Genomic DNA, 71,157 nt, shown 5'->3' with positions numbered 1-71,157 from the left:
GGGGCGGGGGGCTGCTGTCAGCTTGCGGCCGCCTGGAGAAGAGGACTTCCCGTCTTCTTCCCCTAAATATGAATCCGGGGCGCGAGTTTCTCCCGTCCAGGACTGCCCGCCTAGGAGCGGACCTGGGGTCTCGCTGCGCCAGGAGGCGGGAGGGTGCCGCGCTGGCCGGTTGTGAGGCTGTTGCCGAGATGGGCCATTTCCTCCGCGGCTGCCGGAGCCCCGGCCCCGGCGGCTTTGATAGAGGTGCAAACATTTGGGGGCAGATTTACATAAAATAGCCGCGTTTAATCCCGCAGGCTGCAATTAACATCACAGGCTCCCGCGGGCCCCATTCTGATATGGCCGCGGGCGGCCAATGGGCAGCGCCGCCCGCGCCCATCAAAGGCGCCGCCCGCCAATCAGCGGGGCCCCCCCGCCGGCGCGGTGATGTCACCGGGGGGGCGTTTATGGCGGGCTATAACAGCGGCCCGGCCGCTGAGGGCGCGGGGAGGTGGCTCGGGTCTGGCTGGCTGCTGCTGCTGTGCCAGGGAGCTGCCCCGCGGGCGGGCGCGGGGCCACGATGAGCTCCCCCGGCGCGGAGGGCGCGGGCAAGCCTCCGCAGTACCGCGTGGATCACCTGCTGAGCGCCGTGGAGAGCGAGCTGCAGGCGGGCAGCGAGAAGGGCGACCCCACGGAGCGGGAGCTGCGCGTCGCGCTGGAGGACAGCGACCTGTGGCTGCGCTTCAAGGAGCTCACCAACGAGATGATCGTCACCAAGAACGGCAGGTAGGGACGCGCCCCGCCACTCCCCGCTGCCTCCCGACCCCGGTTCCGATCGCCCGCCCGTGGGGGGCGAGGGGGTCCCGGCGGCGGGGCCGGGGGTCGCGGCTGCCCGCCGCCGTGCCTCGCGCCTCCGTGTCGCCCCGCAGGAGGATGTTCCCGGTGCTGAAGGTGAGCGTGTCGGGGCTGGACCCCAACGCCATGTACTCCTTCCTGCTGGACTTCGTGGCGGCCGACGGGCACCGCTGGAAGTACGTGAACGGGGAGTGGGTGCCGGGCGGGAAGCCGGAGCCGCAGGCGCCCAGCTGCGTCTACATCCACCCCGACTCGCCCAACTTCGGCGCCCACTGGATGAAGGCGCCCGTCTCCTTCAGCAAAGTCAAACTCACCAACAAGCTCAACGGCGGCGGGCAGGTAAACACCGGCACCGGGACCTGTCGGTCGGCGGGGCTGGACTGCGGGCTCGCTCTCTCCTTACTGCTCATTTCCGTACTTTCCTTACCAAACGGGCTGGCACGGGTCGCGCTTCTCCCTGCCCCCCCATTCATTCATTCATTTAGGAGAGCTATTCTCTCTACCGAGGATGGGTGCCTTGATGTTTTATCGCTTTCTCTTTTTTGAAATTCTCTTTCTGAATATCTGCTAATGCCGGTGGCGTGGTAGATGAATCTTTCTGGCTGACTTACCATTGATGCATTTGTGACTCTGCGAGTGCCTTGTCAAGTAACGGATGAGGGCAACTGTGCAGAAAGTTGTGTTGTCTGTCCTCAGTGCACCTTTCCTTCTCTCACAGCTTCAGTTTTAGGCTTTATTCGTACTTACTGCCTTTTCCACCTCTGATGGAAAGATGGATACTTTAAAACCTGAGTGCCCTTTGTGCCTGGCGGCATCTGCCACTACTCTGTCACTGCTCACCTGCTCTGTTTGTTCGCAGATCATGTTGAACTCCCTGCACAAGTATGAGCCCCGGATTCACATAGTGCGAGTGGGTGGCCCGCAGCGGATGATCACCAGCCATTCCTTCCCAGAAACCCAGTTTATAGCTGTGACAGCCTACCAGAACGAGGAGGTATGCACAGTGGGGGAGAAGATGCCACTGCCGGGAGGTTTCAAGTAGCAAAGCGTGCACGTTGCAGAGCAAAATAAATAATAGATCTCGTTTTGCCTTTTTCAGTTCTTCCTATGCTTTTTTTTTTAAGCTAAATGTAAAAGATGAAATGAGTGTATGTAAATGCCCTATGAATGAATGAGTTATAGAACAAAGTTTTGATCATTGTGTCAATATGTACTGTAGATTCCTTATAGAAGAGTAATTTTTAAAAGACTCTAGGAGGGGGCAAACAACTGTGGTAAAAAAATACAATTGTCATTTTCAGCTACACAGTGACTGAATGTGTCATTTTGGGAGTGGTCCTTTTTCTGCTAGCCCAAATGCATGTCTGTGTTGAATGAAGTTGTAATTATCAAGTTTTCTGAGATTTCTCTGATGTCCAATCTGCTCTGGCTTGAAAAGTGAAGATTTTTATGATTATTGCATTTCCTGCTTTTCTTAGGTGTTTCCTTAGATGATCAATGAACTTGGACTATTCAGTCTTTTAAAATTTGGTAGACTAACTCCTAGTGCTTTGATAGTACTTCAGATCTTAAGGAGCTTTTAAATTCATGCCCATCAGTTGCTTTTATGGGCCTGCTTTTATTTATTAAAAAATCTGTGATTTTACCAACTTCAGTGGATAGTCCTAATTCAAATCCTAATATCAATGTGATAATGAATGGTGATACATGTGAATAAAGATATTTGTTATTGTTTTTAGATCACAGCTTTAAAAATTAAATACAATCCGTTTGCAAAGGCATTTCTTGATGCAAAAGAAAGGTGAGAGCTCTTGACTTTATTCTAAAATGTGTATTTTTAAGAGATTTGTGAATTCATATTCTTAACTAATACAGCATGGTTTGTTTTATAGAAGTGATCACAAAGACATGATGGAGGAAGTGGGGGACAATCAGCAGTCTGGGTATTCACAGTGTATGTTTCCTTTCATTGTGCATCATGAGCATAACTTTGATTTCTTCCATCTACTCTCTGTTAAGTTAAGCAAAACTTTAAGACCAGTGCCTGATGGCTGGCTTGTTAGTTCATAGACAGAGGAATGTTACCAATCTCTGTGGTTGTGGTTCATGCACGTTTATGATTGTATAAACACTATAATCTCTGTATGTGGTTAGGATTTACTGCATTCAAAACCATGTAATAGAATCCTGCAGAGTTGCCTTTATGTCCAAAAAGGCATCTGTGTTCTTATGCAAGGACAGTAATGTTCACATGGACATGGAGACAAAAGTTTATTTAATAAAATTTATTGAGACAGTACTCGTGTTTTAAGTACTCTAAGAAAATCATAGGCATTTGCTTAAAAAAGTTCTTTCAGATGATTGAAAAGCATTAGTGTTTTAATGATTTCTCTTTTAACAGATGATTCACAACAAAATGCAGCCTATAAAGGATGGAGGAATTGATTTGCATTAGGAATTATTTTGTTTCAGAGAAGATACCTAATTTTTAAGAGGAGTTCTTAACAGTCTGAGAAACGTCAGAGCTTAGCTATAGATTGAGACTCCCAAAGAACAACTTAAAACTGAATACTATGCTAACAATTACTGAACACACATCCTACATATGGGAGGATTTAACAATTTCCATGTTTTCTTACTGTGGTTGTGATTAAATAGTAATTCAAAAAACAAGTTAGCTTGACACAACACTTTTTCTGAGCTGCTTTCTAATTTTTCGTCATAAGAGCATTTATCAAAGTTGTAAAGATCCAGATTTCTCAGCTATGCTGAAACTCAGTTTCCTTTCCTGAGCGTGCATTTCCTCGCTGTTCAGCTATTTGTCTCATCGCTGTGATTCTCTGCCTGGCTGCCCTGCACACCCCTCTTACAGACCTCTTGCCTTCCCTTCAGTGGGTAGCTGGCTGATTCCTGGGAGTGGGACTCTGTGCCCACCTGCTAATGCTCACGGCCAGTTTGGAGCGCCGCTGTCGCTGTCCCCTGGCCACAGCTGTGACAGGTACTCCTCACTGAGGAGCCACCGCCCCACGCCCTACACCAGCCCCTACTCACACAGGAACAACTCGCCAAGTAAGTCTGAGGCTGCAGCCCTGTGGTAAGGGGGGCACTGAGCTAAGTGCATGTTCCCAGTGTCTTTATAATTGAGGGTCTGATTTTTTTTTAGTTTCTGTTAACTGTGGCTGTAGTTAGTGTCTGTCTATGAATGTCCCATCACTGGATAGATAGAAACAATAAGGAGCTGAGTAAACTGCAGAGCTTTTAAAAAAGGTGTGCTCAGAAGTAGCCAAACATCTTAAGACTTAGTATCTCAGGCACTAGGTACCTAAGGGTGAAAAGAGCAATTTTAGCTGTGGGCTTTTTTTTTGATTTTGTTTTTGTTTTGTTTTATGCAAAGAAGAATTGTTAACAATTTTTGCTTTCAGGCTGTATAGATATTGAAGGTTCCCGTTTAAAAGATATTTATTATTTTGAATTATGAAGTAATACGTGGGCTTCTAGATGCAGCCTGATCAATCTTGTATGGAGCTTTGTAGTTCATTTTGAAGTGGAAAACTAGCTCTCCACGAACTTTTCTTGCATTTTGGAAATTTTGTGCAAGATTTAAAAAAGAAAAAAATAGCAAAACCTCTCCGGTGTTCTTTCTTGTTCCCTGGCCATCAGCAAAAAACCTCCTTCCCTTAGCTAGCTACTACAGCAGCTTCATTCTCTCTTTCTCACTATAGCTGGCTGTTTGGGATTCCCTTTACAGCTTCCTAGTGCCCCTACTGTGTGAGCCAGCCAGATGGGTCACAAGCCAAGTAGTCCAAGCCACAGTCCAGTCACTCCTGATAGTGCCTTATGCAGATTTCAGGGTGGTATGCTCAGCTCAAAAGTGGGATGTGTCATCCTGTGATAGGCTTGTTATCCAGCTTTGCCAGACTGTTACTGCCAGAGTAGGTGATGGAGATGGAAGATCTCTAGGTGACAGTGTAAATAAAGAGCCCTCCTTTTCCCAGCTGACGGAGTAAAATAGCATGTGCTGAATTAGCAGCTGGCTTGCAGACAGCCTTTTGGCCATAGGCCCTTCACAGAAATAAGAGTTTGCAGTTATGAGTGGAGCAAAACAACACATCAGGGCAATGCCAGTAAAGGCGTGAGCCTGACACAACTGGTTATTGGCTTTGGTTTTTCCTGTGTGTGTAATTTTGTTTTGTTTTCTTTTGTTTTTTTTTCCAAGGCAGTAGTGGGGAAGGGTGGTTTAAACCTCTGCATTGCATTTGAATACAAGGTTGCTACTTGGCCTGATTCTAGTGTTTGTAAGTGATTATGTGTTTTCTCAGCAGCCTATGCTGATAACTCCTCTGCCTGCCTGTCCATGCTGCAGTCCCATGACAACTGGTCTTCTCTGGGAGTTACCACACATACAGCCATGCTGCCCATGGGCCACAGCACTGGCACAGCTACCAGCTCCAGGTAGGAGTCCATCCCTCAGCAGCCCTCAAATCCCCGTACTGATACATTTTAGGAAGAGAAGGCGGAAAAAAGAGGTAAAGAGTCACCAGAATATTAGAAGTCTTTTTGGCCATTAGTATGAACCATTAGCACTCTGTGGGGCACTGAGAAGGACTATCCAAAAGTAAAACAGATTGAAGAAAAAGAATTTTGTTTTGGCTTGGTTTTGGAAATGTAGATACCTGACAGCAATATTTGATGGATTAAGGATTGCAAGTTGCTTAGAAAAACATAGATTGAATTTGAGGATGCTCTCTTAAATTTCATCTCTATTATGTATAATGGTGTTTAAAAAGTTTATTTTATTTATCCCTTCCATTTTGGCTGGTCACAGCTTTCCCAGCCGTCTCCATGAACCATTGTTCTGCTACAGATGATGGAGCAGTGAACTGTAGTGTGGAGAAGGAGCACGTGCTTGGGGCAGTAATTCCTTACTTAAGCATTGCCACACCAACCAGCATAGCATGGAATTGTACATATGGTGAAAGATATTTTGTGATCATAGAAAAAGACTATTTTCTTCTCTTTGTGCTTATTAATAAGACTTTTGGATCCTTTAGCAAAAATTTAGCTTGCAGTTAGTTCCTTAGAGCTAAACTTAAAAATTCAAAGAGATGCAGAAAAGGTGGTAAATTATTTGCTATTAACTGCAGAGGGACAAGATTTGGACATCTTTTCTAGCAATTCAGACCTACCATTCTGTTTGTGGCAAGCACTTTTGCATTTGAACCGTGCGCATAGACTCTTAACTGTTAATCAGGCTACGTACTACTCCCCAGTATGAGTTAACTGTATTACTGAACATAAGTTTTAGTCCTGAACACAGATTAATTGGGTAAGGTATTCTAAGTAATTCTAGCAGCTCTTTCTCTGTCTGATCCTCAGGATGCATATTTAGGAAGTTGCAGAGTTCCCTGTGTTTCAGTTTCTGCACTGAGTTGTTCAGTAGGTAAAACTAGCAGAACTGGAACTGTGGAACCTCAAAGAAGGCGTTTCTGCAACCCCTTTTGTCTAAACCCTTATCTGTTGGAAAATAGGGAAGGTCAGTTTATTTGTGGGGGTGCCATGAGCACAAATTCTCCCTGGGGGTCCTTCCTGCCTTCAGTGGCTGGGAAAACTGCCTAGAAGATTTCACTGTCTGCAACAAAGGGACCTGGCTTGGGGGCTGTGTCGTGAGCTGAGGAGCTGCCAGCAGGCACTGGCGTCACTAATAACTGCTTTTATCCCTGGCTTTCCCTCTGGCAGTCAGTACCCCAACCTGTGGTCTGTGAGCAACAGCACCATCACGCCGGTGTCCCAGCCCAGCGGGATGTCCAACGGGCTGAGCTCCCAGTTCCTGCGTGGCTCTCCAGGACACTACTCGGCCCTGCCCCACGCGGTGCCGGCGGCCTCCTCTGCCTCGCCCCTGTATGACGGCGCGGCACCCACCGACCTGCCTGACAGCCAGTACGACTCCTCTGCACATGCCAGGCTGGCATCCACCTGGACACCCGTCACCTCCCCTTCCATGTAAGCCCGGGCCTCTTCCTCTGAGACACTTGTAGCTACTGAGTTGCTTTAGATGCTTTAATCCTCAAGGAGGAGAAAGAGGAGATGTGAAGGAAACTGCAACCAAAAAGCATCTGCACTGCTCTGCAGAGAGCATCCACATTATTATACCTCTTATAGTGAACGGTGCATCACTGACTTCATGTAGAGTTTACAAACCTGGTGAGTGTGCAATTCTGAGAGCAGATTCACTGCTTTTAATTATTTTTTTTCTTTTTAAAAGTTTGATAGACCGAAATTTTAAGATTTTTTACTTGGATTCCAGATTTCTTGGTCTTCTGATGTATTTGGACCTGAAATCTGGCATTGTTCTTGGATAAGTAACTCCTAACTGTTTTTCAGTTAATTTTTTAAAATGACAAACTTAGCTATAGTCATGAGAAGATTTTTATTAACCATCTAATTAGAAGCATTCTGAAATATGCACAAATGTAGCTGAGGAGTGAAGTTTTTGGAAAATCATGTGCACTAACACGTATTTGCTTCTCAAATACGTTGTGTTCTTAACTGTATGCTTATTTCCTTGCTGCTGAATTCATGTCGAGACAATCTATGAGAACTATGTTCTTCCCATTAAAAACAGTATTAATGTTTGGTCTAAAAAGCTTTATCTAAAAGACTCCTTTTAGAGGTTTTTGATCACATGGGTTTCAAATACCCACCAGCTTAGCTAAACATCTCATTCTCAGACAGCGTCTAATTCGAAGCCCTATTCAAAACCTTTTTGAACCATTGAAAATACATCACTTGGTGGTTTTCTTTGATTTTTTTTTTTTTTTTTTTTTTAATCTTTGGCTCAGGCCTGAAGAGAAGGAATTCAACACCTTGGGGGGAATCATTCTAATTTATTTTATTTCAATCTTGTACTCTGATCTGTATTTATTATTTGGTAAGTTACAACTTTATCTTCTACATTTTAAGATATGTAAATAATCCCTCGACCTACAGTGTACTCTTGTAAGACAATCATATGTGGGATATGTCACCCCACAGCACGTGGAACAGCATGGATGTAATTAGGTAACTTAATGGAAGAGGGAAATCTGTAGTTGCCAAGGATTTTGCATAAAAGTGCAGATATACTAAGATTTAAATCACACTAACTGCTTGACTTGCTGGAAGGAACAGATCTTGATAAAATATTTCCTTCATTACTGGTATGAAGTAATGTGATCCAAATTCCTAATGCAGGCTAACCCAAAACATTGGCTGAAAATGTGCCCTTAGATGTGTCTCTTCCTCCCTCTGAATCTGGCAAATACATACCCTGAGGAAAGTGAGTTCTTTTGCATAAGCCATAATAAATAACTTGTATAATGAAGTGCCTAATATAGCAAAACAAAATTCTGTATCAGGGAATTCTTTAAATAACTCATCGATGTGTGCTTATGTGCTGCAGTGGCAGCTTTAAGATGAAAACTCAAATATTTGCCACCATTTTGGTCTGTTTGGTACCCTTTGGGCAGGTTCCTGCACCTAGAAAGGTTTTGGCAGGGCTTGTTCCCTGCAGAGGCAAGTCTCCCAGAGGTACTCCAGCAGGAGAAGGTACCAGAAGTGGATGGCAGCACGGCCACATCCTCTGTCAATATGTAAATATTGATCTAAGTGCTCCTATTTTATTGTGAAGGTAAATCGTGTAAATGATGTAAGTGCATTATTATTTAGACTGTTTTGTAGAAATTAGCAGCATCTTTCATTGTGAGGTTTTATACTTGTATTTCGGATGTATAATTTAAATTAAGAAAAAAAAAGTAAAGATTCTTAAGAAAAAAACTCCATGCTTGATTTTCAGTTTGTGGGGGTGGTGGGAAAGGTGAAACAAATGCACATCATCAGCTACTCTGAACCGACGGCACGCTGACCTTCCACTGAGTGGTTTCACAGATGATTCCTGCTGCCCGTCTGCTTCTGCCTGTGGGTGAAAGTTCAAACAGTTCCCATCCACCTCTCCCTGCTTTCTCCGCCCCCGTCTCTTTCTCCCTTGTTTTGGTAAATCCTTCACTGACTGGTATTCAGAGGTGGTTGCTGCATTTGGTGCTGGGTGAAAACTCTTCTCCCACAGCCACCAGTTTCTGGCTGGGGCTGGATGCAAGCCTGGCACCTGCTGTGTTATACCTCGATAACCAGATTTTTATGGGTGTTTCTGAGTCCCTGTCCCCAGTAATAAATGCCAGGCTGCTGCCTGGTACTTTCAGCTACTTCAGGAGTTTGTTATCAGCTGCTCAGCACTGCCGCGGCCCTGTGTTCAGCTGGGCACACGCATGCCACTCTTAGAGCTGACTTAGGGGAGGAGCCCAGCTCGTGTTGGGGAGGGAGCCAGCTTTATCCCTTGCCCCAGAGCTGTGCCCTAAAAGCAGACACGTCAGGGGAAGAGGATGATCAGTCTGCTGTAGAATCAGTTCGTTTGGAAATGACTTTTAAGATCACTGAGTACAACCCTTAACTATGCACAGCAAAGTCCACCACTCAACCATGTCTCTGGATGGTGACTCCATTTCCCTGGGCAGCCTGTGCAGTGAAGGGGGCCCATGAAGCAGCAGAGAGGTGCTGGGCCTAGGGCTGGAACCTGTCGCTGGGCATGGCCCTTGGCAGGCAGCCCACTGTGGATCTCTTTCCTCCACAGAGGCTTGCATGGAGGACACAGCTGCTGCCCAGCACAGGGCGCGGTGGTTTCTCAGGTTCTTGCAGACCTTGTACTGCAGAAGTGATTTCATGTCTAAGTGGACAAAAATAGTTGAGGCTATTTATTATAGGAATGAGCTATGGCTCTCTGATCTAACCTGACTGCAGCTAAAGCCTTTGGGCTGTGTAGTAGAGGAGTTCAGCCTTGCTTAATGCTGGTTTCTGATGGCTTTTTCTGGTGGGGGATTTTTTTGCCCTCCCATACTTTCCAATTAAAGAAACCAAAACCTTTCATTGAGTGCAATTTTTAGATCACTTTAAAGCAGATAGGGCATTTCAATATCTATGTACTCACACCTGAAAATGAACTTTGTGTGACCCATCTGGAGAAACTTCTCACCCATGTTCAGGGCAGCACTGCTGTGCTGTGCTCCTTCCTCAGCTGCTGCCTGGTGCAGTCCTGAGGCTGCTGCTAGAGGCAAGGAGGGGAGGCATTGATGAAGATGACATTTCCAGATGCTGAGGAAGGCTGGTGTGAGATGGCTCACCTCAAACAGCCCCCACCTGTGAGTGTGGCTCTGCTGTTTCCTTGTTCCAGCCTGACCATGACTCCTCACCACTTCTGGCTCTGCTGCACACCAGACAAACACTGGGGCTACAGATTACTGTCAGGCTGGGAGAGGTCCAAATGCCCAGGAACCAAGCTGTCACCAGATGCTCAGAACCCTTAGGAAACTTATACTGTTTGCTATCTCAGTGGGTTAATGCTTTTTATCTTTATTTTCCTCTGGGTAACAAATAATTTCTACCTGTAAAAAAATCTTTGTAAAACCCTCATCCCGGTTGTGCAAAAATTATTTGCTCTGCTTCCAAAAGCCATGTCAATACCGAGTTCCAAGCAGGAGTAAAATGAGATTTGGTTTTCCCGTGCTTGTCTCCAGCCTGACTCTCCCCCGTAGATATCAATTAGATTTATGAGTTAATACACATTAAGGCACTGCTTCACTCATGTAAATATAAATAAAATAAAAAGTAATAGAAATCAAAAGTAAAAAAACAAAAAACAAAAACAAAAACCCTCCCCAAAGACAGGTGTAAAGAAGGTGGAAGAAGAAACTTTTTTTTTTTTTTAAATGCATATAGAGACTCATTCCAGAGGTTTATGTCTATGCAGAAAGTAATTTCTTCTTTAGAGGTTCTGGCTTTAGTTGCTCCTGGATGTCTATGCCCTTGGCAACTGAGGTAGAGAAAATGAGGGAGCCAGTCTGAGTCATGTGTGGTGCAGTTCCAGTATTTCTCATAATATCTAATAGCATCTTACAGTTATTTCTGACAATGTTAAAAATTCTTTGAGAAGATAACAATCCAAATTCAGGTTCCCCCACTGTACACACCACTGTGATATCAGGGATCTGGACACTGTGGCCTTTAGAGCCCAAGATTATATGGCTGGCTACAGCAGTTACTTCTGTAAACAGAGAAGGCACAGGGCTTCTCAGGAATCTCCTCCTGGAGCTACCAGTGCTCCACATTCACAGAATTTGTCCTTCTGTCCTTTGAGTTCATCTGTACTCCCTGCTCTCCTAAGTGAACACTGCTAGTTTTATTCCTGTCTGTTAGCCAAAGTGCTGGCTTGTGTTTGTCATTTCTCAAGCCTACCTACAGTGCCAACAGGAGCAGGGGAGGTGCTGAAGTCCACTCCCAGTGATAGGTTCCCAGAGGTGGATGTTGGCTGGTCAGAACGGAGCAAACAGCAGTGTGGGGCTGCCATACATTGCATATCTCCTGTATGATCACACAACTCACTGCAATTCAAATTTCAAACCAATCAAGGCTTCCCTCCTCCTTCTCCACCTGCTTTTTTTCAATGAATGGCACAGTTACCATAATATGGTATTGAATATAATATTATAATATATAGAAATAATGTATTTCTGACATGTCTCTGAGCCTTGTCTCCCGAGGCACCATCTGAGATGGTGCCACAGATATGTGACCAGAGGACTCCTAGGGATGATAGTCTGGACCCACTGGGCAAGCAGCTTTGAAGCTTTTTCTTGCTTTTCCCACTCCTCTCCCAGTTTTGCAGCACTACAAAAGTAGGTTGCTGTTTCTTGATGCTAGTAAACTAATTAATTGCTTCAGTAACTCTGTCAGTGGCAATAATTCCTCTGTGATATGCAATTACCAGGCTTGTACCAGAGAGTTGGAAGGGGTTTCCTGAATCTAGTTCCTTAATTATAGGAAATCCCTTCACCAAGACCTTTTGGGAAAGCACCGGGGTTTATCTTAAAAACAATGGGTGACATTCTGGGGAGATTTTTGTGTGTGCCTGTGTATCTGTGGCAAATGGTGTCGCTTTTTTTTTTGACTGGCAGACTTTTGCAGCTCCCTTGCTTCTCATTGCTTAGGAGCTATCTTTTAATTGCCAGCTGAAATTTATCTGTAATAGTCTTATGACTATCTGATCTTGAGCCAAAACCTATTCCCAGTTTAAATTATTCTTCTCCCTTGGTAGTCTTTAAGCTGATATGCTTTGCTAGAAAGTAATTTCTCAGCCTCTCTTTTGGTAGGTCATATAAATCCTCTCCTTGTCTGGTAGCTTTCCCTCTCCTGCTGGCCCTCTGTCCGTGTCTGGCTCGAAGAAAGGGAGAGATGGAGTGTCTGTGGTACAAAGTGTGGGCTTGCAGAAGAGCCTGTGCAATGGCATACTACTTCCCTATTTCCACTGGAATTAGCCATTTTGATAACTTTGAAAAACACACTTTCGTTATCTAGAGTTACAACAGTGATTGACTGGTCATGGTGATCCACAATCTTCTTTAGCTATTTGCTGCTGATGAACTCCAATCTTCTTCAGAAGGAAGATTTCTTCTTCTACTTTCTTCTGTCAGAAAGTATTATTAGTCTCTTGACTGACTTTGCCCTTGTCCCAGTCAGTTTATACCACTTCCATTGCTCCCCAGTTTTCTGGCTTGTCCTGTGACAAATTTCCCTTTTGCTCTGCATTAATGACATCTCTCAACCTCACATCTCCAGGAGATTTTGTCAATGCTCTATTCACTTTTGGACTAAGACATTAATGAAAGTGCTGAAGCTCCCATTAGCTTTTCTGCCTTTGTCTCCTCATTATATCCTCTCTTCCTCAGAGAGAACAGGAGGATAATGAATGCTTGTGGAAACCCCCCCTGTATTAGCCTTAATTTCCATCATGCTCTAATGGTACAGTGACCCCACTCCTCTCTCTCTCCTCTCTTTGTGCATATGGACTGTGGCATTCTGATCCTCACTCTTGCCAGTGCCTGGGGTCTGATTTGCAGCACTTGGGTTCTCAACTTTGCTCAGTGACTTCTCTTTGCAGGGTCAGCCAAGGCCCAAGTTATGTTGGTCAGTGTAAGAAAAGCTACACAGGCAACCTGGAAAAAACCCGCTTGCTGAATGGGGAAAAGCCCAGAGAAGCCTGACAGGACATGTGGAAAGGAAATCAGAGGATTCAGCAGTTCATAGATGATATCTGCCTGTTTGTTCACACTGGCAATCCTGGATCCAATACTAGTGAGCAGGGGCTGGTGTGCAGGCTGGAGAGCCCGTGGTGCGTTACAAAAGGCCTCATGGCCCTGCAGAAACTGCCCTAGCCCAGGGAGCGGGCACACAGGTGGCACAGACCCACCTCACTGCTGGCTGGCCCCTGTGGGCTCTGAGGGGGAGCAGGCAGGTGATGCTAGTTTGGGTGGGCACAGGTGGGGATTTTGGAGGAGGTGTAGCCAGCTGTGTGGGAGGTTGATCCACTGGTGGGGACGAGAGGGAATTGCAGATATATTTGGGATGTGCAGGACAGTGATGAGTCTGCCTTTTTTTCCTCAGAATTAGCTAGCCTGGAGCTTGCAGGTAAGGTGTGGAATGTCTTGTGGGCTGGGGTTATGCTGTGGGCCTGGTGGCACTGGAAGAAATGAGCTGCTGTGGTTTGGTGAGGTCTCCTTTAGTATGTCCTGGTGGGGCAGAGCAGCTGCCTGACCATACGGCTGTGGTGGGATGGCCCAGCGAGCTGGAAGTGTTGTCCTGGGAGCTGCCCTGCAGTGCAGCCTCTGTAGCAGCAGCTGTGCCCAGCGTGGTCTTGGTACTCACTAATGTCCTTAACTAATGATTGTTTTTGTCAGGAGAGCTGCCTTTAGCTGCTGGCAAGGCCTCTCTTGCTTCTGGGGTGGAAAAATGCTTAATCTTCTGCCTTTCCTGGGGACAGGGAGGCAGTGGTGATGCTGGCTGCTGCTTGCCCTGCCAGTGCTGAGGGGGAAAGGGCAGGCCCAAAGAGGGGGGGCTGGCTGCTAGCTGGAACCTGGAGACTCTGCCAGCCTTCAAAAACACCAACTTGTCTCAGGGTCACAAAATCCTGCTGCCTCCTGGAAAAGGAGGCTCCTCTGAGAGAAGCTGAAATTGGTTGGTAACTGGTTTTGGCTCTATCTTCACTTCATGAATTACGTGTTGTTTTAAATTCCAGGTGGCTTCTGCTAGTTACCCTGCACAGTCATTGGCTCTGTTTTGCAAAAAGGTTTTGGCTTGTTGAGTTGGGTTCTGGGCACTGCACTTAACACGTGAAACTTAATTCTTGATCTATCCTTCACCTTAATACAACATTTGTAGTGGTAATTGTGAAACTTTCATAATTCTGAGAACTTCACCCATGAAAGCCCTCATTTCAATGCATTAGAAGTGGTGTCCCATGCTGTTTTCTGTGCCTAAAATACAGTCCAAAGGGGTATGGTTTCTGTGAGAGGTATTTATAATACTTGTAATCCAGGATAGTTACGTGTTCTGGCTCTCCCACTTTAACTGGATGGCTTATATAAGCTTCCATCATCTGTTCTTTGCCCAGTTGTAGGTTGAACATGGTGGGCGGGAGGGGAAAGAGAAAGTTCCACTCGCCCCAGCATCAGGTTTATGCAGTTCCCATAGTTCATTTACATCTCTGCAAAATGAAATGCAGTCTTGCTGGTGGTGCCAGGGGAAATTTCTGCCTTCTTCCCGTTCTTTTGGTTGGTACAAATGCACACTCTCAAAAACACCCCAAAAAATAGCTGCAGGCTGAATGTAGGCTTTTCTTATGCCTCTGGCAGCCAGAAAATCTGTCCCCTTTTGGTGGTGCTTCAGCTGCTGTGCAGCTGCTGGCAGGATGGTTGCAGAGCAGGAGCTGGGGATCTGTGCAGGGGGATGGGGGAAATCCAGGCTTAGGGTGAGACATGTAGGTGGAAGGGGAGCACTGAGTCAGGAAACTTGAGAAAATGAGTCCTGTTCTTGCATTTATGGAAATTTTCTTCTCTCTCTGACTGGATTATTTGTAGTGAGTGTAGAGGTCTCTTCTACAGAAAGATCATAGAGGATTGCCACACTGTCATTGGAGTTTTCATGTAGACAGTAACTTGAAATTAGTGAGAGTAAGTGTGATTACCCTAAACTGGAGTTACATTTTAGCACTCTAAAAATAACAATCAACTGTATGCTAACTTGAATATAAGGTTAGTGATACCTTCCATTCCAGTCTGAATAAAAAGAGATTAACTTTGACAACTGGACATGAGCACTTTTTCCTCTAAGTAGTGGTGAGGGTTTTTTTGTGTGGTTTTTTTGTGTTTTTTTTTTTTTTTTTTTTCCCCACTTACTAGCACATTTTTCTGTGTAAGTGAGGAATGGTACTCATCTTGAAAGCACTTGCTTCTGCAAACCATAGAGGTGTTGTTGGGGCATGCCAGGGAATTCTGCAAATATGCTGACTGCTGAAAAATGGTAGCAATTAAACAGCCCTTGAAAAATTGCCTGTCAGAAGACTGAATCTGTGTTTTTAAACTGACCAGTGAGAGCAAACAAAGCTAACTTTTAATTTTGACTTGCTTTGGTTACTGACTAAATGACAGCATTCCCTCAGCCTACTAATTTGTCAGTTTAAAGACTCCATTTCTTTGTTGAATTTCTGCTGTTTGGTAATTAAATAAGGCAAACTGCATCTGCAGAAGCTGTGTTTCAGCAGATAGCTCACACCACAACTTGGTATTCTCTTTTTCCTTGTATAAATTTGCGGTAATGAAGCTTGGCTGATGACATGCACAAAGTCCATGTTCAGAAAGGTTGCCAGTATAGTCTGTTTTGCTTTGACAGACTTGGTATTGAATGGTTGTCACTTATCCTCAGTTTTATTCCACCTCTGTGTCATGTGATTGTGGTGGTCCCAATCAAATTAAGGATTGAAATTTATCACTGAAAACTGTCATTTTCATCCTGAAACTTGAATTGCTTAATTGTACTATATTTTTTTTTTTGTTTGGTTGTCTTTTAAGAAAAATTCAAAAGCTCTGACAGATGCATTTGTCTCTGTTTTAGTTTTTGTTCTGTCCCTTTGGGCTGGGTTCTGGTGTACTGCTGCCAGTGAGATGGTCCCCATAAGCATATACGTGTGTGCTTCCAGGCTTACTCTGTTGGCTCTACTTGCAGCCTCATCCATGCTGCTGCCTGGTGGATTGCTACAGGCAAATGCTCTGGAGAAAAATCAGGGTTTGGAGAATGGACCTTGTGCAGAGACTTCCTTCTGTAGGCTCTACTACCTTGAAATGTTTGGAAACACTTTGGTCCCCCCAACCCCCTGTGATGAACTTCTGTAGGGTTCAGGGTGCCACTGCTGGCACTCAGCACATATTTGGTGCTAGAAAAATTCAGAGAGCTCTGTGATTAGGCCTCAGAAAGGAGCACTGCAGGAGGCCCATCCTTGCACTGCCACACCCAAGTGGGTGGTCATGATGCAGCCCCATCATTGTGTCTCCTGGGCTCTGTGCTGCCGACATGGCACATGTGCTCCCTGAGCCAGAGTTCTACTGGCTGCCAGGGGGTGTCAGGGTCCTGGAGTGACCACCAAAATGTCACTCTTATTTCCAGAACAAGATCAAGCAGGTCTTGCCTATGAAGAACTGGTAGTTTCTGTTCTCAGACCTCGGTTCCAGCATATCAGGGCTGCTTTAATAGGGAAAAAATGAAAAATAAGTGCTTTGTTTGTTTTGGATAGTAAAAAACACTCTTGACTGATAAATAACCTGCTGAAGCATCAGGCCTGCTCTTTGGGCTACTGTGAGCTTGAAATATCTTTTTTTCCTGCCTAATCAAAATTGTTTTGCCAGACTAAATACTAAAAATAAGAAAAATAGAAATCCAACAAAACTCCAGTCGTTCAGAGCCAATTTACTTGCCTACTCAGATCCCTTTCAGGATTTCGAAGCAGGCAAGTACTTAATTACTCTCTAAAATGCTTCTTTCCCTCCTCCATAGCCCCGTTCTTCTCTTCCCCATCCCGTAGGATGCTTTCTAGGCTCTCGGGGAGGGAGGAACAACTCTCCGAGCTGTGGCAGCCTCTTAGTGCAGACCTGTAGCAGAGGAAAAGGCTTCACTGCTGGTCTGTTATCTCCCTCTTGTGGACAGACTTACTTCTCTTTCCTTCCAATGAGCAGGCGAGATTGCAGCAGGATGTGTGGTTTGGCACAGCTCACAACTGTAAATTAATTGCTGGGCAAGCATGTTATATACTAATTACTAAAGCACACTGGGTTTCCCTTCTCTGAGGGTGTAACTTTGTAGTGTGAATCAACCTCAAATCATCCCTGTGAATAAATGCTGCTGCAAGAGAAACCATCATTACATTTACATTGGACAAAGTAGAACTGAAATTTTTAGAGCTGCCTTTCACCTTTTGGCTGTCGCTTGCTTCTTTTCTCTGTTGCTAATAAGTTACATTTTAGTGACTGAAATACTACTGATTCTTAGAGTTCTGTGTAAGATTTGGGTAACTTAACAAGGAGAAGAACAAAATTTAGTTTAAAAATGTGTATCTGAAAGCTGCAAACAGTAACTCCAGATTTGCCTGTGTTTTAGTCACCTTTGTTTGTGCTTACATATGATCAAATCCAATAAATCCATCCCTTATTTGTACACCTGCTCTGCCTCTGAGGCAGCACTGCCAGAATCACCTTGCTGAAAGTCTTGTCCTTTCTACCTTTGCTTTAATGGCATCTGTGGTTGATGTTCGTGACTATTTTAAATCTCTTTTGATTGGAGTTATGAAGAGAAGAGCTGAGCCAAGGACAAGTGATGGCATTTTGCTGGCTACCCAGTATGGGTAGCCATAAATGTCACCAAGTAGGGGCAGCTCTTGCCCTGGTTTACTGTTGAGATTTGTTCTCATATCTCTGAATAAGTCTGTTAATGAGCACAAACTTTGCACTTCAGGTAATTTACTTTAAATCAAGTGCACTTAAAATGTATCCTTTCTTTTTTGTATCTGTTGGCCTGCCTGGAATGCAAAAAGCCATGAGAGAAGAGACTGTGGACCAGTCCTTTGGGCTGGGACTCTCTAGTCTGGCACTGACCAGAAAGCAAGGGCTTTCCCTCTGGGGCTCTTCAGTGCTACCAAGAGGCTTTTCTAGTTTGGAAAGAAACGTCTTAGAAATTTTACATAAGAAAAATCATAATTAAAAAAAAATTACTAAACAAGCCTATAGGCATGGGGAGGGCAGTGTGATGGATGAGAAGAGAGCAGTCTTCAGTGAACTCAGGTCTTTGCCCTTCTCTGGCTGGTATTTTAGCTTAGAGCTCAGAACCCTTCTCTTGCAAAAAGCAAATATGTTCTCCTGGGGTGACATTACACTGACAGATGAAACCAGGAGGCAGAGATGAATCATTGCAGTTACAGTGTCCATAGTGCAGTACAGTTTTCTATTTTATTTTTCTCTGAGAGGGTATGAGGCTCCTTGCTGGTCCTGATGATGATTGTGAGTGATACAGTAGTAAGGGGACTTATGCTCTGCTGTTAGCAAATATTCCATACAGCATTTGATCCTTAAAGGCCCTTGAATGAACGTGTTCATTGTTCACTGTGTTTTAAAGCATGTTTTCTGTGTTTTGGTAGAGGGAAATACACCAGTTTACACTCAGTGCCAATACTGTATAAAGGTATATCCTGAAGCTAAGCTGACTCTTTTAAAAACTACAGATAGCTAACCAGCTAAGATCAAACACACACGTTAAAATACTTGCCTAGTAACTTTGAGCTTCATGTTGGATCAGTATGTGGTTAGTTTAAAAGCTGCTTCTCTTGGAACTGGCTCAGGTTTTCCAAAGGAGCACCTTACAGAGGAGTAAATCTTTTGGGGAGTCTGGAATCTGATTATCTAATGTTGTCTTTGTTAATGCTTTTGTTTACTATTCAGAGAAGGAATAGCTTCTTTACTGTAAAAACCTGCCATAGGTAGAAATTTGTGACCTAGGATAAATGGGAGATTATTTGAGCTGAAGGGTACTAGCAGTATTTGGTGGTTGGGCAATGAATGCACCTGAAAAGCCTGTATCAATATTGTTTCCTTCCTTTAGTGACATTTCCTCTGAAACCAAAGCAGATACTGTCTAAAAAAAGCCAGCAGTGCTTTCTGATTCATGCTTTCCCTGCAGTGTAGCTGCTGTTATGCCTGGGGTGTTTCTCCAGCTTTCTGGGCTTTAGCTGTTGTCAGCTCTCAAAGCTTCTTGGGAACAAACCCTCAACCCTTAGCACTGGTTTTTGGATAAGAAGAGATTGGAACATGAATCGGTGCTCTGTGGGAGCCACAGAGGGCTCTGGCTTAGGATCAAGTCCTTGACAGCACACTGTCACATCGACCTTCTGCTAGGAGAAAAGGGCATTGGGGATAAACTCCTGACACCTGTCTAGGGAGTCAGGTTGCCTAGAGACCCTGACATCTGCCTGCTAAGGGGTATTCAGTGCTCCCCTGGGCTGGGTGGATGGTCTGTAGTGCTGACCCACTGGATCAGCCTCAGATTTACCTTCAAGAGCCCCTGGGCTGTGGGATCTAAGGTGGAGCAGCCTGAAGTTCAGCATAACCACCTCGCCAAAGCAAATACCTGATGCTGCTTCATGGTGTGGAATATGCTCCATGCTGAGGCAGCCTGGTCAGGTTGGCTGATCTTGCACTGGGGGCAGGGGTGTGTGAGCGGCAACCTGCCCAAGGAACTGCTGTTTCCAGCCTCTGCAGGCAGCCAGGTAAAATTGAGTCTGTCACAGACTACTTTGTATGTTGTTCTTTCTCCACTGCACAAGCTGTTAAAGTTATGTGGGTTTTTTTTTTTGTTTTTTTTTTTTTTTTTTTTAACAAAGAAACTTCCTCTTCTCCATGTAATGATTGTTGTGGCTTTTTCTTTTCCCTGCTTTGTCCCCCATGTCCTTCTAATACTTCCTCTCAGTACAGCTTCCATGTACTGCTGAGGGGGAGCTCTTAAACTCTGTTCCAGGGAGGAGAGTTGTTCATGGAAATAGACAACTGAACCCTTTTTCCTGGAAAACCAGGCTGGGGTTTTGAAACAAAACCAATTTATTCAGCAATCCTTTTGTCATAATTCCCTGGCCAGCCCCTGCCTTCAGAGCTGAGAGAAGAGTTGCAAGGCACATCAAGGTAAAATATTTCTGAAGTGAGACTTGTTTATGTTCACAGTGAGTGATCATGTATTGTTCTTGTCCTGCATGTTTTCTTTAAGGGACAGGAAGATATTTTTGTGAATAATAGCCTCTCCTCCTGCAGCTTCGACTCACAATGTTTCAGTTTCCTCCCCTGAGTTTCCTCTAGGAGCTGATTCAGCCACAGATGCTTTGCATATGCGGGAAAAGCATGTGTTAGGAATGGAGCACCTTAGCTTTCAGAAACTTTATTGGCTTTCTATTGTCAGTGCAGCTTATGAATTTATTGTTTCTCATATCATAAAGAGGGTATTAAACTTAGAAAAACATGAGTTTTTGAAATCAGTAGATCAGTTACTATAAGAAACATCTACTTTTAGCTGCAAGATCAAAGAATAAAAAACATCCCTCAAGCACACTGCTCCCTTCTCTTCTCCATGAAGCTCTGAGGTTCTGGCCATCCAGCAGAACCTTTTCCAAATATTCATTCTTGCTTGCTAAGGAAACAGCACCAGTGGGATTTTACTGGCTGCCTGTTAGTATCATCCCAAAAGCTTTTGATTGCTCAGTTTGTTGCATGTGAGCAGGAAGTCAGAGACATCCAAAGGTGTGGGAGAAACTGAGAATTGGGGAAACTTTCTCACTGGAAAGAAGACCTGGAGTAGGTCTCCTTGGCCAGAGGCTGCTGCATGCCTGATTCAGCCCCCCCTCTGTCCAGCCCTATGTGTCCAGACCAGGCACCTCAGGGTGTGTTGGAGCAAGTAAGTGAGGGCATCTGGTCCGACGGGAGGGCATGGGGGTGTGTCTGAAACTGGGCTGTCCTAGTTCTGTTGGGCAGGGAACAAGGTAACTGTGCTGTGTGAAAGAAGTCAAGGAGGTGACAAGCACAGAAAATGTGTAGTTCTAAGTGTTGGCAAAAGGGCACCGACTTCACCAAAATCCAAGTAAATATGAAAATCAAAGATCAGAGAGCTATTACTTGGATTTTTTTTTTTAAGTGAGAAGATTACTAAGGCAAGGTTACCTCCTTCTTTTTTCTTCACAAAGATTTCACCTTGATATTTAATCTTTCCCAGTAACACTGTAGTTGTCTTGTACAGCTTGAAGAAAATTTCTTCTGGAAATTTCTCTCTTTAAGCACTCATGAAATATTCCCAGTGTCCCTCTACCCTGCTTCTTGCATCACTCTGAAGGTTCTGCCTGTCACCTTTCCTAGGCCCTTCAGTGCCTTGTTACGGGCATGGGGATGGATGTGTAATATTTTTTCATTGTTAATCTAGTATTTCCTTCTTGATGAGCATTTGGAAGTTGTATACAGCATTTTAACTGAAGAGTTACTGGTTCTTTTAAACTTCAGGTAAATAGTTGTTCATGAAGGCCAGACTGAGAGGATGGAAGCTGGAGTCAATAAAGGGATGGGGCAGGAATTAACTGATAAATTAGCTTTTTTTTGCTTGTGTGGGGAATGATGTTTTGTCAGAATGGAGGTGTGGCTGAATGGCAGGTAATGCCCAGGGAGTGGGCTGTAGCTGGTACAATAGCCTGCGTAATTCAGACTGCTCTGTAACTGCTTCTTCTGGGTTCGGGTAAGAAGTCACTGAGGTAACTAAACAACACCCAGCTACAATGAGAAGTTCAACATACAATTTCAAGTGTTCAGTATGTCACAAGGTACTGCTGTCTTCTGCATGAGATTTTGTCCATGCTTTTGAATCAGCACTGATCTTGCTGTAATCAACTTGGGATGCTGCAGACGCTGCAGGAAAAGAATTGGAAATAAGACAACATGGAATAGCAACTTCAGTTTAACTGCTTTTGATGAAACCAGGTTCAAAGGACCCACATGTGGTAATGGATTCCAAGATGTGCAAGGTCATGCTCTGAGAGCAAGAATGTGGAAAATACAATCTGGTTTCTTGCTGGCCATCTGATCAGACATGAGTTTGTACTTTTTTAAGCAAATCCTTCAGGAAGTTCAAAGCTGGAGCTCAGCCAGCCTGTGCTTCCAAGGAAGATAAGCTCATGAGAATATTGAGAGAAAAGGAATGGGAATTGGGGTATAGCAATAAAGTTGCTAGATAGGTTTTTGAATGTATCTTAAAATAAATGTTATTTAACACCCAGTATTCAGTGTTGAAACAGAACTTTTTGCAAGGCTATTGAGAGTTTTGAGAAGACCTGTGAAGAAATTCACATGCAGCTTGCATTTCTACTGTGATATGCATGGCTGTGACTTTAGCCATGATCAAGTGATTACTCAGCTTCACCTATTGCAAGCTATTTGTCAGCCAACCAAATGCTGTGATAGTATCTTCAGAAACACTTTGGACTATTCACCTGAACAAAATGTCTTTTTTTGTTGTTTGTTTGTTTTCCTTAGGGATGAAGAAAAAGCTAATATTTTGGTAGTAATAGCAAAAACTGAAAGCAAGCATTGTTTTAATCCACAGTGAGGCAGTCATGGTTTACCAAGTGTGTCTTGTTTTAATCTGTTTAACATGTATACAGGGATGAAATGAAAATTTTGCAACATATACCACTATTCTGTGGAGAATTGTTTTGAAACTTTTCCACAAGTGTAAGTGCATCTCTTTAGTAGTATTGAGTGTAGCTTTCTGTCCATTTTATTAGGGAAATCTGTTGGCCACATGTTTTTCCTCTCTTAATTGTGGGGAAATATTGATTGTGTAACTTGTTAGCAACTTACTACTTACAGTAGGTTTTCATTTGAAAAAATGGCTGAGCAGGGGCATAAAGAAATGCTTCACTGAGGTGCTGGGCACTGCACAGCTCTGCTTGCAGGGGGTGTGAGCCAACAGAATGTGTTGCTTCAAAGTAGGTCTTTGAAGGTATGTAAGGGAGAAAGCTCTCAGTAAAGGACAAGTTTCTCAGGAAAAAGATGTAAGGATATTTAATGGAGAGACTTAGAGGGGACAGGCACAATGTTTGTGCAGGCTGACTTTGGTCTTCTAGTAGTGAGTCAATATTAGCATCCTACTTGAATGGAACTATTAATGGGAGAAGCAGCATGTGCCTCTCAGAAGAATGGGGAGAGAAGGAACTTTTCTTTCATCTAAAATCTCTGGCAAAGTAATAGCAAGGCATCCTGACTTAGCTACTTGCTGCAGTTTAATTTTGTCAGAAAACAGTCACTTCCTGAAAACTCACAAAGCATCCTTTAGCACTGTGCCTTGTTCACATTAGGCTTTGTCTTTATTTCCTTATGCCAGGACATTTTAAAACTTGCCTGGGTTTACTGCTGTAAAGACACTCTTCTGTTATACAGCCCTGGCTCGAGTGTGAGTGTTTGGGGTGTTGACATCTGTCTTGCTTCACTCTCAGTTGCCGTTTAGAGCTGTGGTTGGACTTTCTCCCGTAATTCAGCTGTCCATATTTTAAGGGTGGACATTCAAATATGTGCAAGCTGGAAATAACTGATGATTTTTTTTTTTCAGTGAAAAAGAAATGGGTGCAGAATAAGGTTATTTGCTTGCAAAAGAATTGTGGTGTTCAAGAGGACAGTTTCAAAACTAACAACCTGTACATATTAATATGAATAGTTTTAACTTGCTTGAGTATGAACTATGTCAGATTGTTTCCTTGTATTAAAAATATACATGGCATGAGATAGATATATTTTCATGAGACCATATGTCTGATGGCTCGATGCTTCCAAGTTGTAATCTGTTTATGCTCCAGCATCTCACTGAGAAGTGTGCAGCTGCCCTCCGTGCCCATGTTGTGCTGCCTTCAAATAACAGTGTTTCTGGGCAAGCAAAATTTCCCTGGCACCATGCACAATATGGAGTTGAGGGCTTCTATTGCCAACTTTTTGGAGGAAAGACCTGTTCCTTCTATTTATATCCAAGGCATCTGTTAACAGACAGTGTCTGCTAAACTACTGTGTTTTACAGGAGGACCTGGTTATTCTGATCTAGACCTGGGACCTTGGGATGTTGTGCAAACAACATGAGCTGCTCCCTGTATCAAGTGTTTGTAACTGAATATTAGAAAGGTAGAGCAAGTTAGGAGGATATCCACCCACCAATGTGATTATTTTATTGCTGGAATACAAGAAAAAAAAGTCCTCAGGATGACATGATTTAACAGTGTTTGGCATAAAGAACCATGCTAAAGAATCTGCATTTCTGGCTATAAAATTAGTTCTGTGATTCAAAGTACTACATGACTGTGTCTTGTGAAACATATCTGTTCTATTAATACCTCATTCTAATAAAGTAGAAAGCACTGAAAACTGTCAGAGGGTCAGATGGGCTGAATAGTTGTCATATGGTTTATTGGTATTTACTCAAACTTGACTCTGACATAGTATACTGCTAATTGGCAGGCAGGCAAACGAATTGGCAATAACTCTTTCTGCAATGTTCCTGACAGCATGCAAAGGGATAGGAGAGGGATGGAGAAGCTGTAATAATATCTTGCCTAGGGTGAAAATAACAGGAGAGAAATCCCAGAAATCAGAGCTGAAAGAATAAAGGAAACTGCAGAGGAGGGAAAGCTATGTGTGCAGAAAGTTTCATTGCACTGAGAGCAGCTTGAGAGAAGGAATTGGGAACAACCTTCCCCAATCTCCAACACACTGAGTTTTAGAATATCTTGTGTGGAGATCTCTCATGGAAAGCAGTGAGGAGCCCTCTGCGTGAAAAAAGTGGCTCTAAGCCTGGAGCTATGACTATTCCAAGTTAGAAGCAATAAAGGTTTGTTTGATTTTTGAGTTTTATGTTGTCCTCAGGGTTGTTGCAGAGCCACGCCTGCTTTGTCTTTTTCTTACACTTGTATTTAATGCGCAGCATGAAGAGTCCTCTAAGCTAACGTGGTAGGAGCCAGTCAGGTTCTCTTTCATGCCTCTTAATTATGCTGCTTTTGTGTTTTGAGGGATATCCTTCAATAATCACAGTAAAATCAAAGGTGGAATTTGACAGTACTGTGGGAATGTAGCCTTAGACCCAGGATACAAATTGTTACTTAAATTTAAAAACTGAGAAGCAGCTGCATTTGATAGTTGTCTCAATGTATATTTCTCAATATCTTACTGAGATTTGGAGCATGGAGAGGCTTAACATGAATGCAGTTGGTGCCCAGTGGGACACTCACTCACTTCACTGCTGAAGAGGTTTAATGGAACCCAGCCTTCTTTCCTGGAAAGAAAAGCAAAGAAAAACAAGTTCTGCTGGTGATAGTGACTGCTTTAAGATAGAAAAGAGCATAAAGGAAGACACTAGATACTTCACTCTGGGTAAAGAGATTAAAAGACCCCCAAACAAATAAAAAAACTAAACAGAGAAACACAAGAAGGTTTTCAGGGGCTTTCCAGAAATTTCAGTCAACAACCAGAAATCCACATGTATAACAGCACTGGATTCATGTACTAAAGAAAATATTTTTTTTAAAGAACAAGAGGGAAAACTGTGGTTTGAGTTGGTTTCCTCAAATCATATTAAATGCTTAACTCCTGGTTCCAGCATTTGAATATGACTGCCAAAACCTTGTAATGTCTGTCCATTATGATGGTTGCCACTGCTCTTGTTCGTTCCCCTTTATCTCAGAGAGGGAAAAAAAAGTAGCTGTTTCATTAGTGAAATTTGATGTATTCTTTTGGGAAGCAGTAAGGAGAGATTGGATGGAAGGTAGGATGGGGGGTGACGGCTGTATTTACTGCCTCAGACACTGCTGCTTGCTTATTTCATGACTAACAGACTTCCAGAAGGAAAGCAGGGCTTAAGGAAAGAAATAACTTTTCACAGACATAACGGGCCCCTGAGTTACTTTAAATTTGATTAAACTCATGCCAGGATATTGCTTTCAGATACTCTGTTCAAGAGGAAAGAGGTTTAGAATGTGTAAGGAATTTTGGGTCACAAGTTAACGTCTTTTTTTTCTTCCACTGTTCTCCTTCCTCTCTGGTTAATAAACTGCAGCATGATTTGGAGAACTCGCCATGTACAAGAACTGCAGAAATAGCCCATATTACAGTCTGGTGACTCTTTCATGCAAAACACACTGTTTGTGATATTCTTTCTGCCTTGTCTCAGTCACCAGCTGTGTGTAACCTCTATGAGAGAGACTCTTACTAAACACAACTCTACAGGTGATATGCTCATTTCCACTGCTGTTATTCTCTGATTCTTCTCACTAAAAGCATCACTAAAATAGATGTCTACTTAATGTTGGCTTACAATTTTAACTCTCAACAACATAAATGCAAAGGAATCTATTTTATTGCAGTCTTCTAGTGTCTATTTGTAAAAATCTATACTAGGAAAATGCTTTTGATATGACACAAATTCACCCAATATAGCCTTTTTTTCAGGTATTTTACTCTCCCAATACCTCTCCAGAATAGGGTAGGTGAGTCCAGCTGACAAGAATAGGGTAGGTGAGTTCAGCTGAGGTTAAAGTGGAGGCTTGTGGCAGAACATAAACTAAGCTCAGGTCTCTCCTAACAGAAGTAAATTTATTTATCTTTCTAGATTAAAAAAAAAAAGTTTCAGAATTGCTTCTTATCTTTAAAAGGTGCATCTTGGATGTTTTCTATTAGGCAAAAGCATAAGCTGGTGTTAATGCGGAAGGGAGTGTAAGAAAAGGAAGAAACAAAAGACATTTTTCACAATCTTTGAAAAGATTAAAAAAAAAGTATTAATGGACTAGGGGGAAGTCTATGAAGAAAGCACACATAGCTGCTATCAAGGAAATTATGCAGGGCTGATCAGATGACAAAAATGTTGGAATGTGCTTCAGGAACTATAACAGCCTCACTGAAGGAAATCTGGTAGAAATTCCATAAGTACGCTGGAGATTTTGTTGATGAAAAGCTGTTCTGCTGATGCACTTTTAGTTATAAAATAATGTTCAAGCTCTCCCTTCTGCTGGATCCTTACCTAGGGAACTTCTCACTGGAATTTAGATGAGTTTCTAGCATGAAAGAAAACTGTAAGTAACACACATTTTTGCATATTCTGGAGTACAATTTTGGTGCCCATTTATGGGCAGAATCTCCAGATCCTGGGAACCTGGGAAATTCAAGTTCTGTCATAGTGACATGGAGTCAGGGGCTTTGTCCCTTGAGAGAAAGGCACTTCTACACACCCCCTGAGCGAAGGGAAGGGCTATGGAAAGTGTGGCTGACTGTCACCCAGAAATGTGAACAGCCTTTCAGAGCTGGGGCTGCAGTTGGCTGTGGGGTGCAGGTCCTGACAGCCCTGCAGCAGTGTCCTGGGAGGGAAGCTGCATGTTTCTCAAGAATTAACGTGTTTTCTGCAGTGTTGTTGTGCATAGCTTCCAGTGCCCCTCTAATACTCACCTCTCCAGTGCTGAGGCCCATAGGAGGAATAATCAGGATTTCTTTTATTAGATGCAAGCTTTGACTTGTTGAATTAACTTACCTAAAAGAAAATTCAGAAGTCAGGAGGCAGTGGGAACAAACCAAAATTCAAAGTATTGCATGCAAACATAATACAAGCACTTTTTATGTGAAGATGGTCAAGCAGTTGGGCAACAGGTTGCCTATACAGGCTGTACAGTCTCCATCTTTAGGATTATTCAAAACCAGACCTGACCAATCTGCTATAGCTGATCCTGCTTTGAGAAGGGGGGTTGGACTAGATGATTTCCAGAAGTTACTTTGCAATTCAGCAGTTCTGTGGGGTTTTTTAGGAGGGTAGGATATGGCATAAGCACTTAGCATCATAATCATTTATTGAATAACCCCTCCTTAATGACATTTCAACATGTCAGTATGTGGAAATAAATAGGAATACCTATTGGCCAATTTTCATGTGACTATATGCTGACATATATGTTAACATATATGGTTACAGAAACATATCTGTGTTTAAAGTTTCCCTCTCCAGTGACAGATTCTGCCAAGCTAGTTTACAGGAAATTAAGAAGATTTTCTCAATTCAAGAAAATTCAAGGTTGTTTTTGAATTCAAGAGTCTTGGAGTTAGTAACTTGAAATCAAAAGCAGGCTTTCAGTACTATTTTACCACCTAGATCAAAGACAGCAAAAAAAACAAACTAGGCAGTCCACTCATTATCTGCCTTGCTAAAGATGTGTAAAACCAAGGAAGTTCCTGTTTGGTCCAAAAACTATGCAGGTAAAGTTGGATGTGCAAATACACAGCAGTGTAGCCAAGTGTGGGGAACTGGGTCCCTTGTGGGGGGGACCTGTATGATCACAGTGGTGGGAGTATTTGTGACTGAAAACTGAGTTGTTGGCTGTGCTCAGAGCACACACAAACACAAAAAAACACTGCTCCCCATGCTATGCTCAATCAAAAGAGCAGAGAGGGAAACGATGCCCACCTCTTGCGTAGGGACTTGGCAGCCACTTGCAGCCCCTCCCTAGGAAGTGATAGTTCTGGTTCAGCTGTTTCTGCAGTCTGTCTCTTTCCAGCCACATCCCTAATTCACAAACTGGGAAACTGTCCAGGCTGGACCTGGACTCTGGCCTAGTTTTGCTGCAAGGAACTCATGAGATCAAATTATGGCCAAGTAAAGGCAGCATAATGAAAGATTGTACCGGTTTTGAGAAGAGTAAGAAAGTGTTTCAGGTTTTGCCCAGGAAGTCACAGTCTATGGTTTTGGTGTCTTGAGGCAGCAGAAGCTTTGATAGCAGTGAGAGAAGCTCATCTTTCTGTTCCATTCTCTTGTCTGGTGACAAATGCCATATGGCATCGAGCTCTGCAATTTCCACTCATTGTCACAGCAGTCATGGTCATAAGCCATCCTGTTACAGCAGTCAGCTGTTTATCACTTTGTTAGAACAAACAGATGTCAGCCTGATGTTTCTGCTGCACACATGGGTGATGAAATAATTAAGGCTGTGTCATAATAGCAATGACCAGCAACCCCATAGCCACGTGAAAGCACAGGGAGGCAGGTCTCGCTCTACTATTCTGCTGGCTGGGTTGGCTTTAGTTTTGGTCTGACATTGACTTTCAGCTGTTTTTTGGTGGTTTACCTGTCCAGAGCAATAGGAGTTGCATATTGTTTGTGTAGGTTATTAACATCAGTGATGTTACAGATTTTGCATATTAGACAGAGTAAACTCTTCTCAGCCTTCTGTTTGAAAGACACCTAGCTGAGGGGTGCCTGATCCATAACTGAGGTTTCCAGGAAGGGTTGCAATTGGGTCAGCAGTTCTGTTTTAGTGCAGAATACTGGGTGTGGATGTAGAAGGGGCTTATCCTTCACTGCTTTCCCACATTGCCATGATTCATGATAAATCAGTCAATGATCGTACAAAGATAATCTCTTCAGTGGGTAGGTAGGTTGAATTCAGTATTTCTCTACCTCTTATGTCTCCGATTAATTGAAAAAGAAAAAAACTCTAACCAACAGGCGAACACCAAAGGAATATTCTTATATTCTTTTGTAATTTCTGACATTCTTGAAGGAAGACTGATAATGTTGTGTCTACGCATAACTTAAGGCTTCTCCTACATTTACATCTGTAAAAACTGCCTAATTCACGGTGGTCTGTAGTATCCCCCTTGCTGCTTTTCAGGGCTGACTTGTAAGTACAGTACTGTAGCAATGTGTGTGTCCAGGTATTAGATCTGGCTGGGATTTCAGGTAAGAGAAGGAGAGCAGCTATCTCTTTGAAGGCAAGAAAGTGCCAGCAATTTAAAAGGAGACCATGACAATAAAAGGAGAGACTGTCTCTTACATAACAGGTTTGGTCTGATACTATTTCATACCAAACCTGATCTGTGGGTCATTCAGTAATATCAGAAAAGTCATGTGCTTCCTTATGTGAGAATATAGCTTTTAAAAAATAGTACAGTTGGACTTTATTTTCCTGTGTAATTTTTTTTTTTTTACAGTCATTGCTGCCTTACACTGGCTATAGAATTAGGTCAATTGCTTTGTAGTATCCTGGTGGAATTCACTTTACCATGTGTGTTCATATGATGACCATGATCTCTGTTACCCATGAGGACTGAATACTAGAACAACAGAGTCAAATACTTTTTTTTTTTTTTTTTTAATTTGAAGTAAGATTTAACAGGCTTGTTTCCTGTGCCATAAGCAAATCTTTCATTCCTGACCTGATATTAAAACAAAATTAGAATTACTTTTCCTTGAGGTTTACAAAGCTGAATTTTGAAAGCTGTAAGAGTGATTTGGATGGGACATGAACTAAATGCTAACTCATGTAAAAACAATCCAGTTAAAAAGCCACTTCCAAAGTACTGAAGATTTTTTTAATGTTTCTTCAGAAGCACATGGATCTGGTGTAAAGCAATAATTCTTGTGCAGGAGTTCTTTAATTGTAAAGGCAACTGTTTATTTTTCATTCTAAATGGACATTACTGTCTGTGGAATACTAATTCAGAAGAGAAAGCAGTCAGATTTCATAGAATCATAGAATAATTTGGGTGGGAAGGGACCTTAAAGATCATTCATATCAAACCTCCTTCATGGGCAGGGACACCTTTCACTAGACCAGGTTACTCAAAACCTGTCTGATGTGGCCATAAACACTTACAGGGATGGAGCATCCACAGCTTCTCTGGGCAGCATGTTCCGGTGTCTCATCATCCTCATTGTGAAGAATTTCTTCCTTGTAGCTAATCTAACTGCCCTCTGTCAATTTGAAGCTGTTCCCCCTTGTTGTGTCACTATATGTAAGAAGTTCTCCTCTACCTTTCCTGTAGAACATTTTTAGGTACTGGGAAACTGCTGTAAGGTTATGTGAGGCAGATGCATTGAAAATATAATAGAGAATGAAAACTTAGCTGGAATTGTAACACAGTTGAGCAGACCCCGCACTCTCCTGAATGATCTTAATGTAAAATATGGCAGAGAACTTGGAGAGTTCAAATTCACCCAAAGACAGAGAAGCTAAAATGAGACTACAATGCTTTATGTAACCACTGCGTATGCAATTTTTTTAACAGACTCAGTTAAAATGCTTTGTTTAATAAGTGGCTCAGTGTACATCTATGAAACATAAAATGACAAATTTCTGAGAACCATTTTATGCTCAGTGGCAAGTTTAGAGCTAGATGACAAGACGTGGGTAGAAAAATTTTGCTAGTCTTTTATCTAACACTGTTTCTAGCATTGCAGACCAGGGCAACTTATAAAAATGAGTGACATCAACTTTTACTTAGATCGAAGCTGGGCATAGAAGTTACATGAAGGTCATATGCCAACACTGATGGATCAAGGAGTGAAACTTGCATCACAATTTCTGGACAGTTACAACTCTAAATATTTAATATGAGGTGTGTGGAGGCTAAGTTGTAACAGATGTTGTAACTCTGTTTTCTTGCCTATGTGATAAAGCAGATAATGAACTATAGAGGTTTTACATCCAGTTATTCCTAATAAGGATAACTTCAAAAGAAATTACTGTTGGGTATGAGCAAATACTCATTTGCTTAGGATATCTGGCACCATTTGCATCTTTTTGTTATGGTAGAGGGAATTTTTCCTGCTGTAGAAGACTGGGTCTATCAGAATTAGCTGTGAAGTCACACTAAATGTGATGGATAGCTTTTATTCTCTCAAAAAAAATTATAAATAATTCAGGGAAGGACTGAATTTTCAATTTTAATTTTGGGTTTTTGTTTTTCTTCAGGAATATATTTAATCTAAAGCAATCAGAAAAAATAGACTTCTCAAAATTAATAAAAGAATCATTATCTATTCATCTTCAGTTTAATTTCTTTACATTTCTCTTTAGCAATAAAACCCAGACCCACTTATTTCCTCCCATCTCTAACTTGGGATTTGAATCACTAATTTATCAAAAAAGCAAAGGGCCCCCATAGTGAATGTCGTGACACTTACACCCTCTTGTGAATCAAAGCCAGACTTCTCAAAGCTCCAGCTGTGCTGAAGGCCTGGAAAATATTTTTCTTTGGCATCTAGCATCCCTGGAGTCCTTGCAGTAGAACTGCTGCAATTAATGTCCATCCTGGTCGATTTGGACTGCCTCCACCTGGAGCAGGGCAAAATGGGGGGCATATTTTCTGTCTTTATGGAGATGATTGTTCTGGTTCATACAAGTGTCGCCCCCTCCCCCCGCCACCTGCAACAGGCTCATTTCAGGAAGAAATGCAACATCTCTGGCTGACTTACACTGAGTAATGTTACTGGACTTGCAGAGTTACTTGGAGAACTGTAAGCTTTAGTCTGTTAAATGGAATAGTGCCTGGTGTGGCTAGTAAAAGTAAGAACACTGTTAAAGTCATTACCAGAGAAAAAACACCAACTAACTTCAAATGGCTGATGGCTTTTTGAAACAGGGCCAAGCTTCTTTTGATACTGAGAATCCTGCCAGTTACCAGCCTTTTATACATGTAAAAATAAAAAGTTCCTTTTTAGCTTGAACTGCAAAAACAAGACATGTGAACTCACTGTCTGCTTATTCATCCCCATTCCTTTCTCTCTCATAGCTTTTTAGCCCACTGCTCAATTTGCACCAACTCTGAAACAAGCTTTCAATGATCATGAAACTCTCTGATCTGGGGAACACCCGGAGCTGAGTTGAGGAAGGAACTGCTGCTGGTGTTGCTTTGCCAGCAGAGGAGGGACAGCCCAGGACCCTGTGCGTCAGCAGCCAGTGGGCTTGGTGTCACCTAGATGGTGACTGGACACTGTGTGGGCTGCTTCTCACCCCACAGGGTGCTGGGTGGATGCTGGAGGAAGCTGGGTTGGTGCTGGGAAAGGCGGGGGAGCCATAAATCTTCACTGTTCCAGCAGGAATCCAGGCTTTGCTAACTGCTGCTTGCAGAACAACTTCTAGTGAGAGCAGGTCTGGGGAGCGATTCTGCTCATGCCTTTGCTAAGGCTGCTTTGCTGCTTCTGGCAAAGCAGACCTGAACTTACTTTGCTGTTCAAGTAATTCTTATACTCTGAAATAACAGCAAAAACAGTCTTACTAACACTGAAGCCAGCAGCAAAACTCTGGCCTTCCTATTGTGTTTGGTTTCATTGCAAGGCTGCTGTCTTATTCCTTTAGGACTATGGGCCTTTGAAATCATTATAGAGATCGACCTTCCTGTGACAGGGTTTTGCTTTAAGGGCTCCTTTTTCTGATGAAGAGGTCTGAGAAAGGAAGGTTTTGGGGTACGAAGCAGTGGTCAAGAGAAGCACTTGTATGAACCAGAACAATCATCTTTGTGGTAGAAATCACAGGATCTTGTTTGGTTTGGCTCCTTCCTATTCCTTACATATATAACAACTTTCTTAAAAGTGTCATCTTCTGTCCTGCAAAAGTTACAGGCTATAAGGTTTCTCTTCAAAAATGTGTAGCTTCACTATATCTCTGGCTTTTTCCTACCAGATGTTGCCACCAGAAATTCTCTGAAGAAAGACTACTTTCTGTTGAAGGTCTTCATCTGTGAAATGGGCTTCTCTTGGTCTAGTAACAGCTGTTTATTATCCAGGGCAAATGAGAGGATGAAAAGACAATAGATCTTGCCTGATGTTACTTACCTGACTCCTTATCTGTCAAGGAGAACCTACTGAGATGATTCTGCTTTCCTTCAGTTTCTGGCCACATATTTTAATGGGTTTATATTTTCTATATACCTTTAATATATATAAACAGTCCTTTCTTCGTTCTCTTGGAGCAGTACAACAGGCCAACAAATATTCTTTTTCTTATTGAGATGTTAACATGACTTGCGGTCTTACTGTAAGTAGGGTGGAAAGACACGTGTTGAAGTGATTATGTGTAAAGAATCTTTTCCAGCATGTAATCCCTGCACTCCTTTATAAACAAACACTAATTCATGTGGTCTGTCTTATGGAAAACATTGGTTAGGATTTAACTGGATTTTTGTGGAAAAAGTGAGTGGAAATCTAAGAAGGAAACAGTAAAGGACCTAGATCCTGATGAATTAACATGAGAGAAAACAGAGGTATCATGAAATGTTTGCTGAAAGACTTTTTCCTCCTAACTAAAATCACTAAATACCTCATCGGGGCAGTCTCTACATGGGTCTGAAACAAACCTTTTTGAACTGGAAATGCAGACATACGCTTTGAAATGAAAGTATTTTCTTTGTCACTACCAAGCCTGCAGCTGTAGTACTCACCACAGAAATAGTCTGCTGTAAATCAGTATTTCCATTCAGGGGGAAGCCTTCTGTTTCAGCACTTTTTATTTTCTGTGCCTTGGCTCAGACTCACCACACACTGCACTTCTGCACCAAGGTGTCATACCACAGCATTGGTTCTTTTTTTGGCAAGAACATGGACATGACACCCAAAATATACTTGGGATGCATTGCCCTTTTCAATAGAAAATTAAAGACCTTAAAATGAAAACTATGAAATCTTTAATTTCTGAAATTAAATTTTTTCTCAACAGTTAGAGGATATTAGTAAGACTGCTAGTATCTCGCAATGTATTTGGAGACATAATGTGATATTTTGTTAGGGATTTTTGTTTTGTTTTATTGTTTGTTTTTTCATTTTAAGTCTTCAGTAGGTCAAAGGGTCTTTCTGAGGGTATGGGAGGCCTGTGCCAGTACTGCTGCTGTGTCAAAGGTGAGGTTTGGGGAAAAAAAAAAAAGTTCAAGAAGTAACATCCCAGCATTTAAATTTCCAGACAGCTGTGTGAGCTGCTATTTCTTCCTACATCAGCAGCGTCTCACGGGAAATGGCTGGGACAAGCTGCTGGGTGTTTTTACGTCACTATAGTGAATCTGCTCTTCCTGAAAAGCTGGAACCTATTTATTTTTAACAGCCCCACTTATTTCCCAAGGGTCAGCATGTTTTCGCATACTGCATTTTAAAAATTTCTGAGGCAGAAATGATGATTAGATCTGTCAGTCCTCTCACAATGGAAGATTTTGTTGCTGCACGCATCCTTGTCTCCTTTCAGGGTGGTAAGCCATAAAGTTTTGAGACAACAATAAAACAAGTGACATTTTTCACTTTTTGACGGTCTCTCCATTTTGCTATAATCATAACCCAATTCTTGAACCCTGTTGTTTGCGATAATTTGGCAATAAAAATTAGATACCAGGATGTGCAAGGCGAGTGTGTGGATAGGCTGTGCAGGGTTTCTACCTGAGTATTGTTTGTAGGCTTTGGGGCTTGTCATTAATCTCTTACCTGCTAATTGCTTTCTGTTGCAATTGGTAGTCCTCCTTCTTCCCCCAGCACAGGGCCTGCTGGATCTCCTGCTGCAGGCACATGTGAGGAAGGGTGTTGGTGCAGGCACATGTTGCTGTGGCATGTGAGGAAGGGTGCAGCTTGGGCACAGGCTCTGCAAGAAAAGAGGGTTAAAATCGCCTGAACTAATGTTCCCATGAAACACAGCAACTGATCAAGGACATAGGAATGAAATGGAACATAATGTGCTAGGGTTGCTCCCTTAACTGACAGGTTTCACAATTGGTTTATGAGAAAAAATCTGAAGTTGCAGTTGTTTGTCGTAATACCTGACAAAAGCTCATGAGGATTTTCTAGAATACTGGAATTCTAGTTCCTAACTAGCTGTAAGAGCAACTCTTCTGCTCTTTCAGTGCAGCATATTCTTGACATGTGAAGTGTGGGCTCTCACTGCAGAGATGTTTATCAGTGACTCTACTGCTCTTCCAACATGCCTGGATATTTCTGTGAAACTGTGAAAGCATGTGATAGTCACTATTCTTTCTCTGTCTAGATCTAAGGGAATTAGAGCTTCAGCAAAACACAGTGTTCCCTAACACGATGATGAAGTATCCATCTAACCCTGCTATGGAAGCAAAACATTTAAACAAGCAGGTAGCACATAACTTTGCCTGCTCTGTCATCATTATCTTTCTTCTGAGAAACCTTCATTCCATTTAGGTGTAAATACTTTCAAGAGGGCTTTAAAGACTTGAGTACAACAGTTACTACTACCCACAGAAACAGCTTTTATAAATAAATCCTACTAGAACTGTTCCAGATATTTTCCCATTTTAATTAATTGTTTTTAGAACTATATTCAGGATGTATTACCTTACCGTAGATGTATTAGGACATTTGATGACTATTCCAGAAGTGCAAATACAAGCGATTCTAAAGATCTATTAGCTATTTAAAATCATTTGTGGTTAAAGTGAATTGAAAGATTAGTCTCAGTAAAAGTGGGAAATGTTTATATATTTGAGTTCATCTACTGTAAATGTCAGGCTTTTGAAATGAGTTGCACTGCAACCCAGATAATGGGCTGCTTTTAATTTATTACTTCAGGTAAAGAACTAACCAAAGTACTTCACTGCAGCAAGTAAGTTGAAGGGTTTTTTTTAAAATTCAATACATACATCCTGGCTGGATATCTACAGGGAATTGATAAACCACCCAAAATTTCTTTTTTCAGAAGCAGTCAAGTATGAAGTAAAATCTGGGATGGATCACTTAGGCTTAGTCTTTGCTTTGGTTGTTTGAAAAGCCTTTCTGGACCAGACATTTCTTTATTATGATTATTTTATTAAAAATCAGCAGTGGTAAAAACCAGGGACAAATGCTTGCATTTTTTATTTTTCAAACTTCAGTAAAAGATCAAAATGAGTTATTTCAAAGAAACTGGCATCCTCCATTACTGATAAGAACACAGAAAAGTTACATTGCTGACGTAAAGTCCCAACCCAGCAGCTTTTTTCAGGAAAGTCAAGAACCTGAGGTAAATGTCTCCTCAGAAGATACCATTGATCACAGACTTCCCAAAACTCGAGCCAGCTCTGAGCTTGTTTTGTAAAACAGTTTCTTAGTTTAAATGACTGAATAACTACCATAATATCCCAGATCAGGAAGAACACCTGCCTAATAATTAGAGTTGGTTTAATTTGAGCTATGTTTGTAACTCCATCTTTGGGGTTTACTGCTATCAAAACAATAAATTTGTTTTTTGGATACTTGTATTCAAAGGAATTTTTATGTATGAGTCTGAATGCTGTTTTCATACACAGCATGAAAAAAATCCCTAAATTTCATTTTTTCAAGGGTCTTTTATGTGGAATCCCTCACCAGTAATAGCCTTTTCAAGGCAATAAGAAAAGTAGGCAATAATCCTGCAGGCACAAGCGCTGAGTCAATGTCAAGGCAGTGGTAGAACATCATTCTGATATCATCCTGTTGCTACTGTGGGCATTGCCCTGATTAGAGCAATGTGTAAGCTAGACTAAGCTTAAATAACCTTGATTGTCCCAGTGCAGTCCAGCAGGTACAGGGCAAAGGTGCTGTGAAGTCAGTCAGGTGGTGAAGATTCATTCATGGCACAGCAGACTGTGATGGACTTGCGTATGGCACGCTAGTGGGCCAGCTTCGATGCTCTAGGATAACTTGGCAGTCTAGACCTGAATTTACTACAAAACTGCGTGTTTTTCTTCTAAGGAAATTGGGAGAAAACCTTGTGCTCCTAAGTAATAAATATCACTTTTTGGCACACCTTGCCCCTGATAGCAGAAGCTGTCCATGTAGTGTTTTAGTCTCCTCTCTTATTAATGAATGAACAGGAAAGATTGTTCTGGGTGTGACTCAACCTCAATTAACTTCAGTGGTCAGGGATTATGCTGGTCCATTGAGTTTCTCTCAGGTTTGGTGGGCTGCCAAAATTCATCATGGCAACATGAGGTCTTCTTACAAGCAAGGCTTGAACTCAAATTCATTTACCTTTCTTACACTGGGAAACCACACAATTGCTTACACTGACACCTGTCAACAGAATGGTGAGAATCCTTCAGAAAGTGTTTCTCTTCACAGCTTTCTTGAAAAATATATCCCTCAATTTCCAGCTGCCCTAATCACTGGGGGAAATGCTCAGCTTAAATTTTTTGGGTAAAGTTTAGCTTTTAGGTTCACATTTCCCTTCTAGAATAATGGCCTTCATGATTAGCTCACGATGTGATTTCCTTTGATAAATTTAACTCCAGTTAAAAGTGCTATGATTCATTTATATTAGAGTAAATATACTTGATCTTGGAAGCTAAGAGGTTTCAGATCATTCTGAGACTTGGGGAGTCATTTGAAAATCCTAGTGACAAAAGGCACAGAAAATCCTGGCAAAGCATTGGTTTGGAAAGACCAAATGACCTGGCAGATTTCATTTGGCTCTCTTGTTACTCTTGGGCTGACAAAAGGAGGAAAGAAGAAGGGGAGAACAGCAACAAAACCAACATCCCTGGAGGCTGAAATCTTCCTCTGATAGGAAAAGCAGTTGATGCTGCAGTGCAAACTTCCTTGCTTGATAAGAACACCCACAAACTCATTCTCAAGGGATTTCTCAAGGGGAGAAAAGTACTTGCTTCTGCACCTGTGACCTTGCTGCTTATGTTGTCAGAGTTGCCTGCAGACTCAGCCAGTTTTGAGCTAGAGGTGCCTGCCTTAGTCTGAACTGTGGACTTGATGTTGTTCCTGACATATGTGCTGGCTTCAGAAGACAAGCTGAAGTCTCATCCACCAAAAAATAACACTGCAGATTTCCTTCTGCTGGTGATATCTCTTCCCTAAGAGAATCAGAACCAGTCCACTGCAGCAGCTGTTGTTTGCGGTGCATTAATGTTTGGTATGCATTAGTGTTTGAGCTTGGGCCAGTACTCTTATTATCCTTCCATTGTCCTGAGGTCCGAAATCTCCTATTTCATTCCAGATGCACGTCATTATCTGAATCCTGGCCTCACCTCCATAGTCACAGGGATTATTTTGTTGTGATTAGATAGTTGTAACTAGGATAATCCCTGTACTTTTTCACGCAAAACCAGTTCAGTGTCTCCCTGTTCTCATCTCTCTTGCAGAAGCATAAATGCAGAGTTGCCTGGCCTTTGTTTATTGGGTGATGGTGGGGAACAGCTGGGCTCCAACTGCAATTTTGGATAGCTCCCAAGCGGTAGAGTCAGAATTTGTGAGCGTAGAAAGTTTAGTTACTGCTGGAGCTAGCACGTGCCTGTGTTTATGTGCACTGGGAGCAGGCACAGGCTGAAGCTGGAAGGAGAATGCTGAGCAGTTGAAGGAGCAAGGTTGTAGCCTCATTGCCATATCCTGGTGCTGACTGCTGCAGTCCCAGAGCCTGTGACATCTGGCTGCAGCAGCTTGATGCCATACGAAATGAGGGGCACACATGATGTTTCAAAGCCCTCAAGTAGGTATGCATCAAATCTTGATTTTTCCATCCTTCAGCTCATGGTGTCTCTAAATCTATGCTTCTGTATGTGGATTCAGCAGGCTGTGGCTCGTGGGCAGAGCTCCAATGATAACTCCACACAGCAGGGACACCAAGCAGCTTGCTCAGTCTCTCCCTGTGAAGATGCAGGTGTGATGTGCTGTGCACAGTCCCACCTTGCTGTGAAGCCTGTGCATTTGCTGTGCCCCTGGAAATAGACAGGAACTGGGCCTGTTTACAGTGTAAGGGAGAGTTGACTGCAGTATTACAGGCTGCCCTGCTTTTAGGCTTCGTAGTCAGGCATGGGGCGCAGCCTGAACAATACAGGCTCTTCAGTGCTGGATCAAGGAGGTGTTTTCAGCATTGTTTCTTGTGGTAATTTGCACATTCAAATTTTAAGACCGTGTAACCCAAACTGCAAAATAAAGTGCCTTCCTAAGAAACCAAACTTAAGGAATAAAAGGAAATAAGATTTTGTTAGGGAAGGGTCCAGAAAGAAAAAGAGGAAATATAAACAGTATGTATAACCTCTCCATCCCAGTTTTATGCTCCTTCTTGGCAAGGGTGGGCTTGTTTGCTTTCTCCTAAAGAAGTCAGTATCTATAACCTCTCTTTAGATCCAGGATTTCCTGATTCACAGATGCTGTTGGGAGACAGAAGGCAGCTAGATGTCTCCACTCCACTGCAGTTCTCACCAGAGTTTTGTATGGACACATGTTCAGTTTAATTCCGTCTCTTCCTAATTCAGTAGGTGTGAGGCAGGATGGCACCAAACAAAGTCCTTTCTGAAATTTATTGTTTTCCCTCTCTTTTCCTGTGAGTTTGAACTCTTGTCCACCAACTTACAGCTTCCTTGTGATACAAAGACAATGCATGATTTGTTATTTTTAAGATCTGTGCACAAATCATAGAGATGCAAATGCACACAAGAGGGGAAACAGAACTTTTCTCAAAGGACACCTTACTTTAGAGGTAAAAGAACAGACTAATCTGTGCTCAGTGTTCATCAGCTACTGAGGAGCCATGTGCTCAGAGTTAGGAGGACCACTAGGATAAATGTCTGTCCTCCTGAATAGTGGAGCTGAGAGATTCCCTGCTGCAAGCTTCTGCAGCAAGATTACAATATCTAGAAAGATATCCAATCCATGTTGAGTTGAAGACTCCAGGTGGAGCAAACTGTGTCCAGGGAAGTGATTGCAAAGGCTAATTAGTTTCTCTAAAACTCAGAAGACTTCGTTTAGCTTTGCTTTTTCCAACACTGCATCCTAGTCTGACTCTTTAATATGTCTTATACTGCTTATTGTTTACTGCTTTTTAAAACAGTGTTAATGGAACTGAATTCAAAAGACTTAGAGAAGCCTGTTACCTCAAGATGGTTCTCTTTCAACATAAATATTTGTAAATTGAAGTGAAACAAAACAAAAAATTAAAAGTATTGTGTGGTCTGTTGAATTGCTTCTAAAAAGCAATTGATCACATTATTATCCTCTATACATACCACATCCTAATATATTATGGTAGTGCCAGCTGAGCTATAGTAACCATGTGTACACACTCTTAATCCATGGCAAATGAAACGGAATGCTGACTAAGTTGACCTGCATGAGAAAGAGGTAAATACAGTTATTTTCAAGTTGTTGTTGTAGTCCCTACCAATTCACATTACAATTGCAGTGACACACAACTGGTGACTCTGTGTCTGCTCTTTTGCCCTTCCACAGTGTTACTTACAGTCAGTGACAAGCTGAATGACTAACAGCTACCTTCTGTGTAAATTTTTTAAATTTATATAGTAACTTTTTCCAATAATCTGGAACTTCCAATTGACTTTCCATTGACTTCAGTGCATTTTGGATCAGATGTTAAAATGAACATCTGGTTGCAAATTCATCAGCCAAGTCTGAACAAGACAGCCTCTGTGAAACAAATACCTTCAGACTTCTTGCTTTGATACTCTCTGAATATGTTACTGTAGAAATTTTGTGGTCTCAGGAACTGTATTGCAGCAGCTCCAACAGCAACGTCAGTGTGTTGTTGACAATGTGTTCACCTGCTGTTCCCTGATCCTGTTATTTCCTCTTCAGAACTACAGCTCAGCATATTTCTGGCTGGGTCGCCTGATACACAGGATTTACAGCTCAGCTGAGCTGACGTTGGTATTGGAAGGTTACTTTCTTAATTTCTTCTGTTCCCTTTCCCTTTAGTCAAGAAATTGTGCTGCATTTTTCTACAATGATTCCAGGCGTTAGGAGAGTTCCCCTGCTCTCCCACAGCAACCGGTCAGCAGCAGACACTGGCACCACCATTTTTATGTAACTATTGAGTCCTCTTTTAGAACTTGGAAGGGATCTAAGTTGTATTCTAGGCCTTGGAAACTCATTTGATCTGCAAAAGAGATATTAGCTTTCTAAAATTCTCCCCAAATTTGGAGTAAGCCTGAGCTGGATATGTTTATATTTATTCTAAACACACAGGCATATAAAAAAAAGGAAGTAAAATGCGACCCATTTCATGTATCCTTTTTAAGTTTCCTTCCAGCAGTTTGCACAAGTAGGAAAACAAATGAGGGCACATGGGAAAATAGGCTTCTAAAGAGGTTGCATTAATTTGGGGAGAAAGAATGAAAATCCCAATGCACATTAAGAAAGACACATTTGATAGTTCATTTAGTAAAGACATCAGTGCCTGTAGACACAAAATTTTTATAGCTCTGTTGGATTACACCCTTTAAAAGTTTTTGTTGTTGTAGAAACCATATATTCATAATTTTTGGTCTTTTCCTTTTTTGAACAATCTCTATTTAATAGTTTTAAAATGCATGCGGTATATCTATTTCCCTCCTGGTGTTGATTTTTCTGACTAACAGTGCATTTATAGTTAAACAAGTGAGGCATTTGGACTGTAGTCACTTTGATTTATAGCAGCAGGAACAAAGCGAGAGAGTACAGACGTCAGTGCTGCTGCTGCTGATCTGGCAACGGAGACTTCCTAATGTACAAATTACGTCTTTCACCACACAATTCCCTCTCTACCCTTGCTAGAGACAGGGAAGCATGCTTATTTAATGCAGTGTGTGCCATCTATACAAAGGTGTGCGTACAGTACTAAGTGGATGCTATAGTGTTCAGCTGAGGCACATGGTTTATATTTCACTGTGCTCTTTTCATTTTAAAATGAATTGTCCATAATGGTAAATATGCAGTAATTCACTTTTCTTGCCTTTTACAGGCAGGACAGATATGTGCGAGTGAAAGCTGGTTGTGGAGGTGGCTGTAGTGCTTTACCCATACAGTCCGCAAGACATTGCAGTGAAAATATTAATTCATTTTCTACAGATCGCTAAAACACCATGTGTGGTGTTTTATTCACATCTGGGGAGGCCTTTGAATAATTACCCCATGGGTGAAAGCCTCTAGATGTTCAGGCTCAGGTCCCTGTATCACTGAGTGAAAGGAGGACTGTTTTGATAATTAATATTGAATATGGGTGGTGGAACAAAGCAGGACTGCAGAGGAGAGACTCTTGTCTCAGTGGTGGTGTTCCAAATTCCAGGGCTGAGTGTAACTGCCTATACCTACTTATCTGTATGTAAAGATCCTGACAGTTGTCCTTTTCAAATGGCATGAACTATTTCACTAACCAAAACCCAGACTCAACTCAGCTGGGTAAAGCAATATCTGGCAGTCATCACACCCGGGGACCAGGCACCACATGACTCTGGTTAATATGTGGCTACATTTCATTAGTAGCTGGAGTGATTCCTGTGCATATAGAACCATAGCCTGTGTATCTGCTAAGCCTTTAGAGCACTGCAGGATGAAAATAGCTCAATGCAAGATAATGGTCTCAATTTAGCATTGCAATCTGCAGGCAAAGACTTGGAGCAACTCCCAAGGCAGAGCAAAGGCTGACTGGCTTCAAACCTGCTTCTCCTAAGGCAGACCTATTGAGTGCAGTGCCTTGTTCTGTGCAAAAGGCAGGGAGCTACCCTGTCCATCAGGCAGGCACCGCTCCCCTCCTGCCATGCTGACAGCAAAGAGGGACTATTTCTGCATAGACAGTGGGCTCCTTCCTGCTCCGTGGGCATCATTCCACAGTCAGTATCATACAGCATGCACTGGCAGTGGCTACCCCTTGATCTCACAATGTCACCTTTTAATGTGGGGAAATGAGCAGTAAAGTCACCCTTATTAATATATGTCAGTGCAGGCTATCTATCCCATCTCCCCTTTGCATACTTGGAGGTTGAGAATTGCATCGCTCACAATGTGAAAAACATGTACAAATGCATCCCAGTGTTGGTTTTGATGTACTGATATAAAACAGTAAAAATAAAAGAAAAGAAAAAAGGCAACTTATGACAAAGGGCAGTCACAGTGGCAGAATCTAAGTGACTATGGGTAGAGTCAGGCAGCTTGCCATCCCTGGGGCTGCAGGATGTGAATTCCTGTCTTTCCTCAAACGTCCTGCAATGGGGGCAGATTGCTGAGCTGCTTGCTTCATACCTGGTATGGTGAGCCAGGGCTTGGTTGAGACCTGGAAATCTCTGTCCTGCATAGCTTTGTGTCCTATCTGTTAAATGGATTGCTACTGAACATCCTCACTGACAGAATTAAGTTAAATACAGCTGGAAAAAAGAAGTGATGCAAATGCAGCTTTATGTATAAGCCAGGTATTAAAAGGCATAAGCGCATTCTTGTTGCTGTGGGGATCCCTATTGCCATCCAGCACTTTTTTTATGACACTGGATTTGGTTGTTTTGGGGTGGTTTTTTTTCCTGTGTGTAATGAATGTAAATAATAAGTTTCAAATGCACAGTGAAGGTCTTGCTGTGCACAAGTTATTCACTTGGTAGATTTCTTTCTCTCTTCAGAAATTTAGTTTGTGGTCTAATTGCTTGCACTTTAAAAAATTGTTTTTCTTGTATTTAGGAGCACAATGGTTATTCAAAGTAGTTGGAGCTACAGAACCAAACTGTCTAATACTTTTGGGATTTGGATTGACAGAAAAAAAAAATTGCTATCATATAATTGTTAGTGTACCCAGCCCTGAGCTGGAGGAGAGCAGGGGTAAGTGCAGCTGGGAGGATGCAGAAATGGCTGTGCCTTGTACCACTGGGACTTGGACAGCACTAGACTCGTTTGCAGTATAAATTAATATAGTCTTTAGGCTGCTCTAATTTATCCAGCCAATCTCGACGACCTCGAAGGACCTTTATCTGCTGGGGAGGTGCCAGGAGGTGGAAGCTGGTTTCTGGCTCCTTGCATGGCGGCCGCAGGGAGGTGCAGGATCTGTTCCAGCTGTTTAACGTCACCAAGGATTCCTGTATGGGAGGGCAGCGCTGCGCCAGCATCGCAAGCCAGCTTCGCAGCAGCTTGGCACTGCTGCAGTTAAGCTGAATTGAAACGGGGCAGGGTTTGGCCAGAGCGTGGCTGTGCATGCTCTGCCAGCCAAATCCGGTGACGCTTGAATTCACTGATTGCCATTGACTTTAATAGGACTGGGATATTGTCCTCTCTGCCGAGCTAAGCACAGATACGTTCTGAAGTAATGGGCAAGGCCTGACCCCACAGAAATCTGGGGAGCTTTGCCATTAAATTCTCCAGAGGAAAAGAAACGGGGTGGAAGGGAGACCCCGTTGAGGTGGAAGGTTGGGAAGAAAATGCAAATAAATAAATTTTGGGTTTAACTGTGCCCTCAAGCCTTCCCTCTGACCTTGATGTGCAGAAGAGGCATGCAGACGGGAGGCTGGGGTTATGCGTGCAACTGAGGACATGCTCAGAGCAACCATTTTATAAACCATTATTCTTTAGAGTCCAGGGCTTGATGATTAATGGAGGGGGTGGTGAAGGCAGTGGCAAGAGAAGAAATAACGGTGGGTGTGCGGATAATGTACAAATGCTGAATGAGTGGGCTATTAAACAGGAGGGGGAAAAAAAAAAGGTTGCTTTTCTAGGAAGAGAGGGAAATCCGTTATGATATAGTAAGCTGAGCATGTGCTGGTGCAGGCTCCTGGTTCCAATCTCTGTGCTGCAGTGACAGGGAGAGAGGGGGAAGAACATCGGGGGTGGGGAAGGTGCGTGGAGGTCGGCACCTGAGGAGACCCGTGTCTGAGGGACACGGGACGTGCGTGAAATAAATAAGATAGCAATTATTCCTCAAATTATTAATTTTTAAAACAGAAAAGAAAAGGTAGGGGGAGGGAGGTGGAAATCCCCTCGCACAAAGGAACCATAAACGCGCCAACAGCACCGGCCTCATGAGCGGGATCAGAAAAATTAAATAAATAAATGCCAGTAAGGCATCTCATTGAGGGGAAAAAAAAAAAGGCAAAAGAGAATTAAAAAAGAAAAAAAAGGCCTCCACGGGAGCGGCGGGGAGGGGGGGGGGTGGGGGAGCGGGAGCGCAGGGCCCCGGTGCGTGTCGCTGAGGCAGCATTGACGCAGGCAGCTCTGACGGCAGCAGCCGCCGCGGGCGGGGGGAGCGAGCGAGGGAGGGGGGGAGCGCCGCGCTCCTGTCCCCCCATCCTCAGCTTTCCGCCGCCGAGGGCGAGGCGCTGTCTGCCTGCCCTGCCTGGCGCTGCGGTGGGGCGGGGGCATCGCCACCTTGGCGAGCGGCGTTTTTTGGGTTGGTGGTTGTTGTTGTTGTTGTTTATTGCTCCCCCTTCCCCATCCCTGCGTCAGGAGTAGGGGCTGTGTCCCTCCCGCCCAGCTCCGGTGTGTGCCTGCGTGGCCCCGTGGGCTCACAGCATTAAGCCTTCATGGATTTGAACGGTGAAGGCTGATGGCTGTAGGTAGCAAGCGTGGATTGTCTGGGAGTTACTGCTTTACAACTTGGGAAGTAAATGAAAACCGCCTGCTCATCCCTTCTCTGCGAGTGTGTTTCTTGTAGCTTATAGGAAATTTGGGGCTTGTGGCCTTCAGGAATGAGAAATTAATCTTTCTCGTGAGTGTCTCAAGGTTTTTCTTGCACAGTCTCTCTAAGATGCAAAGACAAACAATGATTTTATTGCTGAGAATACCAACAGTTAGGATTTCCTTGTCTTTGCAGCTGACTTTTCTCTCAGCTAAGAAAGGAGAACTCAAATCCCAGACGCAGGCGTTTCTCTGTAACTATAATGTAGTTATTGGGATTTTCCCCTCAGCAAGTTTGCAGATGACACCAAGCCAGCTGGTGCTATTGACACACCTGAAGGATGGGATGCTATCCAGAGAGACCTGGACAAGTGGGCCCATGGCAATCTCTTGCAGTTTAACAAGACCAAGGGCAAAGTGTGGCACCTGTGTTGAGGAATGAAGAGATTGAAAGTAACCCTTTCAGTCCTTGCTAAGAACTTGGGGATGTTGGTGGATGAGAGGCTGGACGTGACCCAGCAATGTGCACTTGCAGCCCAGAAAACCAATAATATCCTGGGCTGCATCCAAAGCAGCATGGGCAGCAGGGAGAGGGAGGGGATTCTGCTCTGCTCTCTGCTCTGGTGACACCCCACCTGCAGTCCTGCATCCAGCTCTGGGGTCCCCAGCACAGAAAGGACGTGGACATAATAGACTGAGTCAAGAGACGGGTCACCAAATTGATCAGAGGGATGGACCATCTCGGCTACGAGGAAAGGCTGAGAGAATTGCGTTTATTCAGCCTGCAAAGGAGAAAGCTCTGGGGTGATCTATTTGTGCTCTTCTAGTATGTGAAAGGAACCTCTAAGAATGACAGAGAGGGACTTGTTACAAGGGCATGTATTGAGAGGACAAGGTAAATGGCTTCAAGTTTAGAGTAGGTTTAGATTAGATATTAGGAAAACAATTCTAATGAGGGATTGTGTGGCAGTGGAACAGGTTGCCCAGAAAAGTTGTAGATGCCCTATTCCTGGAAGTATTTAAGGTCAAGTTGGACAGAGCTCTGAACAACCTGGTCTAGTGAGAGATGTTCCTGCCCACAGCAGGGGGGCTGGAACTGGATGATCTATAAGGTCCCTTCCAGTCCAAGAATTCTATGATTCCATGATTTATCTTCAGGACCAGAAGAGTTTTCATAAAATGGATAAAAGGTGAAAGGTGGCAACAATAAACTTTTTGATGTGGTTCCCTGCCTTTAGTGTTCCAATGACTGTTAAGCAACCCTGAAAATACTTTCTTGTCTTAATGACTGATACTGTGCTGTTCCCAAACATGCTTATAAAGGACCTTGAGTGTTGGGATTATCAGTCTGGTAATTTTCAGCTCTCTATTTACTACAACATTTTTTTGAAAAGGACCATGCAAGTAAAGAGTTTTTCCCCCTTTGTCAAGCAGGTTGATTTCTGAAGGGAAGCAAAAAAAAGTGATGCACAGGCCCTGACTGCAGAAATCAGAGGCCAATACAGTGTCAGAATCTGACAGAAAACTGATAAGATGGCTGCTGGTGTCAACCCAGTCCTAGTCAGTGACAAACCACGAAGCATGTTACTTTTCCTGCGTGTAGGCAGGGCATGCATAGGAGCACGCATGAACCCATGTTGCCTGATTGTACTCCCACAACCATCAGAGCAATTCGGGGCTTTTTTTGGTCAAATCTGTAGATTAACACTGGTGAAAGAGGAGAATTCTTTCTTTCCTCCTCTGTGTTCTCCCCAGAAAGGTCTCTGTCCTGTCTTCTACTAAACTTGTGAAAGTTCTGTTCTTGAGGAAATGAGGATTGCTGAAGGTTTTTATGGAGCTTTTAATTCAGATGTTTTATCTGGAACATTGTTTAGAGTTCTGACTATGGGCAGTGGTGGTTTTTGTTCTTCCTGCCTTTTCACTTTTACACAGTTTCAAGTAGTGAAGTGGGTGAACTAGTGTAACAGTTCTTTTAGACAGTTGTAGTGGGCTTGAATGGTCATGCAAAAGGAAGGGAGGGGATAAAGTTTTGATTTGAAAAAAAGAATATCAAATATAAAAACTGTCCCAAAAAAACCAGTGTGTTTAGAATAGTCTGAATCAGTTCCCATTAAATTCACTAGTGAAGATGAAAGTGAAAAAAACTTACAAAGCCAAATTAGAGGTTCAGGTGAGGAGGAGCCTCAGCCAAACTCCTGCTCAAAGCCAAAGCTGAGAGATCAGACCAGGTTGCTTAGTCCAACATGCCCTCTTCTCTCATGCACAGTAGTTTTAGAGCATGTCCAGCAGAGCTGCCACCAGGGACAGATTTGAATCTCAGGAGCCAGATCTTTCCTTTTCTCACTTATACTAGTTTTGTACTTTCTGGGATTAGATGCTCTATATTAGAAAAAGAGGTAGAAAAAACTAGTGCTGTTGAATCAAAAAGGAAAAAAAAATACTTGTGCATGGTCAGTGAATTGCCTCTTAAAGACTATAAATATTCTGTTGTACCTTTTCCTGTTAATTTGTAGTGTATTTTGATAGCATGCAACATTTCGTGGATTTAAAATTTTTTTTTTATATTTTCTTTCTGCTACCAAGTATATGCAGATGGAAATACTGTCAATTATCTTCTGAGAAGCAAAACCATGAGGGTAGAATATTTGCTACAGAATAGAATTCATAATAGGAGTTGCGTGTTTCTCATAAAACTTGGCTTTATTCTGAATTCTTTAAATAAAGGGTTAAAATCATTGAAAATATAGAGTGGAGCTTATCTTGCAGAAACATGCAGTTAGGATTGATTTTTTTTCTCCATCTTTCACAGAGTATTGTGAAGAAACAAAAAACCTGTAGCTTGGACACTGGTGGGGGTTTAAAAGTATAACTCTTGTGAACCACTGGGATAGTTGAGATGATGTAGCTTGAAAGCAGATGAAAGCTGAGTGAACAGTAAGAGGAAATGGTGTGATTTTTCCAATACTGGAACTAGTTATTTTGACTAAAATATTGTCATCCCCCACAGTCTTGAAGTATGGTTTGGTTTTTTTTTTTTAACTAAAAACCAAGGATAATCTGATTCTCAGTTGCTTCTGCTTATTCCTACAGAATTTATATGTAATCAAACATGGGTTTTTACCCTGATGAATGTGAGGCCTCACTGCTTGAAATGTCTGAGTACAAGCGATATCAAGACAGGCTCTGTGTTGCAAAATATGCAGGCCAGAGGAAGTGGGGAGGCAGAGCAGGTAAACCACCTTGGTACCCCCTGGTAATTCTCAGTGCAGCCCAGCAGGTCTGGGCTGTTCTTTATGCCCAGGGATGCTTCCTTGGTCTGCCTCTCAGCCTGATGCTGTGCTGCCAGGAGAAGGTAACAAGGCCCTGAGCTGGCAGCTCCTTTCCTATCACAGACTCTGCCAGCAGCCCCCAGGGTCCTGGCATGGGCCTCTGTGTCTTGCCATAGAGATTTTGATCTGTAAAGAAGGCTACAAGAGGGCCATAGAAGTAAATAAAATAAACGAAGAAAGACAGACAGGTCCTGGATCTGTGTAAAGAGAGCATGATGGAAAATGGCAGGGCCAAAGCTTAGTGTGGCAGTGTTTGAGATCAAGAGAACTTTGCAGATACCTTTCTCCTATTCCAGCCCTTTTCCACGTACCTCCAGCATCACAGAAACTCTCAGAACCGACCTTCTGATGCTGGGCTAGAGTGGAGGGAAGCTAGAAACATTTAAGTGGAATGACCCAGTGTGTCTTTTACAAAGTGAAACATAATTAGTGTCATCACGTTGAAGTCATAGACACTGACAAGGCAGGTGCATGCTTCCTCTGCTGGGCAGGGGACGTTTGCTATCACCTCCCAGAAGTGAGGGATCTGTGGAATTCCTGCTACAGAAACAGAGGAGAAGGGGGAGGAGAAAGAAATGGAGAAGAGGTAGGGAAGGGGAGGAAAAGTGCTGAAAAATCAAGAGTTGTTGCCAATAGGACCTTTCCTCTTAAAAACTTTCCTCTTCTTGTCTTGAATAGCTGCTGCCCTGAACACTTCCATTCTTCTCAACAAAGAGATGTATGAAAATCTAATCAACAAATCCACAGCTCTAAAAACTGGTGACAGCTCAAAGAAGTCACCATACTTTTAAAATTAAAAAAAGGCTACTACAAAATGATAGGTAATGTTTATGAGGAGACACAGGTCATGACTCAGTGGTCACATATGTGGAACAAATGTGAAGTCTTTGCAGGAGTTGGAAGGGAAAGTGGACAAAATAACTTGATTCTGGAAGGTGAAAACAGCCAGTTCCATCTAACTTAACAGAGGAAATTTAGCAAGACCTCTCTAAATTAATGTACCTATCTTTATCTGTCTGTGGAAATACAAAGAGGAATGTTGTGAAATTAGAGTACACATTTCATGCGGAAAGAACAGCATTAAAAAAAAAACAAACCATACAGAGACGTGGCATTGTATCTTGAAACTGCTTTAGTACTACCTTCCTCCTGTGCTGAATTTCATATGAAACTTCTTCAGATAAGATGTGCCTTTCACCCCCCTCCTTTGAATTGTTAAATTAGGAGATCAAAAAGGTGGTCATTTTCATAGCATAAGAAACTGGGAACTGCGTCAGTCCTGTGAGTTTTCTTTGTGTTATGTGTCAACTTGTATTGTATGTAATGTCAGTACAGTGGGGCTACTTGATCATTATTATTACTGCAAATTAGCTTGGGCGGTGGAAAAATGACGGATATGGTGCTAAGTTCTGGGTTTTGTTTTTAAATTGGGAAAGTGGATGAAACAAAAGAGCATTTGTTTGAGAAAGAGATTTGGGTTCTAAATCTGCACTAAAACCCACTCCATGGCCTTGCTCAAATCACTTAGTGAAAGACAATGTGATTTTCAGTCCTATCAAATAGTATCTTACTATGCAAGAATTCCCGCTGAAAGCATTGGAACTATCCAGGGATTAAGGCACTAATCAAATGTGAATAAAGACGATAGAACAGACTTTTCACCTCTCTGCTGCTGTTTCCCAACTTAGAAAATCAGGATAATAAAATACACCAACTGTTCTGGGTGTTGTAAGGGTACATTAGCTCATGCTAGCAAATCACTTTGAAGACAAACCCAAACGCCCTACAAATGCTAAGGATTCTGTCAAGAAGTGCAAGAGTGTATTCACAGTTCAGGGATACATACCAAAAACTAGCTTTGAGTGGGGAGAGGACTTTTGCAAGAAATAGGCTTTAGTGATACAGATGTCTTCAATATCTGAAATGCTGTGTTGTAAGTCACCTCATAAATACCTACAAAGAAAAAATTCCAAACTGCTTGGGAAAAGTGATAGTATGACTCCATGAAAGAGAACTGATTATCTCATTGTGCTCGTTGTTATGTACTTGTTAAGTATTGCTGGGCCAAACAGTTCTGAACTGAGTCAGCCATGTGAGGAAAGTAAGAAAAAGCAAACTTGCAATATGAGATCTCCCTTGTTCTTTATGACCATTGGGTTTGATTATTTGCTGAGTCTGTACAGTGTGTATTGCACAGAGGTGTGTTTGCCTTGACCAATTACTATTTCTGTGTCCTCCAAAGTTTTAATTTTGTGTATCTTTAAAACATGCTGTGTTCTGATTGACAAGTCACTGAAAACCACCATGAATGGTCCTTTGTGAACATGACTGACAGGGCAAGCTAGGAATGCTTTAAAAAATAAAGCAAAAAGTAGAGTGTTTGCAAATTCAGCTATGGTTATTGAGGCCTTTTGCCTGACGATTTCAATTATTGACTCATGAGGCAAACACCCAAGTCTAAATCAATAAACCTGAAAACACTTCTAGTCTATCTCTGTGTACATCTGTGTGACCTAACTCCAGGTCCCATGGCTGAATTCTGAAAACTCAAAGGGAGGGATGACCAAATGTGATGTAAAGATTCCCATTTGCCTTCAAAGGTTTTAGATCAGGACCTTCTTCTCTTCTAGTGAAAAGACTTGGGCCCTTATATACTGAATGCCACTTACTTCAGTTTGGTGATGTAAAGCCCCCACAAGAAACAGTTCATGTAATTTTATCCAAATGCAGTTACTGCAGTCACTGAAAGTAGATAGCATAGAAATTATTGACTAATAGCACAGAAATTAGTTGTTTCTCAGGAAATAAAAAAAAAAAAAATAAGAGCAGAGCTCTCATATACATTATTAAGCATTTCTGCTTGAGGCCTACCTGTGTGATAGCTAATCACAGTGCCAGGAAGGGAAGGAAAGCAGCATTCCTCTGGAGGTGGGAATTACTAGAACTACTAGAAACTACTAGAATTCTTCTATACTACAAAAAAAAAAAAAAAAAGGCAAGTAATGGTGATACACCAAGAAACCCCAAACACTGCTAAATAATTTCAAAGTGGTACTATCCCCACCCCAGAAATCTTTGCTTTTCTACTCTGGGCCTTAGCCGGCCAACCAGCAACATGCTACTTTCTCCTCATTTTATTTCTCTCAAAGACTATCCTAAAATGATTTGAAGTGCACAATCTCTTCTAGACTGTGAGTATACAAAGCCAGCCTTGGTACAGAACATGGAAACTGGTACTGCCTTCCCTTTATTTCTTCCTCCTTCTTTCCTGTTGTACATACGGCACTTTGTGACATGGTTTTAGTGAGTGGGGGTACCATGGTGGTATTTGGTCAAAGGCTGGACTTGATGACCTTGGAGATCTTCTCCAACTGTAATGATTCTCTATGTCAAAGTTTTTTAACTATGGAAAAGGCAATTCCTTGAGAAGGTTCTCATATGTAATGCAAATAATTTTTTTAAAAAAAGTGGTAGAAGTGAATGAAGGGAAAGATTTCCTTTGGCAACATCTAATAGAGAGGATGGAATAAAATCTCAAAGGGATTAGTTTGACTTAGTTTGGCTGGATACAACCTCAGAGATTATTGTTTGTGGATTTAACTTGTTCACCCCATATCCTCCCCCCAGGAGATGATCTATTCTGTATTTTCATCCCTGATTTCCATGATACTGTAATGAAAACATGATCTGTCATCAGGGCAGATGATTTAGTGGAAACTCCTGTGTAAAGGCAGGTCTTGATGGGAACTTCTTAAAACACAGATGCAGAAAAATACAATGTTTTTATTTTGTGTTAAATATACTGTGAATTCTGTGTGTTGAATGGGTGGAAAAAAATCCATTTAGCAATGCGTACTTGAGATGAAATTAAATAGAAGATAGCATAGTATTCCCCCTAAAGCTTGAGAAATACATACAATTCTGGTCTCTGGTCTCTAAATTGTTTTAGAGTATCTTGCTGAAGGGATGTGCTACTAGGTCACCAAAAACTCCACAAATCATTCACAAAAATAAACACCTTGCTAAACTAGACTGTGTAAGAAAGCATCTCCTGCTCTAGTGATTTGAAAATCTCCTCCTTTACTATGCAGCAAATCTTACCACAGCTTTGTGTGGGAGAGTATCATAGCAGATATCTCAAGGGCCACCACAGATAGCAAATTTAACTTCCATGCTAGCAAGAGTCTTTATGCCTCCTCCCCCTTCTTGGCACTCCTGTTTTTTGCCTTTTGCTTCTCACCAAAATAATCTTTGAAAGGAGAAAGAACTCGCTACCTTGTGGGTGCTGTTCAGCAGCTTGCGAACCTGATTTGGGCTTGCAGCGATACCACTTACATCACTGGTATCTACAATTGTTCCAGCAAAGAATGCCTCAATGGTTTGGGCAAGTAGCCACATACTGCTTGGAATTATCTGGAGGCCAAACAAGCCCTGCCCCTGGGCTTGACAGGACGCACAAGGAAAAATCTGAACACCAAGCGTGGGGCTGGGGATGCAGAGAGCAGACAGCAGCGCTCAGGGGCCAACTCACAAAGCGACGCCGGCCTCACCAGCTGGGTGGGGATGACCGCCTCACCACCCGGCGCTGCAGCCCCCGTACAGTTCAGTAGGGGAACGAAGGCACCCGGCTGCACCGCGATCCCCCAGGACCTTCCCCGCCGCCCGTGTCACCCCCGGCCCCTTCTCCGTCGGGTGCAAGGCGCGGGGAGGGGAAGGGTCTGCCCGGTGCTGTTCCCGCCCGGCTGCGGCGCAGCACGGACACGCGTGGGCCAGCGCAGGCGGGCGCGGCGCTGCCTCCCCCGTGGCGGGGCCGGGCGCGATGCCGGTGCCCGCTGCCTCCGGGGAGCTCCTGCAGCACCCGCGCTGTCATTCCCCGGGCGGCGGCTGGCGGCAGAGGAGGCGCCCCCGCCTCCGCGGGGATTGGCAGCCCCGAGGTGCGGCCGCCCCCGCACCCGGCAGCGCCGCCCGCCCGCCCGCCGTCCCCGCCCCGGCTCGGCAGCGCTCCGCATACGCGGTCGGAGCCGCGGCGCTGCCGGAGTGTGATCCGCGCGAGGAGGAGCCTCCGGCTTCGTATCGGCTTTTTTAATTCTCATGTCTTTCTAAGTGCCTTCCAGTGCTAAGTAAAGGGGAAAAAAATTCCTTACACCGGCAAGGAATTGCTACATTAAGAAGATCTTGCCATACACCATAAACACTTCAGCATGTACCCCAGCCGAAATATATTTGGAAAGATGCGGGGAGGGCACTTTTACCCGGCTTTCATCAATGCCTGTTTGAAGAGAGACAGAAATAATTAAAGGGAAAAAAAAATTCCTCCCCTCTCCCCGCCCGAATAATCATAATATATTGAAATTTCCCAAAGTCTAGTCAGCTGCAAAAAAAAAATGTTTTTTTGGTGCTAGGGGATCATGTTGCAGAAGCGTGTGACTGCAAGACCTAGATTCCTTTCCTTGTTTCCCCGTCTCTTTCCTTAGGTGTTTTTTAGCATTATTATTTGTTTTGGGAGAGAAAAAATCATCTTCGCTTCAGTCTCTTGCTAGAGGTCCAGACTGCTTACGTCTGAGCGCCCCTTATCATTTCAGTGAATGGCAATTGCAGCCTTGGTGCTGTTATAGCAATGAAGCTACAGACGTCATTGCCTCCTGTTGGACGTGAGATGTGTCCAAGCATCAGCCCCTTTTGCTTAAGAAAAACTCTTTAACTTCCACGCAGCCGACAGGCAACCTTTTCTAAGATCCTGTGGACCCAACGTTGTATTGATAGTTATATATTTTTATTTATATAGGCATACACACATACACAGGTGTGCATGTGTATGAGTGTAAATACGTATGTATATAGAGAGAAACAGATAAATTAAAGCCGCAGCTATGTTGCAAGCTCCTCTAAAATTTCCTGCTCGTCAGAGTAGCTCTCTGCATCGTTTTGTTAAATACAGCCCGGCGGGAAAGCCATCATCAATCAATTTCGGGTAACAAGGAAGACTTGTTGAACACCTTGTTCTCCAGACCCCGGGAAGATGCTGGGCTACTGGAGCGTGGAAGAGCCGGGATTGTGCCCTGAACTTCACCCACTTGGCGGCAGCTATTCCTAAGCAATTTCCCCTCTCCTCCCCTGCCTGTTTGCCTCCCGGACTGACTGAGAATCTGCTCTTTAAAGTTGATCTGAAGGGGAAAGCAGAGACGAGCTTGTGCATAGTTTGGAGGGTAAGTTGTGTTCTCGCCCCCCCCCCAAGCTTACAAATACCCTCCAGCAAGCTTTGAAATCCGCCTGTAAAGGGGCAGGTCGGGGGCGGCGGGGGACGGGGACTCCCCAGGGGAGGGGCACATCTCGTTCCCAGAGCCGAAAGGGTTACAGAGGGAGCGAGAAAGACCGACTGCGGGGGTACTGACTCCGCGGCGGAGTTTGCAAGGTGCGAGTTAGCGGTGCCTGCTGCCAGGCGGCTGCGGCGTCCCGCTGCCCCGCTCCCGCAGGTGCCGGGCGGGGTGGCCGCAGCCCCCGCCGAGCCGCCCCTGCCCGCCGGCAGCCTCCGGGGAGCCGAGGATCTCCGGCTCCCCGAGCACATGACCCCTGCAGGGAATTTTGCCTCCCTGCACCTGCAGGCTCTTCTCATCCCTCCTTCTCTGCTCCTGGTTTTCTTTTTAATCCTCTCGTTCCCTCCCGCTCACCACACGCCACCGACCCCCTTCCACCTTCCCCCCCCCACCCCCAATCCATTCAGCTTTTACCTCCCCCACCCCCCCTTTTTTTTTTTTTACCACAAGGAATCCCAGTAGAGGAAAATAATATTAATCAGCTGCCTCCTTCCTCCCCCCTCTCCAACCCCCCCCCCCCCCCCGAAAGGAAAAAAAGCACCACCTGCTAACATTTGGAAAAGCAGCAGAGGACTATTACCTCTATCTTTAATTTTCACTCACACATTCAGATGAATGAGCAAGGAAGGGGGAGACCTCAGCAGCCCCTCTAGACGTGGGTCTGAATTGATGGGATTGTGATTTGTAGGATTTCTCCACTTAGTCCCTGCCTCCTACTTGCTCTCCAGCCACTCCAAAGTCTCTTCCCCTCTCTTTAAGCAGCGATTTCTTTCAATCTCTCTCTCTCCCTCCCTGTGTCTCTCTCCCTCACACTCTCCCTCTCTCTCTTCATACACTCATCTCCCCGGAGAGAGAGAGAGGAGAAACTCAACTCCCAAACACCGACCAGATGTCGAAGAAACGCAAAGCCCTGGAGGGCGGCGGAGCCCCGCTCCCCCCCGAGGACCCCAGAGCCTGCTTTGGGGCCGGCGAGGAGCAAGGTAGGGCGGCGGAGGCCTGCAGGTGGCCGGGCGGCTGGCAGCCCACCGCAGGGACGTGCCGGCCTGGCCGGCCTCCTGCAGCCCACCCACACTGGGGTGACTTGGGTGCTTAGGCCGGGCTGCTCCCATCGCCGGGCGCAGGACTGCGGGGCTGCTCCCACCGCAGCCACACTGAACTTGTGAGGGGGGAAGGGCTGAGGGAAGGGGGTGCGGGAGGGTGGCCGAGGGGAATGGCAGGTCTGCCAAGCAGTCCAGGCTCTCTTCCCCACTGCAGTTTGTCACTGGCATGGGCACAGCCACAGTGCCTCATTGATTTGTAGCCTGTGTAAATCTGTTTGCTGTGCGCTCCTAGCCGGGGCAGAGAATGAGCTATAGGCACCTAATATATACGTTGTGGCTTTGCGTGGGTCCCGTTTCCTCCAGCAAGCCCCTATCCCTGGCATGATCTCAGTTGCGTCACGTTGGGGCTTCAAACGCCGCTCTTGCAGCGCACTTTGCACCCAGCTGAAGTTGGTTTTGCTGTAATTTTCAAGCTCCAAGTATTTGTGGTGAAAGCTGTTCCGTACTTTTTGACAAAATAATATGAACGTAGCAGCCGCGTGGTGTAAAATCAGTTGTGCACACAAGTGCGAGGGAGTCCTGCTGCCGGATTTCTTGTTGTTCAGCCAGCCCAGTGGGTTCGCTTGCTTTGTGTTTATTTTAACAAAGTGGGCCCAGAAGAACCAAGCTGAGCTACAGGGATTTGGGCTTGTGGCTGTAATGCAGGGAAAAGAGGAAAATACCGGTTGGATTCAGAGCAGTGTTTCAGGCTGTTGCGAGTGGCTCTGGTGGGAGATGGTGGGGGTGTGGTGGGTTCGGGTGGTGGTGTGAGTATGTCTCTGTGCATGCTCCAGTTCAGAAACATGGTGTTTTTCCCTGGGCAGGTGTACATCGAGCAGAGAGGAATGGCATGAGTGTGTTTTCCAACATGGAGTCTGTGGCCCTTTTTGTAAATGATGTGAAAGATCCTAATGTCACAAATCACCCACACCGTGAAATTCCCTTACCACCATGGATGTGTCTGCTTCTGCAAGGAAATATTTCCAGCACAGTGGTTGGTGTGTTCTTCTGGTTTCATTAGAAAGGAGCACGGAAATTCACCATTTCTCTCAAAAGATATGGTTTAGGGTTTATGTGGCTGTTGGTTTTTACTTGCTTGGCTCTCCCACAAGAAAATAACGTGTTCATATTGTCTTGCCGTTTCTCTGCTTAAGACTAATCTTGACATGGGAGGGATATTTTCAGACCCTGTCAATGACTTTATATGCATGACAGCATTCCGGATTTTTGCGATGTGGAATTTTGCTGTTGCTAACCTGGAAAATCGTACCTCTTTGTCAGCAGTAGAGGAGGTTAAATGCAGAAAGGGCATTCAGCAGAGATTCAGCATTCAGAAAGTTTGGTATAGATTACATGTAATTTTAATTTAAATGTATGCCAGTAGTGGGTGTAGAAGCACCTTATATGTTACTGTGATGCAGTGATGCTTGCCTGGTTAGATTTTTTTTAAAGTGCCTTTTTTTTTAAACTCCACAATAATATTTTCTGTAGCACTTCTGGTTATGTAACAAGAAACAGAAAGCATCATATAACTTTAACACAGGATTGTTCTTTTTCTTGATTTCATTATGCACAAAAGAAATGAAATGGAAAGTGAAAAAATACTTGATAAAGTATTGATATGTATCTAAAGGGAGTAAATAAGGTATCATTTTCCTCATAAGGGGACACAATGTATTTTGTAAATCACACAGATTGAAAATTTGTGTTTTGTACCTAGATAATCCAGGTTCTTGTCTTTTCTCACATAGTAAACAATGAAATAAGGTAAAAAATGTAGTTTTATTTCTGAGCTTAAATATATTTTTGTGGACTTCTATCCTATTTTCTTCCTCCTCTTTTACAAGAAGGAATGTTGCTTGTTAATTACATTGTCTGTGCCTATGTAACTGTAGAAACCATTAAGAGTGTGTAATGTATCACAGTCTTGAAGGGAATGTATTTTTGTGTAAGATGGTGGGTGTGAGGCTTTCTTAAGGCATGAGATGGGAAGATTTTTTTTTTTAATTAAGCGTAAGCATCTTACTATGAAACACTGTCCTCTTACAGCAGGTTTACTACCTCTGTGGAGAAGGCATACTTGCTGAGTTTGGAGGGCAGGTGTTTAGTGTTTGCCTGGAAGTATGGAGAAACCATGTAACGCCTGGGGTTTAGAATTAAAATGTGTGTGCATTGGGAGCAGGGAGGCAGGGAAGGCGAAATGGGCATTAGTAAGCCAAAGGAAGAAAAACAGAGAGCTCAGATTTCTGGAGGCTGCCAAATCCTGTATTCCTGCCGAAGCTGAATGCGGAAGCCGGGCTGTCCTCAGCTAACGAGGTGACTTCTTTTAGTGACAGCAGTGTGAATGAGTGAGAGCTTGGATCCAGGTCTGCCATCTTATTCTTCTGTTACCTGGTCAGCTGAGAGCAGATGTTGCTAACAGAGGAGTCTCAGACCCTTTTGAGGGTCTGCACTTCTGTTTTTAAATGTTAAGTAAGTGCGGACTAATTCTTAGCTGCTCCAGACTGTGCTGGATATTTGGCCAACTGAAGTGTGTGCTTGCGGAGTTTCATTCAGCTCTTGTTTATCTTCACTTGGTGAAGCTGTGGGTGGATAGACACTATGTAGGCCACAATACAGATTTTTCAAACTTCCTTGGTGTGGCTTTGTTTTTATTCTCCTTTGAAGTATTTTATGAAGGACTCTGTAACCCCTACTGCAGCCTTTTCTTTTATTGTGGGGTCTGATGCCATATGTTTCGGCCTCACTGGTGTGGAGAGGAGATGAGGGATGAGGCTGCTCTGTATCTCCCACCTTGTCGGCAGCAACAGCCTGAACCTGTCTGTCTAATTCAAGGCACTTCACTGCTTCACCTTCTTAAGGGGTAGGCTCATAAGGCTCATTCCCATAATCTCTGAAGACACAGTGGCATCTTTTGGGGAGAATTCAGGTTCTTACTTGAGCTGAATTGCTCCTCGGATGTGCCCCTCTCTTTACCTTGATTGTACATGAAGCTTAGGGTAACTACACGGGTTTATTTGTACCAATTTAAGTGGCAGAAATTCCAGCAAAGCTGATAAGGTCCTAGAGGAGAAACCAGATATGGTTGTTCAGTGTGATACCCAGCATGGAGAAGATGGGATTTGTCTGTTGAAACTCAGCTCTCTGCACTCCCTTTATAGTCAGGAAGCAGAGCATTTCTAGGGATCAATTCATCTCTTCCTGAAGTGGAAGTCTACATTTAGTCAGCAGAATCAGATCTGAGAAGTGCTGTTTCTGCCAATTGAATATAAAAGTAGTCCAAACATCTAGCATGGATGTAGACAGCTGTATTTCAGCAGATGACTCCTGACTTTTGACCAGATCTTTCAGGCTTCTGTGCAAGTCAAATGACAAAGATACTTTTCAGCAGAGTTTGAAGTAGAGGACTTTCCTTCCCTTTTGCTCAAAATTGTAGCACAAAAAACCTGAAGAAGGGTCCTCTTTCTGTGAATTACTTTTTTTTCTATGAATGTGTTGAAAGCTAGTGTAGATGTGAAAATGGAGGGTTTTGGTTTAAAAACAAACAAATAAAATATGGACAGTTCTCAGGGCCAAATGCAATATAATCTCGTGCCTAAATTATACAGTAATGCTGCTCACAATTTTCTAGCAGTTTCTGGATAGAGTGCAATACAGTATTTTGGAAGTTTTCTTGCAGAGATTTTTGGACATGATGGATTCAAGGAAGGAGTAATCTGTAAATTCTCATTGGACTGCTCTTTCTCAATTTGCGTTTTGTATGACAATAAATAAATGCATTTCTTCCACTTCCCCTGTGGTCCAGTTGTTCAAATGGTCTCCATTATCATAAATATGAGTTATAGTTGAGAGTTTTCTGTGCTTTACAAAACTGGTCTCTAAAGAGAGAATTGTTGCAAAACTCTTCCAGAGACAAAGTTGAACTCCTATCTGCCCACGAGTAACTTTTAAGATGTGATTACTTTTTTTTTTATTCATTTATTTTATTTCAATGATACTGACCATTTACATAGAAGTTAATCATGTGCATAAGGAAATGTTTTCAAGATTTTGATGGTCTTAGTTATTATTAATCAAAGCCCTCTTGAGGGTCACTTCTACGCAAGGGATACTTCCCTAGTAATTACTAGGGGGAGCAGTTTATATTAAACTATTCTCACTGACTAACATTTGATGATTTGTGTGACTGCTCAGCATTCACATTTGTCTTGAAATTTTGTATTAAGTTCTGATTATTATTAAATGGTAATTTGGGATCATCAGGCACAGGAAACCAAGTTCTGTCCTGTTATTGAAGGCTTACATTGATGTAATGAAAATCAGAATTGCACCCAACTTCTGAATTACAGTTTTCCAAACACTGTCTTCTCAATATAATTAGCTAGAGTATTTATTTCATTTATTGTTTTATTAAGCAAGTGAATGTTGTGATTCCTTAGAACTCTGTAGTTGATTCATTTTTCTCTGATGCAGGTAAAAGAGCAAAGCAGTTCTTCCTTTGGCAGTTCCTTACTTGTGTATGTGATATGTGGCTTCAGTCTCTCACATAGTCACTTTTCTCCATTCTCTGTGTCCTGACCATTCTTTTCTTTCCACCTAGCTTCTGATCCCTGAAACAAACACGCCCTCTCTGGATCATACTCTGGAAGATCTGGCTAATCAGAGTTAAGGTGTTTAGTGACAGAGGCTTATGTGTTTGTGAAGGCATGGGAAAGGGTATTATTGTACAGCTTGGGTTTTGTGCCAATACTGTAATAACACAGAAAGAAGTGATCCTTTTGACTCCATTCACAGGAAGAAGTTTGTGTCACCAGAAAAAAAAACAAAAAACCACCAAAACGATAACAGAATGGCATCAACAGCTTATTAAGGGTTTTGTCAATGGAAAAAAACCCAAAACTCATGCTTTCCAAAGCTGATTAGCTCAATGGTCACCCATAATTTCCTGTATTTAATTTTTTTTAAATCTCTTTCTTCTGAGACAGTGGAGGATCTGCCTTCCAGTTGCTGTGAACAATCTATGGGGTCTAACTTTTTCAGAGGATCAGATTTAATATGCTGAAAAAGATGGGTTTTATCAACTTACTTCAATTTATGTGGAGCTGCAAACTGAAAATGGTGGAAAAACGTAAAGCTGAGCAGAATTCAAAATGTTTGGGAAGAGGGATCAGGGGCAGGTATATATGCTGTTGTTGGAACAGTGTTTTAAGTGCTCTCTGGAAAAAATACCTTCTTCAGGCGTTGCTGCTGACATGCCTTCCCATCCAGTGTGTCATAAAGACTGTTGAGGAGTGTTTCTTTTCCCACTTGTTTTATAGAGGTGTGCTGCTGTGTGCCTCGGTATAAGTTTATGAGCCTTGTTTGAAGTAAAATACAAAGGCCAATGCTTGAGCGTTATGCTGAGTTGGTGTTTCCATGTAGGAGGGGCCTTTTCTGCACAGTAGTACTGCCTAGTACAGCTTGGTCTTTAGCTGCTGCTAGCAAGTCTTGAGGTCACTATCTGCATTCTAGGGGAAAAAAGCTATCCCAGCTGACGTGAGAGGCAGAGCCATAGGGAAAGGGCTGATATTTTAAGTACCTGACATAGTTGCTTTGGTTGGAAGGTATGACTTTGGGAGAATTGCCAACTTGCCCTATAAATAAATTTATCCAAACATTTAAAAAGTGGAGATGACTTTTTAATTATTTGTGGGCAGTTAGATATTTCAGCTATGCTGGTCATGTAGCATGAATGGTAATGCTATAAAAACACCCAGTGAGACAGGAATCATCATTTCAGCAAAAAAGCTGTGAAGAAGTCTCCTGAGTGGCTATTAAAAATGGTGGTTATTGGTTAAATAACCAGCATTTCAAGGACAAACCTATCTTGAAGCTTTAAAGACGTGCAGCCTTTAAGGGAAGGCCTACTTAAGTTTAGAGACAAAGAGTTGCAGAGTGGTTCTCATGATGACAGCGCTGTAGCCTCATTTCCATTGGTGTGAGGGAAAGATATCCATCCTGGCAGGCCCCAGCCTGCAGATAGTGATACTCCAGTGTACTAGGAAGTGTTAACTCAATGTAGCAACTGCTGCTAAATGGAATAAAGTTGTGCAGTTGGCTGAGTCCATACCTGGTGGTTGCTCTCTATCTGCCTATAGAGGCAATGGAGAAAGAGCAGCTCTGAAAATGACCTTCAATGAAGACATCTTGCTGGCTGCACAATGAGCCTGAGTGGCCTTCCAGGGAGGACTAGGACTAGTCTTTGGAGAGCCTGGTCCTCAGCTGGTCTCAGGTGCTCCCCTGACTGGTCGGGTGCTGCCTGGGAAATGGAGAACCCTGGCTGATAGAGGACCCTTGATTTGGGATGCCCCCTCACACTTGAAGAAAAAGCTAAATGGGGAGGGCAGCATAAAGGTGAGAGTATTATAAAGGAAGTGAAACAAAAAATGTAAAAGCTTTGCAGGTTTCCTTTAACTTCTGGTGGAATGAAAATATGTGTGAATCTCCTGGATTTATTAGGAATGCATTGCAATGTTTCTGTTTGGTTTTTTGTAGCCATTTTTCTCCTTCTGCAAATAAATGAAGCTGCTTCGCTGTTCCTGGTCACCGAAGGAATGTGCATCTACCCTTACCATGAAATGTGTGAGGGAGAGTCCTGGTCCCCTGTTATAGTGTCCACATTCACCTGATCACTCTATGTTGGCAGGAGGATGAGTTGGATTGGTATCATCAATGGATGGTTTCTGAACATATCTGAGTCCAGTCCTTCTATGAGGGAAGAAGGGAGGAGAGATGCAAAAGGCAAGTGACATGAAAACACAAATTTATTTATTTTTTAAAGGCATTGTGTTAATACACAGGAATAGAGACTCTAATCTCTAATGAAGCACTTGTTCATTAATGAAGTCATGAAGTGTTTTCACCCTGTGGCCCTAAAGTTTCTGTACTGTTTGAGCATAATCCTGTTTTTATGTTACTAATGATCATGTAGAAATCTTGGCAACTCAATGAGCAGCAGTTGTGGCTTTATGCTGGAGGAGGAGAAGAGAGATGATGTCTGGGTGTGATGGGCTAGAATACAGCTGGTTTGTGTGTTTATCACTTCAGTCACACTGATGGCTAATAATATTGACATTTAAGGTGTGCCCACACATTGGGCAATTGAGCTTGTGCTCCTAAGTCCATTCCTAGTATGTCTGATCACATGTGGAATGAGCGGCTGTATTTCAGGTGTCAAGCTGTATTAAAGCCATCCAAACTCTGTTTTACTTGAGCATTAGAGCTGAGAGGCAGCTGGTAATGGATTGATTCTTGCATTGTTTTTTCAGTTTGTGTCGGGCCCAGATAAATTACTGGAAAGTTAAAACCAATATAATAGGATCAGAGGCGGAGGAGTCGTACATGATAGCACTATGAAGTAATAGTTACAAAAAATGAAGGAGGATGCAATCCTCAGCACTAAGAGACATGAAGCCTTCAAGGGAAGGCCTACTTAAGTTTAGAGATGAAGGTTGAAAAATGATAGAGTGAAGATGTCAAGGCACCTGAGGGAGGCAAACTCTGCATGAGCAGAGGCTGAATATCAGAAAAAACACTATCTTCACAAATAGCTCTTTTTTCATAGCCATGATTATGCCTTTGTTCTAGCCTTATGTAGCTGTTAGGTTAGAGTAACAAATCTGACTGTTCTGTATGCAATTGGGTTGGCTTTCTAGGCTTTGCCCATGCCAAGTCTGATTTATTTCTCACCTTTAGTGTTTATTCACCTGCATTTTTTTCTGTTATATTTCATTTAGTATAGATACAGCCAAGAGAGGCTTATGTGATAATTATTATTCAGGCTTTGCAGATCCACTCGGTTTGTTATTAATCGCTTTCTAATGTTATGTTTTGGAATGAAAGATTGCAAATCAGTAAGTTCAGATGGTAGGTCTTTGTTTTAACAAACAGAGTTTAGTCCTTGCAAGCTCTCCAACTGTCTTTGGAGGGAAAAACTAATGACTTATAGATGGGCTTCAGCTTTGTATGACCTTGCCATAAGTTGGGACTAGGAGCATTCACACCTAGAGGCTGTATAGAAACGATTGAATCAGAGGTCTTTCTGCTGCTTTTCATTTTTTTTGTGCCATCTTTGTAAGACTGCATGGGTACTTGTAGTCTCTTTCAAGGGCAAACCAAAACCAGGTTCCCAGAGTTGGATTGTGGCTTGTCTGGGAAGTGATAACTGACAGCTTAATGTGCCTGCAGAGCATGAAGTGTGTCCTTAGTTGTGTGGATTGAGCAGCAGAGAATTCTCTCTTCTTCGTTGATCTTCCTTGATTCCTTAAGAACCTCATGCGTTTCTTGGAAACATGAGAAATGTGCAGGCCAATTTTTTGCATTTGTCAACTCCAGCCCCTTTCCTACACTGTTTTGGAGATATTGGTGGATTTTTTTGCTTTATTCTCTTCAGAGTACTTGAAGAACTGCAGCATTTTCTTGCAACGAAACTTCTGATTCTAGGAGATGGTGCTGTGGTCCCCATAGGGTTTTGCGGCAGATCATGTGGTTTGCATTAGGTTCTGGTCATGGTACCTGAAAAAGGTTCATTCTTAATATCCAGCTACTTCTCTGCAAAAGGGCCAATTTGAATGTTGGCTATTATTGTATTACTTGTCCTTTGACTCACAGAGCCTGTTAGTTTCAAACTGTGTATGCTTACCTTGGCACTTGAAAGTACTTGGGATTTCAGTGCCATATGCAAGAACCACCTGCTGAGGTTTAGGCAAGGAGTTGAAGGTGCACAGGGACACAAGAACCTGACCAGGTGAAGGGCCTATCGCTGGCACACTGACAATGTCAGTGCACAGGCCTGCAGATTCAAAACAAGTCAGGAAGTTAACTGTGACGTAGCCACACACCTTCCTTTGCCACGTCTGGGGCAAAGAAACTCACTGCAGTTAGTTTGCAGAGAGTTGAAAAGCTCATCATCATTTTCTCTTTGCTCTGTGAAATACAAAGCCACAGTCCTGGCTGTTGGTAGCTAGTACTTGCAAAGAAACCTACATGTACACCTCTGCTAATGCTCCATTTGTAGCTTTGGAAAAGATTTTCATGAAGATGTGAAGCTGCTAAATTGAAGGAAGGGATAGATTAACACTGGGAAGAGACTGATGTATATATATATATATGTATGTATGCTTGTAAATGCTGTATACAGCACTTTTGGGGGGTTTTGAAGGGACAAAGCATCTAGATAATCCTTTATCTATGCCTCAGAAGCTAATGATGTGAGTGGCTTCTTCTAGTATGCCACTGCCACAGTCTCACAGAATGCTTTTGATGGACACCATTCATTCTGCGACTGCAACCCAGGCATTGGGTGTTCCCAAGATTTTCCTTGGCAGAACTATGTCTTTTTCCCTTCTCACTCCCAGGTAACTGGACAGTAATTAGGAAAAGGCTGTGCCTCACTGGTTTTTAAAGGCAGAAGATATGGGACACTTAACCTTTTTTAAATCATTGAAGAATTATAGCAGTCATTTTTGGCTGGGAAACTGCAGTATAAGCAGTGCTAATCCTAAAGCATTATATATTTTTAATTCAGGATTATAACAGGCTAGGATGGGAAGAAGAGAAAATTGTAAAGCTTAACATGAAGGAATATTTAATTTTATTCAGGAAACTTTTTGGCAAAAATCCCCTGGATCTGCACAGAACCTACAGATTTAAGATGTCTTTGCACAGCCAGAGGCTGAGATCATGGCTGTCTAACTACAGTTGGATATTCTCATATCTGCCAAGTTTAGCCTTAAATAAATAAATGAAAAAAAAGGTCATGCTTCGTGCTTTGTTCAAACTGTTGAAATGGTTCTAACTTAATATTCTAGAGGATGGTGACCTCCCTTTGAAGATTCTGTCCTCCTGCTCAAAATCCTGCATGGAACCAAGAAAGTAGTTGCTTAAATGAAGCCATGAAATGTCTGAAGGTACTTTCTGGAATCCCTTAAAATGACCCTGGTTTAAGAAATATGCCCTACTGACTGCCAGGAGTGCAGTAAAGTCAATCACTGGAAATCTATTAGTTGTGGGCAATTGCAAGCACGTTACCCAACATTAACCCACAAAAAAAGAAAATTAACACAGTTAAGAGTAGTTCTTGCCAGAGAAAGATGAACAAATAGGAGCAGAAGCTGAGTGGGAAGCTTCTAGCAGCAGGAGGAGGGGACTGTAAAGATCATCTGTTCAGACATGCTTTTTTATTTCTCCCCCCGCAACTCCCCAGGTATCTTTCTCTCTCACTCATGATTTTAAAGACACAGATGCAAATATACCTTAATAGCTACTGTGAAATCTGTAATAACAATCAACTAGCCAGGAGGCAGTTTTCAAGGACCACTGTGATTGAGGGTAATGTTTTTACAATGAGGTCATGTCCAAAGGCAGCCTCAGCTGATGGCAAACTTGTACTTGAGCACTGAATGAGCACCTTGTCTTGCGTGGTCCCTGCTGCAGAAAGGCTGCCATCTAATAAATCTGGCACACACGTACATGGCTATATTTTTAAAATTGCTCACTTTATGGTTTTATTTTATTTTATTTTATTTTATTTTATTTTATTTTATTTTATTTTATTTTATTTTATTTTATTTTATTTTATTTTATTTTATTTTATTGTGTGTTTCAAGTAATTGTATTCTTCTTTCTTTACCTCCCTCTATTTACTCATCTCTTCTCTTAATACTTAAGCATGCCAGTTTTGTCTAAAGTGCTTTTTTTAACTCACAGAAGTACTATCAAGTTGTGTGAAGGCAAACATGAGATCAACAGAAGGGAAGCAGCGAATGGGGCAGAGTGTGTTTTCTGGTAGGTCTGCAAAGAGAGTAGGTCTAGGCTTGCTGTTATCTTTATTCAGTTTTCTCATACAATTTCCCTTTTCCTCAGAAATACCCATCTCTGTGGAAGTTCAGCTGCATCTGTGCTCTGTGACGCTACCGCTGTTCAAATGGCAGGGTGGACAGAAAAGTACCCAAAAGTCAAACAAACTCAAATAGGATTTGGCTGGAGTATTTTGCATGGATACCTGCACACCAAAAAGTCAAGGAAAAATGTCTTGCCTTGTGCTGTTTTCATAGCCATGGCAAACCACGTGGTGTCTCACGTGGCATTTTGTGAGTTCCAAAGCAATGACCTGTGTTTCCAGGCACCTACCGGTACTTCAGGTCTTTGCAAGCTTGTCATGACTTGGCTTGAATGACACCAATTGGTTTTTACAAATTAAAATGTGAAATAGCTCATGTCTCTTTCTGGTATGGTAAGATGGTTCTTTGCACTATGTTACCATTTGAAGGTGACTCTTCACTGAGTTTAATATCCTGTCCCCTTTTACTAAAACCAAACGTCATTATTTTTGAAAGTAATTACATTAGACGTACATAAATTCTTGTTTGATCAATCTTTCTGTTTGAAACTAAAATTTTTTAAGAGTAACAGAAAGTTCTTAGTGCCGTGACAAATTTTTTACTACTCTCCAAAAAGGGAAAGTCATTCACTCATTAAAACACCTTTCTGGTCGTATTTAGAGACACCTTTTGTTTACCATCAGAGAGTATTGTTTTAAGGTGGTTGGGTTTTTGTTTATTTTCTGCTGCCCACTAAATACAATCTAAGGGAAACAAAACCCACTTAGTCATCAGGAAGAATGGTTTACTGCTGAGGTTTGATTTTGTTATCTTGGGTAGTTTTCTTTTGTTTTTTGGGGGGGTGGTAGTGTTGGTTAATTTTATTTTTAAAAAAATCACCAAAAAAATATTTTTGTACATTCCATGCAAAAGAATTTGGGAAAGATAACGGGCTTGGGTGTTACTGAGGAGGACACCAGTAAGGCTATAGTAGTACAAGTTTACTATAGAGTTCTGTTTGACCAGTGGAGCTCTTTGGTCCTGGTTGTGATGCTAAATAAAATGTGGAGGAGTTTTCAGCATCACTCTTGAAACACAAATTGAAATTTCTTCCTTGCAATAAAGAAAAAAGAATGATTTTTATGCAGATTTATTGAGAGTAGAAATCCAGGAAAAAATCCAATCAGCTGTGACTTTGTTTTACAGCTTCCTTCACCATATTTCTGTTTTCCAATTTGTATTATTACTTTTTTAGTTTTTATGTCTAAAATGATCCTCCAAATTCTCTTATGGAACACTGTGTGGGCTTTCGTCCTCTCCAGTTTTTCATGCTTATTTTACAAAATGTGAATAAGTGCTACAATAACATAAAAGCTAATGATTTTCCTTAACCATTTTCTTCCATCCTCCAGATGTATCTGGAATATTACAGGGTACAGAAAGCTAATTTTGAAATGAATGACCTGGGCTGGACTACACAAATTCCTCAACTACTTGGATATCAGCTGGAGGAAAAATCATGTCAGGTCATCACTGGAAACTGCTGGCACAGCTCTGATTTTCAGTGACTTTTAGTTCTCTTAAACTTTCTCATTTGGTTAGAAAATCAGAGACATTAAGTAAGTGCTGTTTAACTGGACAGGTGTGGTAGAGGGGTTACTAGAGATGGAATATGTCTAGAGATGAAGCATGGCATTTGTAAAACTTCAAAAGTCTTGTTTTTAATACTTTTAATGATATGCCTACACATTATTAATGTCAGGTTAGCTTTATGGGGTTTTCTTGGTGGTTTCTGTTGTTGGTGTTTTTGTGGTTTGTTGTGTTATTTTTGTAAGTAGTTTTTTGTTCCTTAACTGTCGAGTTATGTCTCAGAAGACTCCATGTATTTTTATTTAAATTATGAGCAGATATGATGGCTCTTACATTATTATGACCAACCCTTCAGCTGAGGTCAGAAGTTATGAATGTCTTCAGCTATTTCATCAGCTCAGTGAACTTGGAAAAAGCAGATATTCTCTCTTGCAGTCTGTTAATCACTGAAGAGTACAAAGACATCAGGGTGATGCTGAATAGCCCCAAATGTCTCTTTGCCCTGCTGACATGTAATTGTACTTGTACCCTTCTTTGTTCATTTTGCTTTCTTCTGCTTTTTCAACTTGGTAAAAACTCCTTCCTCCTCCTTTTTCTAAATCTACGTTGCTTTCTTGCATCGACACCTTGTCAGATCTGGGTCTTGGTAAGGAATCAGTTAGGAAGGGAAGAAGGAAAGAGAGATGAGTTTTGGTGTCAACTCCATATCATTCTGTTGACTGAATTTTGCCATTTCTTATACTGGTTTGTTTCATTTGGGCTTTTGTATTTTGAAATCACTTAGGAGTTTGTCAGGTAGCAGAAGATGAAAAACACCAAGTCTGAAAAAAAACCAATTATGCAGGTGGAGCAGATGATAGTGCGAGTTCAAAGTTGTGCTCAAAGTATGGGGGAAATGGTTACAAGAGTGAGATATAGATACAGATATTTAGAATAATAAGTTAAAAAATGTTCTAGACTTGTCAGATCTGAAACTTCTCTATGGAAAAACTGCTTTTGTCCCTGCTTTTTATTCTAACCCCAGAATTCCTGAACTTGACTACTGGATGGGTATTGACTAACTACAGGCCACACCTTTGCCATCTGCCAGAAGAAATACTTTTAGCTCCTGGAACCTGTAGATTATTTATTTATTTATTTTACTTCTTTAAGATGATAACTTCTTCCACAAGTGTTACAAATTTGATAGTTTTAGCTATTATATTGATATTTAGCTTACTTTTCCAAACCTAAATTATTAAGTGTAATAATTTGAATTTTGGCATAGAGAGGAATAGAATTTTATTTCTGCTTTTGACCTCATCCTTACTGACATGGTAGAGAAAATAATACATGAAATTAAGCCACATCCTTACATAGGGAAAATTGTAGAAATACTGCATTGGCCAGAGCAATTGGGCTCTGCTTAACTGATCTAGAGCAACAAATGGTGTTGCCTGGGAAGAGAAGTTTGGGGTGAACACTCATTTATTGTTCTCAACCTTGCGTGAGCTGGTCAGGGGCCTACTGTGAATATTCTTGATGTGTTGTTTAAGGTGATTGACTTGAATCTGGCATGACACTCTAAGCAACAATTATTGAAATAAATACTTCCTTTTGAATACAGTGTGTAATAACCCCCCATGTTTTTCTTTCATAAGCTATTATAGCATTTGGATGTTTTCTGTTGTCTTCTCATGAAAATTTCACATGTTTCACTGCAGGAGGTGGGCTATCCAGATTCTTGTGAGCGGGCTTCTTTCTTCAGTAGGAGTTGCAAGTAGTCATGTTCTCTGCTTTAATGGTTCTACCTGCACATTAGTCTGGGAGTCAGTCACTGTTTGAAAATCTGGCTTTGGAGTTTTCCAGACTTTTTTTTTTTTTCTTTTTTTTTTTTCTTTTTTTTTTTTTCTTTTTTTTCTTATCTTGGGAGGTTTTCTTTAGCCTTCAAAGTGGGTCGTTAATCTTACAGTAGCTTGAACAGATGCTTTATTTCAGGGTTACTGGCTTCTTCTCCTGCTTATTGTCTAAGTGACAGACCGTTAATATAAACGGACCCTCCCCCTTG

General features: G+C 42.6%; 1 protein-coding gene and 2 long non-coding RNA genes across 5 annotated transcripts; all 3 read left to right on the top strand.

Annotated features, from left to right (window-relative positions):
* Positions 1-500: 500 nt before the first annotated feature.
* On the top strand, positions 501-8,610 carry TBXT (T-box transcription factor T). Of its 2 annotated transcripts, none has more exons than XM_066178667.1 (8): positions 501-765; positions 909-1,173; positions 1,694-1,828; positions 2,574-2,635; positions 2,727-2,788; positions 3,727-3,903; positions 5,157-5,286; positions 6,571-8,610. In XM_066178667.1, the coding sequence occupies exons 1-8, from the start codon at positions 560-562 to the stop codon at positions 6,836-6,838; spliced, it is 1,305 nt and encodes a 434-aa protein (XP_066034764.1). In that variant the 5' UTR covers positions 501-559; the 3' UTR covers positions 6,839-8,610. The 2 variants fall into 2 exon arrangements, with proteins under 2 accessions (XP_066034764.1, XP_066034766.1); XM_066178669.1 differs by having other exon boundaries at positions 507-765; positions 5,154-5,286.
* A 4,687-nt stretch (positions 8,611-13,297) lies between these two features.
* Positions 13,298-70,714, top strand: LOC136286747 (uncharacterized). Of its 2 annotated transcripts, XR_010719988.1 has the most exons (7): positions 13,298-13,383; positions 55,207-55,474; positions 63,347-63,441; positions 66,510-66,608; positions 67,408-67,485; positions 67,564-67,644; positions 68,933-70,714. It is a non-coding gene; the product is annotated as an uncharacterized lncRNA (long non-coding RNA). The 2 variants fall into 2 exon arrangements; XR_010719989.1 differs by lacking the exon at positions 67,564-67,644.
* LOC136286748 (uncharacterized) lies at positions 56,440-58,485 on the top strand. Its single transcript, XR_010719990.1, has 2 exons — positions 56,440-56,562; positions 57,486-58,485. It is a non-coding gene; the product is annotated as an uncharacterized lncRNA (long non-coding RNA).
* Positions 70,715-71,157: the final 443 nt, after the last annotated feature.

Source organism: Chamaea fasciata, unplaced genomic scaffold (genome assembly GCF_029207755.1).
Source record: "Chamaea fasciata isolate MVZ Bird 193981 ecotype frontalis unplaced genomic scaffold, bChaFas1.0.hap1 SCAF_3, whole genome shotgun sequence".
In the NCBI taxonomy this organism is placed as follows: domain Eukaryota; kingdom Metazoa; phylum Chordata; class Aves; order Passeriformes; family Sylviidae; genus Chamaea; species Chamaea fasciata.
Note: the sequence above shows the minus strand (reverse complement) of the source record. Positions and strands in the feature narration are given on the sequence as shown.

Coding starts and splice junctions, on each gene's coding strand:
- TBXT (XM_066178669.1), top strand. CDS start 560: ATGAGCTCCCCCGGCGCGGAGGGCGCGGGCAAGCCTCCGCAGTACCGC. Junction 766..908: donor ATCGTCACCAAGAACGGCAG/GTAGGGACGCGC, acceptor GTCGCCCCGCAG/GAGGATGTTCCCGGTGCTGA. Junction 5,287..6,570: donor GGCACAGCTACCAGCTCCAG/GTAGGAGTCCAT, acceptor TCCCTCTGGCAG/TCAGTACCCCAACCTGTGGT.